The 60,948-nt window shown below is 40.2% G+C and overlaps 1 protein-coding gene across 2 annotated transcripts; it reads left to right on the top strand.

Annotated features, from left to right (window-relative positions):
- Positions 1-24,847: 24,847 nt before the first annotated feature.
- On the top strand, positions 24,848-36,969 carry CDCA7 (cell division cycle associated 7). 2 transcript variants are annotated; one of them, XM_059167013.1, is made up of 10 exons: positions 24,848-24,981; positions 27,954-28,079; positions 28,497-28,733; positions 31,329-31,565; positions 31,862-31,939; positions 33,097-33,297; positions 33,844-33,981; positions 34,555-34,704; positions 35,142-35,278; positions 35,625-36,969. In XM_059167013.1, exons 1-10 carry the CDS (start codon positions 24,961-24,963, stop codon positions 35,653-35,655), a joined length of 1,356 nt encoding a protein of 451 aa, XP_059022996.1. In that variant the 5' UTR covers positions 24,848-24,960; the 3' UTR covers positions 35,656-36,969. The 2 variants fall into 2 exon arrangements, with proteins under 2 accessions (XP_059022996.1, XP_059022997.1); XM_059167014.1 differs by lacking the exon at positions 28,497-28,733 and having other exon boundaries at positions 24,851-24,981.
- Positions 36,970-60,948: the final 23,979 nt, after the last annotated feature.

The raw sequence follows: 60,948 nt of genomic DNA, 5'->3' as shown, positions 1-60,948 counted from the left end.
GATGGTGAGCAAGAGACTGAAGCAGTGGACCATGAGATCTAGACCAGAGAGGAAAGGTCTAAGCATGCTGACCACCAGGCCCTAGGGCAAGAAAAGAAAGAGTGGTCAAAAGGACAGCAGCTTTTGGTAGAATATAAAGAAGGCCTTGTGCAAGTAAGCACATGAGCAAGCAAGAGACAGAACAGGAGACAGTTCTTAGGTCATGCTATTAGGTTGATCATTCTATGAATGGAACCATTCTAAAGTATGACAAGAATTTGGGAACCATTAGAACTTGGTATAGGGAGTTTGGTGGTAAGCAGTGGGTGGGTCACTTGATAGCACTAAAATTCCCGAGGATAATGGCAAATCCTGGGTCACCAGGAGGCTGGTTGATGAGAGCCATGGAAGCAGATAGTGGAATTGAAGGCAGGTGTGGCAGGAACCTCAAAAGGCTTTCGCATCAAAGCTGGAGACTAATGAACTGAAGTCAGTCATCAAGAGCTAAGAATATTTGTACAATGCTTTATTGTTTATGGTGGGTGAAGTGTGGGAAGCTGTAGGGTGTCATCTGGAGCCCTGAAATTGGCCGAGTGGTCGTGATGAGGGGCCAGGCCTGTTAGTTACAGGTGCTGACTGTTGGACTAAGATTCATGTTTATAAGAGTTGGAGGGTAATGAGAGTTCCTATAAAAAAGCCTGAGGTCCACAGGGTTGTTTTTGGTACCCAAGAAACCCAGCCATCTATTAGCTAGGATGAAGGCTCACAAGGAGAATGCTGATGTAATATTGTGACCATCAATTCATTAATTCTTTCATTCATATTAAGCCAGAGTTGAGGAGCTACTGTTCTCCCCTACTTTCCCAGGATCATGGTCATTCTCAAATGTTCCAGGCAATCACTACCAATCCATTAGTTTGTACTAAGAAATGAAGCTCTGTTGTCATTCTTGTGGTAGGTATCAGGAATGCTAAGTCCCTATTCTCAAGCATCTTAATGATGGGTGAGAACAGTTTAAGATACAAAATAGTCTTGATGGGAGCTCAGAAAAGGAACACCTAAGTCTAGGAAGATAGAAAATGACCTCTCAGAGGTCATTCTTCTATGTGGCAAAAGCTCTTTGAGACAGGTATTTCGTAGGAAGGAAGTCCTCAAAATGCAAATAAACCACTTAAGATGATGCAAACTTATTTCTCATTGGCTGCTATTTCTGGCCTACTTTCTGAGAAAAGAGTCAGCCTGAGAATAAGTGAAGAGAGCAGGAGGCCAAGTTGGTGGGGGGAGTATTCCATACTGGGCTGTAGTCCATTAGGTGCACCATGAAGAGTGGAACATTTGCAAATTCCAGGGTGCCCAGCTTGTAGTGACAAAAGGTATAAACAAATACACTGCTCTTATATTTCATTCACTTTCACTCTGCCTCTGGAATTGTCAACCTTTCTTTTAAAGAGAAGGACACCCTATCTCTAAAGACTTGGCCCAAAAAGGGATGAGTCAGAAAGGAGAAAGGACAGAGGAATGTTTTATGAGACCAACCACCAGTGTGTGTAGATAGACCACCTAGATCAAAACCCCCCAAGAACATTTTTAGGATGGTAACAGGAAGACTGCTTGTGAAATTGGGCCTGCATGGGTTCTTGGGGAAATGTGACCCATTCCATAGCCAGTGTTGGGAAAGGGGGTAAAAAAAATAATACCAGGTGATAGAACAGATGATGGATCCTGGAGATTTAAGAAGAAATAAACAACTGTGTTATTGGAGAGGCCAAAGAAATGAAGACCAATAGGTAACAGGGCTGAATTGAAATTACTGAATTTTTGTTCAGGAGAGTCATTGAGGAAGTGCAAGGAGGGCAACTATATGGTTGTGTGTGTGTGTGTTAAACCCTGTAGCTTACCAGTAAGAAGCTGGGTGGGTGGAGGAGAGATAGGAGACAGGGAGGTGATTCAGTCCCTTCACATAGCTCCTTCATTCTTTGCCCACAATTTCTCTCTTCCTTTCTCTATAGGATCCTATGAAAGCTAAGGCCAAAGACTTATTTTTCTTCACAGTCCATGAGGGTTAATTCCTCCTTTTTACAGTAGTGAAAAAGCAAACTTACAAACGTAGGCTCATTCTCACTAAAAGAAGCCTTGTAAGGTTTTAACAAAAAGGAGACTATTATACTAGTAACATAAAAAATACTATAACCAAGAAACTCTCCATAGGGTTTCCTAGCATGCACAGGTGTTCTTTGTCTTAACTCATTTAGCATTTACTTTATGGCAGTGTGAGGGTGGGGGGGAGGAAATTTTCCACTTCATTTCTAGGTTCTGGGACTACCCTGTAAAAAAACGATTAACAGGGAGAAAGAAAACTAACTTAATTACATTATAGGAGCCCCACAAGAATATTATAGAAAGAAGCGACTGGATTTGTGAAGCACTGACAAGACAAAAGGGTTTGGGCCAGGGGTAATAATACAGTGAAGGAATAACAAGGTTTGTTTATACAGCATCTTGGTCCTAAATTCCCAGAGATGTCTTCTACTCTTCTAGCACAGGGAGGGTGGCTTTCAGGAGATTTATCTATTGCTTTCAAGGGGCCAGGGGAGGTTCAGGGTATCCTTCCTGCACCAGCTGTTTCTCCAGTTCCTTTTTTGGGGGTAGCATATACTGAATCTCTACACCAGCTCTAATACTAAGATGAGAGCCATGAACAAGACAGACAGGGTCTTTATTCTCCCACAGTTTAGATTCTAGGTAGGGTGTGTGTGTTTGTGTGTGTGTGTGTGTGTGTGTGTGTGTGTGTGTGTGTGTTGGGAATAGTGGGTGAAACATATTTTAATCAAATAACCATGCAAACATCAGATTCTGAGAGGAACTGTAAGGAAAATAAATAGGGACAGGGTCTTGTAATAGAATAAAATAGGGCTTAGGGGAGGCCTCTCTAAATGTAATATAAGGCCCAGGAAGGTAACATCTGAAAAGACTTGAAGGAATCAGAGTACAGACATCATTCCATACAGACAGAATAGCATGTGCAAAGGCCTTGAGGCAGTTATGAGTCTGAGGTTCTTGTGGAGGAATCACATCGAGCAAGGGGATCACTAGTATAGGAGGAGCTAGAGGAGGTAGGCAAAGGATAGGGCATATGGGAGCTGGAGCAGTAGAAAGCTAATGAAGGACTTTTTAAACAGAAGGACAGACTCTAAGTCATTTGTCTAAAATAACAACAAACTGCTCTGGCTCCTGTATATCTACAGGAAATTTAGGAAATCACATGAGTATCCAAAGAGAGGATAGTGGTTTAGACTAGAAGATGGCAGTGGAGATGGAGAGAAGTAAAGGGGTGATGGACTTGTTGAAGTAGAATCTATACTATTTGGTATAATTTGATGTGAGAAATAAGGTGTAAAGAGGAATCAAGAATAACACTTGAGTTTTAGCTAGCAAGTAGGTAGATGATGATGGCATTTACTGAGGTGGATGGAGATGAATGGATTTTCAGGAAGGAACCAACAGATCCATTACTGATATGTTTGTTGTATTCAAAATGACATCAAACAGCTAGTTTAATGTAGGAGTGTGGAGTTCGGATAAAGTCTTTGCTAGAGATGCAGCGTCAGGAATTATAGGATATAATGACTTCACTGACCAAGGGCTGAGATCATTTTTTTCCTCAAAGACATTCTGATAAAGTCACATCTTTGCTACTGTAAGAGCATGTCATCCCTCATGCCATCTCTCAAGTAATCCCCACATTCCTAAAAACAATCACTGCCAGTTTCATTTTGCCTTCTCTAATATCCTACTTTCATTATGATACAATTAAAAATATTTTTCCCTTGTGGTTTCTTTTCTGGCTCATGAATAATATTTAGATGTGTGTCATTTAATTTCAAAATAGTTGAAGCTTTTCTAGATAACATTAGTGATTTCTAATTTAATCAGCGAAGATACTAAGTATCAGTGAAGATACTATGCATAACTGCACCTTCTTAAAAAAATTTTTTTTAAAAGATTTATTTGAAAGAGAGATGTGAGAAAGGAAATACAAGCAGCGGGAGTGGGAGAAGAAGAAGCAGGCATCCCGCTGAACAGGGAGCCTGATGCAGGGATAGGTCTCAGGACCCTGGGACCATGACCTGAGCCGAAGGCAGACGCTTAACAACTGAGCCACCAAGGTGCCCCTCTTTTAAAAGTTTTTGAGACCATTTCATGATCTAGGATAAAATTTATCTTGATGAATGTTCCATTTGCGCTTGAAAAGAACATATTTTGTTACTCAACAGTTGTTGGATGAAATATTTTGTAAATGTCAATTAAGTAAGTTGCTTAATAGTTTTTTTCAAAATTCTTCATATCCTGGTTTTTGTGGTGTGTGTGTGTGTGTGTGTGTGTGTGTTAGTCTAATTGTCAATTTTTGACATAAGGATGTTAAAATCCATGTGTGATTATTAATTTCTTTAGGTTCCTCTTTAGTTTTGTCAAATTTTTCCTTAAATTTTCTTAAAAAAATTTTTTTTTTGTAGTTTGCTATTTGGTTTGTATACATTTAGTACTGATAGGTCTTCCTAGTGAGATAATCCATTTATCATTATAAAATATTCTTCTTTACCTCTGGTAATATATTTTATTTTAAAGTTCAATTTGCCTCAATATAGCCATTCTTCAAGTGGGTCTCTTTTAGATAGCACACTGCTTTAAAAAGTCTTCTTTTTAAAATACAGTCTGGAAATTCTGGCCTTTTAATTGGTGTATTAGATTCATTTACATTTGATGTAATTATTGGTATGTTGAATTCAGTTCTACTATTTTGCTATTTTCTATCTCTCAACTATTTTTGTTTCTCCATTTTTTCTTTCCATCCTTCTGCTTGGTAAGTCACATTTTTTTTTTAAAGTATTCAATCTCTTAATTCCTCTAATAGCTTTATAGCTCTGACACCTCAAGCCAGTAAAACAGAAAATTTCTGCTTGAGTTCTGGAGGCTCCATGCTGCCTAAACATGGGAATATCTCTATAAATGTGGATCTCATCCACTGTGTGTAGTTCCCTTCTTTTAAGGCATGAAGCCCTCTCCTTAGTATCTGCCTACTTTTGTCCCCTCTCCAGAGTCTTCAAATAGTTGCTTGGCTACACTTTATCCAGAGTTTGTAATCGTGATCCCTGGAACAGTTATTCTCATACTGGCTACCCTGTCATTAACAACACCAGAACTCTCAGGTCTGTCTTAATCCTTTAAAAATCCTTATTAAATGTAAGGGGATAGCCTTTGGTTTTATCCAAAAGAAAACAAGTCTCAGGCTTTGGAAGACAACAGCATCTAATTCAAATTTAATAATTATGCATTATATTTTATCCATCTATCATTTTGCTGATAGCTCATGATACTGCTTTTCCAACTGTACCTATGATTTCAAGTTGTATACAAGCAAAATTGTGAGTCAATGTACAGAAAAGGAATAAAAACGAATAGTACCAGGGTTATACAATCACAGCAAAACATGAAGCAACACTGCTGGAATGACTGAAGTTAGGAAAATACTGTTTAGTAACATACTTCCTCCAGCCATGAGGCAGTGGTGAATGGCAGTCTACAGTTAGGAAGAGAAGTCAGGACTGGAAATAGAGATTAGAAAATTCAAAGACTTAAGACCTTCAATCCAGTGCTATTGTTAAAATCAGGTTTTATAGCTTTAGTGTAAAAGGTTGTTAAGAATACAGCCATTCTATGAGGCTCTATCTTTGGTTCCCTGAGATTTTTTTCTTTACAGGTTGTTAAATTTTGTAAGAATCAGTATAACATGTTCAATTCCACTTCTGATTTATGGGTTTTTTTATTTAATTTTTGCTTTTTTTCCCCAACCATTGTGAAGGTAGCTTTAAAATACCTCTATAAGTTCATTTGTTTGAAGGTCTCTGATGAAACTTCAATTTCAGAAATATCTATTGTTGCTTTTCTTTTTTTCTACATTGATCTCTATCCTGAGGAGAGTTATAAAATTTTCTTTTAAGTCATCTGACTCTAGTCCTGGATCAGGTCAATATCACCTGAAAAGTAACACTTCTGTTACCCAAAGAATATAAAGAAAATAAACCCCTAGGGAGACAGCATTGACTAGAGATTAGAAGAAGCTGTCAGAATGATAATCCAATTTAATCAGCAAACCTATTTCTAAACTCTGCTACCTAGACCTTTCTACTCTACCTTTTCAGGGGTTGGTATGACAACTTGGTGTTAATATTTATATAAGGAAAGAATAATTTTATTTTCTTAAGTGAGTAGGTTTTCATCAGTCCACTGTGTAGTAGCTGGTTCTTTGATCTATCCTGAACAATGGAACTAAAGAAAAAATTTCCAGTAATTCTGTTAAAGGCCTGGTATCATGAACATGTGTCCTATTGTTTTGTTGTTTTCTGGCTGGTAGTAAGCTAAAGTTGAATCACACTAAAACACAGATTTTGGAATACTTAAATACTTTTGATGAGAAGCTAGTGGTCATTTGTATTATATTCTCCTGTATATAATGTATTTTTAAAAACTGCTTTTAAGGTTTTTCTCTACATCTTCGGTCTTCAGATAATTTACTAAGTATATCAGAGATGTGGCTTTCTTTGTATTTATCCTATTGGGATTCACTGAGTTTCTTGAATCTGTAAGCTTGGGATATTTTCAAATATTATTATTCCTTCAAATATTTTTCTGACCCACTCTCTGCTTTCCTTCTAGGACACCAATTACTCATGTTACAATTTTTTATATTTGTCCAATGTCACTAAGTTCCTGTTCTATTCTTTTCCTTTTTTCTCTCCAATCTTTTTTCTTCCCTATTCTTCAGACCAAATAATTCCTAATCATCTATCTTCATGTTTATTTATTCTTACATCATGTCCAATTTTCTGTTAAGTCCACATTCAGACATTTACGTTATTTTCCAGCTATAGAATTTCCATTTGGGTTTTTAAAAAAATATTTGATTTTTCAAATAAAATAAGAGATATCAAATATTTGATATCTCTTATTTATTAATTACAAGATATTTTCCTTTACATTCCTGAGCATAGTTATAACAGCAGTTCTGCAATCTTTGCCAACTTCAACATCTGGGGAATCTTGAAGTCAGTTTGCATGGAATGTCTGAGTCTTTTTTTTTTCTTTTATTCCCTATATCTAGTAATTTTGGATTTTACACAAGACATTATTAATAATCATTGTAAAAATTCTGGATTCTATTCTTCCAAAGAGTCTTGATTGTTCAACAGAAAGTCAACTAGGCCTGCTTCAAACTCCAAAGTCAAACTCCCCTGCAGTTAGCAGCAGCTGAAATCTGTTTAGTTCTTTTAGTCATGGATAAACTTCTTGGTTCTGTCTCATACATGTGCAGTTTAGGAATCAGGCAAAGATTTGGACAGAATTTATGTGCAGATTTTGAGATTATCCCTTTATCACTCTCTTCTGAGATTCTCAGTCAGTTTCCAGCTTCTGTGGCCACTTCGGACTCTGGTTCTTCAAGCTAGTAAGACTGCATGTTTCTATTGGAATTTTAGCCTGCCTGTCTGGTGCCAACTTGGGACTGCCCCCGGTAAAAGTCATAATTGGGAAACACACCCAAACAACTAATCCTTTCTTTCAACTCCAAAGTTCCTGATTGCTTTTGGTCACTCTCTTTTAACTTCAGGCAACTGATTTTTTTCTATGTCTTTGTTTAAAAAAAAGAAAAGAAAAAAAAAAGGACTGCTTAGGGACAGTATCTTTACTTTAGACTTTTACTTTATAGATAACTATACTGTATATTTTATACTTAACAGCTTTAATTTTTTTTTTAAAGATTTTATATCTTTATTTTAGAGAGTGCATGCAAGCGGGGGGAAGAGTAGAAGGAGAGAAAAAATCTCAAGCAGATTCAGCAGTGAGCACAGCACCCAACACGGGCTCAATCTTATGACCCTGAGATCACAACCTGAGCTGAAACCAAGAGTCAGGCACTTAACAACTGAGCCACCTGGGTGCCCCAGCTTTATTTTTTAATCAAACTTTTGATTTTTGAGAAAGTTATAGATTCACATGCAGTTATAAAAAATAAGAGACCCCATGTACCCATTACCCAGTCTCCACCACCACCCCCCCCGCCTCCTCCGTGGTAACTTCTTCCAAAACTATAGTACCATATAACAACCAGGGTAAAATCAAGATTCAGAACATTTCTATCACCACAAAGATTCCTCATGTTGCCCTTTTTATAGCCATGCTTACTTCCCTTAGCCCTCAACCTCTCCTTAATCTCTGGCCAGCACTAATCTGTTCTCTATTTCTACAGTTTTGTCTCTTCAAGAATGTACATAAATTAGGGTGCCTGGCTAGTTCAGTCAGTAGAGTGTGTGACTCTTGGTCTTGGGATCAGGAGTTTGAGCCCCATGTTGGGGATAGAGACTGCCTTAAAAAAATGTATATAAATGAAATAATTCAGCAAGTAATCTTTTGGGATTGGCTTTTTTCACTCAGTGTAATTCTCATAATTCATGCAGGTTGTATGTATCAGTAATTTGTTTCTTTTTAATAATAAGTAGTATTCTGAAGTATGGATATACAATAGTTTAACCATTCAGCCATTGAAAGACATGTAAATTTTTTTTCCAGTTTTGTACTATTATGAATAAAGTTGTTATGAAAATTTATGTAGGTTTTTATGTGAACATAAGTTTTCATTTCTCTGGAATACATGCCCAGGAGTGCAAATGCTGGGGCATATGGTATTTGCATATTTTGTTTCTTAAGAAATTGCCAAATTGTTTTCCAGACTGGCTGTGTCACTTTATATCCCCTCTGGCAATATATGAGTGATCCAAGTTTCTCTCCATCTTCAGCATCATTTGGTGGTATCATTGTTTTTTTAAAAGTTATTATTATTTTAACCATTCTGTTAGATGTATAGTGATAATCTCAACCTGGTTTTAATTTGAATTTCCCTAATAACTAATGATATCAAACATCATTTCACATGCTTATTTATATTTTTGTGTGTGTGAAATGTCTCTTCATATGTTTTGTGGACATTCGAGCTGGATTGTTTGTTTTACTGTTGAGTGTTGAGAATTCCTTATAAGATTTAGATAGTAGTTCTTTCTCAGATATGCAGTTTGTAAATATTTTGTCCCAAATTGTTTTAATTAAACTTAATAAAGTTTTTCTTAATTCTTTAAGTGTTTGGTAGAATCTCCTTTGGCTTGGATATATCTTTTATGGGAGTTTTAAAATTACACATTCCATTTCATTAATAATAATAGGTTATTCAAATGATCTATTTCATATTGGGTAATAATTTATTCAGCCTTAAAAACAATGAAATTCTGATTCTATATGAATGAAACTTGAAAGTGTTCTGTTAAGTGAAATAAGCCAGACACAAAAGGACAAATGTTATAGGATTCCACTTGTATGAAGTACCATGAATAGGCAAATTAATAGAGACAGAAAATAGAAGAGGTTGCTGGGGCTGGGGTGGGAGCAGGGAATGGGGAATTATTATTTAATGAATATAAAGTTTATGTTTGGAATGATGAAAAGTTCTGGAAAAGGACAGTAGGGATAGCTGTACCACACTGTAAATGCGCTTAATGCCACTGAATTACATACACACTTAAAAACAGCTCAGATGGTATACTGTGTGTATATTTTACCACAATACACAATAAAACATTAACAAAACCAGTATACCAGAAGTCTTGATTCTGAGAAGACTCACAGGGTCAGATAAAAAGTGGTAGAAATGAGGAGAACCAGATTTCTACCCCAGATTTCCAGAGAGAAAAAATTCTGTAATCTTGACAGAATTATAAATACTCCATGATGTCATAATTCACAGCTCTCTTTTGCTCTAACGGTGTTTACAAATTGCAGTTTTTTAAAAAACAAAAATAAAAATAAATTCTGCCATCAATTCCACATAATTTCTATATCCACAAATATCTACTTTTATTTCCTGGGCCATCAAAAAGAAATGAAAACAACCAGAACTGTCAATCTGACACAGGTATACAGAGATCCAGCAATCAAAGAAATGGCATCCACAACTTTTACATGAGTGTCGTCCAGTGTGAAAGGAATAACTCTAATAGAATACTTGGGCTAAGTTAGGTATCTCCTGGAACACTGATGGAGTTTTGGTATAAACAGATGTTTTGGAACGGGACACAAAGTTTCCACTCTAATTGTCTCCAAATGGTCCTGGTGAAACTTGTTTCTCCCAGCTTGTAATGCAGAATGACCTACTCCCTTTAGAACTTAATGAAAAGAATTATAAAAATTGGGGAAAGACTTTTACTGTTTCAAAAGGACCAACATCTGCAATTACAAATGTCACCAAACATCTGCATCAGTAATTGAGGGGATGATGGGGTGATATAAGTTGCAATGACAAAGACCTTGCTGATTAGGACCACCAGGCAATGCAGTAAAAGAGGCACTGACAGGTGTAACAGGGGTGAGTTAATGGCAACCAAAGATATCACAGGAGCCTCTTGGGCTAGATTTGATGAAAGGCTTAAGTTTGGGTTGTATCCTGAAGGCAATGGGGTTTAGAACAAAGGAACACTATAATAAAATTTGCATTTAGAAGAAGCATTCTGGCAGTAGGATGAAGAATTTTTAGGAAGGGGAACAAATATGCTGGATGCTAGAAAACCTGGAATCTATTCCATCCATCTAGACAAGAAATAATAAGGGGCTAATTAAATACTGTTCAAGTGGAATGAGAGGGAGGATGAGCATAAAACTGGTTATAAAATTTTCTTAGGCATTCAGAGAAAGCAAGAATAAGAAACCTATGGTAGAAGATTGTAAAATAATAGAATAAAGAGATTTAGAGTGCTGTCATTAAAGAAAGAGAATATTGGTGTCTTCAAAACTAAGCCAATGAACTACATTCATAATAGTATATGTCTGTAGATATAATTTAAAAACTGTGAAAACTACAAACTAAAATTAAAAGCCATGATCCCAGATATCAGAAGTTAAAGTACAACATTGGTCTCTAGTCAGAATTATGTAATTATTAGGGTGAAAACAAAGTTTAAGAAGACCTCATAGAGAAAAACAACCATAGGGGTACCTGGGTGGCTCAGTGGATTAAAGCCTCTGCCTTCGACTCAGGTAATGATCCCAGGGTCCTGGGCTCAAGCCCCACATCCGGCTCTCCACTCAGCAGGGAGCCTGTTTCTCCCCCCTCTTCTCTCTCTGCCTATTTAATATCTCTGACTGTCACATAAATAAAATCTAAATTAAAAAAAAAAAGAAGAAAAACAACCATAAAACAAGTAACAAAATGGTAGTAAGTACATACCTATAGGTAATTATTTTTAATGCAAATGGACTCCAATCAAAAGACATAGGATGATGGGATGGATAAAAAACAAGACTCACCTATCTGCAGCCTATAATAAGAGACTCATTTCAGATCTCAGGACACATAGAAATTGAAGGTGAAGGGAGGGAAAATCGTTAATCATGCAAATTGATGTGAGAAAAAAGCAAGGATAGCAATTCTTAGACAGGATAGACTTTTAATCAAAGACTAATGAGGAAAAGAAGGCACTATATAATAATAAAGGGAACAATACAATAAGAATATATAACAATAAGAATATATAACAAATATGCACCCAACACAGAACAATCCAAATACATTAAACAATTAATAATAAACATAAAGAACTAATGAGTAGTAATACAATAATAGTAGGGGACTTTAACACCCTACTAACATCAATGGACATACCATCCAAACAGAAAATCAACAAGGAAATAGTGGCCTTGAACGACACTTTGGATTTAACAGATATATCCAAAATATTCCACACTAAAACAGCAGAATACACATTCTTTTCCAGTGTACATGGAACATTCTCTAGAAGAGACCACATATTAGGCCAGAAAGCAAGTTTCAACAAATTGAAAAAGATCGAATTCATACCATGCATCTTTTCTGACCACAATGCTATGAAACTAGAAATCATTACAAGAAAAAGCCTGGAAAGAGCACAAATAAATGGAGGCTAAATAACATGCTGCTAAACAATGAATGGTTAACCAAGAAATCAAAAAGAAACTCAAAAAAATATATGGAGACATGGGGTGCCTGGCTGGCTCAGTCAGTAAAGCATGCGACTCTTGATCTCAGGATTGGGATTTCAAGCACCATGATATGGGCATAGAGCATACTTAAAATATATATGTGTGTGTGTGTGTGTGTGTGTGTGTATTTAAATATATATGTATATACATACATATATTTATTAGATGGGGGAAGGAGAGAGGGAAAGAGAGAAACAAAAATGAAAACACAACAGCCCCAAATCTTTGGAATACAGCAAAAGAAATCCCAAGAGGAGAGTTTATAGCAATATAGGCCTACCTTAAGAAGAAAGAAAAATCTCAAACAACTTAAACTTACACCTAAAGGAGCTAGAAAAAGAAAAAGAAAACATGAAAACTATAGAAAAAAGGAAGAGATTAGAGCAGAAATAAACAACATAAAAACTAAAAAATAATACAATAGGTCAATGAAATCAGGAGCTGGTTCTCTGAAGACATCACCAATATTGATGAACCTCTAGCTAGACTTATCAAATGAAAGAAAGAGAGAGAGAGGACTAAAACAAAATCGGAAATGAAAGAAGAGAAGTAACTGCCACCACAGAAATATAAATGATTATGAGATTATGAAAAACTAGAAGCCAACAAATTGGACAACCTAGAAGAAATGGATAAATTCCCAGAAACATATAAAGTAACAAAACTGAAGCAGGAAGAAATAGAAAATTTGAACTGACTGATTACCAGCAATGAAATTGGATCATTAATCAAAGACTGCCTAGGGGCACCTGGGTGGCTCAGTTGATTAAGGGTCTGCCTTCCGCTCAGGTGATGATCCTAGAGCACTGGGTTCCCTGCTCAATAAGGAGTCTTCTTCTCTCTCTACCCCTCACCTTGCTTTTGCTCTCTCTCAAATAAATAAATAAAATCTTCAAAAACAAACAAAAACCTCCCAACAAACAGAAGTCCAGACAGATGGCTTCACAGGTGAATTCTACTGAATATCTTCTCAAACTGTTCTAAAAAACAGAAGGGGAAGGAAAACTTCCAAATTCATTCTATGAGGTCAGAATTACCCTGCTACCAAAACTAGATAAAAACACTACAAAAAAAAAGAACTACAGAGGAGCCTGCATGGCTTAGTCAGTTAAGCATCTGACTCTTGGTTTCAGCTCAGGTCATGATCTCATGGGTTGTAGGATCGAGCCCCATGTCAGGCTCCCTACTTAGGAGGAGTCTGCTTGAAGATTCTCTCCCTCAGCCCCTTTACTCACTCTTTCTCTCCCTCATATAAATAAACAAATCTTTAAAAAGGGAGAGAGAGAACTACATGCCACTAGCGCTAATGAGCATAGGTGCAAAAATCCTCAACAAAATACTAGCAAAGTGAATATAATTATACTTTAAAAAATCACTCATCACCATCAAGTGGGATTTATTTTCTGTATGCAAGGGTGGTTCAATATTTGCAAACCAATCAATGTGATACATTGCATCAGTAAGAGGAAGGATAAAAACCATGTAATCATTTCAGTAGATGCAGAAAAAGCATTTGATAAAGTACAATATCCATTCATGATAAAAACTCTCAACAAAATAGAAGTGAAACTTTCATTATGTGCGGATGATATGATACTATATATCAAAAACCAGAAGACTCCACCGGAAAATTACTAGAACTGATAAATGAATTCAGTTAAGGTCTCGGGATATGAAATCAACATACAGAAATCCATTCCATTTCTATACCCTATTAATGAAGCAGCAGAAGGAGAAATTACTAATCCCGTTTATGATTGCAACCAAAAATAATAAAACACCCAGGAATCAACTCAGCCAAGGAGATGAAACACCAGTCTGCTGAAAATTTTAAAACACTGAGGAAAGAAGCTGGAGATGACACAACCAAATGGGAAGACATCCCATGTTCATGGACTGAAAGAATAAATGTTAAATTGCCCATACTACCCAAAGCAATCTATAGATCCAATGCAATCTTTATCCAAACACCAACATAATTTTTCACAGAACCAGAACAAACAATCCAGTATGGAACTACAAAAGACCCCAAACAGCCAAAGCAATCTTGGAAAAGAAAAACAAAGCTGGAGGTATCATAATTCCAGACTTCAAGATACACTAAAAAGCTGTGGCAATCAAAAAAGTATGGTACTGGCACAAAAACAGACACAGAGACCCAGAGATCAATGGGACAGAATAGAAAGCCTAGAAATAAACCCACGATTGTATGGTCAATCTTTGACAAAGGAGGCAAGAATGTACAATGGGAAAAAGTCGGTCTTTTCAACAAATGGTGTTGGGAAAACTAGACAGCTACTTACAAAAGAATGAAACTGTACCACTTTCGTATACCATACACAAAAATAAACTCAAAGTGGATTAAAGAGCTAAATGTGAGACCTGAAACCATGGAAATTGTAAAAGAGAGCACAAGCAGTAATTTCTCTGAAATGGGTTGTAGCAACATCTTCCTTGAAGCAAGGGAAACAAAAGCAAAAATACACCATTGTGACTACATCTAAATAAAAAGCTTCTGCACAGTGAAGGAAACAATCACCAAAACTAAAAGACAGCCTACTGAATGGAAGAAGAGATTTACAAATGACATATGTGATAAAGGGTTAGAATCCAAAATATATAAAGAACTTATACAACTCAACAGCCAAAAGCCAAATAATCCAATTAAAAATTGGGCAAAGACATGAGCAGACATTTCTCTAAGGAAGACATACAGATTGCTAAGATACATGAAAAGATGCTAAACACTTATCAGAGACATGCAAAAATTACAATAAGATACCACGCCTCACCTGTCAGAATGGCTAACATGAAAAACACAAGAAACAAGTGTTGATGAGGATGTGGAAAATAGGAACCCTTGTGTTCTGTAAGAATGTAAACTGGTACAGTCACTATGGAAAACAGTACAGATATTTCCCCCAAAATATTAAAAATAGAAGTACCATATGATCCAGTAATCATACTACTGGGTGTTTACCCAAAGAATATGAAAGCATTAATTTGAAAGATACATGCACCCTTGTGTTTACTGTAGCATTATTTAAAATAGCCACATTATGGTAGCACCCCAAGTGCCCTTGATACATGAATGGATGAAGATGTGGTACACACACACACACACACTGGAGTATTACTCAGCCATGAGAATGAAATATTGCCATTTGCAACAACATGGATAGAGCTAGAGAGTATAATGCTGAGTGAAGTAAGTCAATGAAAGACAAATAGCATATGATTTTGCTCATATGTGGAATTTAAGAAACAAATGAAAAGAGGAAAAAAGAGACAAACCAAACTATGGAAATGAAAGAGATAGTTACTGGAGGGGAGGTCGGGGGGTGGGGGGGTGGGGAATGAGTGAAATAGGTGAAGGGGAACAAGAGTACACTTATCATGATGAGAATTTAGTAACATATAGAATTATTGAATCACTGTACTCTACACCTGAAACTAATATAACACTATGTTAAATAAACTGGAATTAAAATAATTATTCTGTGAGTGATCTCGAAACACAGGGTGAAGTAGTTGTCTATTCATTTGATAGGATTTCAAATCCACTTGTTTATGGCAAAGACAAAAAAGTTGTTCTTAGTGGTAAAGTTGTTTTGATACAGGAATGGAAAAAAAAGACTTCATGTTAGTGTACTTGCTCTATCTAAAAAGCCACCATGTGCTCAGTGGTATACGGACATAGAAGTACACACACACATATATCTGTGTATGTACACATACAAACCTAAGGTAGGAAAACAAGGGATCTGGCCTTCTCACAGCGAGGCTCATAATAAACTGAGCTCATCCCTATAATTACTATAATTCTTAAAGGATTATGTTTTAAATGTCTGCATTTAATAAATATATCTGTAAAATATATTTCAATACTTCCACATGCTTTAGTATGTTGAAATACAACAACTATTTAAATATTATGTCAGCAATATTGACGGTGGTTAAAGGTGCCACTTATTCCATGGTTGTAAAATAGCAAGAAGGGATTGTAGCAGAACTGGAGATGGGATGGATAGTGCCAGGAGGTTGTGAACTTTAATACTGATAAGCAATTTTAATACTGCCCCAGGATAACATTTCTAGATTTCGTAACTGGATATGATTTTAGGAGGTTGTTGGTTTTTTGTTTTTGTTTTTTAAGAAAAGGAACAGGAATGTGAGTTGCTTACAATTAGAGAAGTGATTTATGAATCATGTTAATTGTGGGCATCTCTGGAACCACACAATAGGAAAAATCATGTGCTTATCAGGCTCAATAATAGTCTGAATTTGTGAAATGGAAACTCTTGTAGCCTATGATAAGTATGATAATACCTAGAGCAAATATTAAAAATAATATATAAAGGGATATACTGCAAATTATAAATAAACAAAAATGGATTTTTTAAATGTTCAAGTAACCCATTGGAAAGCAGAAAAATAAAACAGAAATAAAGAAAAAAAAACAGAAATAAAGAAACAGGAGAAAAGATAGGAAATAAAAAATTAAGTGGCAAATTTAAGCCCCAATAATAGTTAAAATGTTTTGAGCACTGAGTACATGCCAGATATGTATTCGTTTAATCACTCATGTCAACCCTATGAGGTAGACTTGGATTACTCTCTCCATTTTATAGGCAAGATAATACAATTGAGATTTACTTGCCCAAGATCATAAAACATGTGGTAGGTGGTAGAGCTACCATTCAAACCCAGGCAGAGCCCACATGCTTTACCCTTACACTGTGCCAGAGGGCATCTGAATACCCAGCCCCAGCTGCTTAAGCACCATGTTTGATAATTCTCTTCTGCTCCCAGATAGCACAGACTGGACGTCTGACATAGGGGCCACTGATCCACAATATACTGTAGTGGCCCCATATACACATACACACATACAAAATGAATCTAAGCTTCTCATTTTCTTTGGCTTGGTTTAATCTCTTGTTGATTAGGTGTATCAAGGTCAATTATCTAAAACTTGGAAAAATTAGAAACTTGGAAAAATTAGAAAAATAAAACTTGGAAAAATTAGTAAAAACTGGCTGTTCAGGCTACCTTAACAAATATACCACAGGATGCATGGCTTAAGGAGCAGACATTCCTTTCTCACAGTTCTGGACGTTGGGAAGTGAATGATCAAGGTGCCAGCAGATCTAGTATTTGGTGAGGGCTGCCTGGTTTACAAATGGCGGTCCTCCTTGGATCCTCACAAAGTAGAGAGCAGGGAGAAACAGCAAACTCTCTCATGTCTCTTTCTATCAGGGCAGTAATCCCACTCAGGAGGGCTCCACCCTCATGATCTGATTACCTCCAAAGGCCTCACCTCCAAACATCAGCTCATTAGAGATTTGATGTCCACATATGAATGGGGTGGGTTGGGTGGAGGGTGGGCATACAACATTCAGTCCATAGCACTGGCTCCATGAGTCATGAAGACTAGCTGGAAACTGGGAAAGCCTGGTTATTCTGTCTTTCAGAGTAAGCGTTTGAAAGATCGAATCTAGTTTGTCACCAGAGTGGAAATGGCAATCTCATCTCTAACATGAAAGCCTGGTCCAGCTGGTTCTGTTTGGACCCCTCTTCTTCATTTCTTAAAATTTTATTTATTATTTGACAGACAGAGATCACAAGTAGGCAGAGAGGTAGGCAGAGAGGGTGGGGAGAAACAGGCTCCCTGCTGAGCGGAGAGCCTGATGCGGGGCTCCATCCTAGAATCATGACCTGAGCAGAAGGCAGAAGCTTTAAACCACTGAGCCACCCAGGCGCTCCTGGACTCCTCTTCTTCAGATTAGAGACTGGAAGCCAATTTCCTGTGGTTGCCATAAACATTACCACAAAGTTAGTGGCTTAAAACAACAGAAATGTATTTTCTCACAGCTCCAGAGATCAGAAGTGGGCATGACTGTGCTTCCTCTAGAAGCTCAAGGAAAGATTCTGTCACTTGCCCCTTCTAGCTTCTGGAGGCTGTCCTTGTACCTTGGCTTGTGGCTCCTCACTCCAATCTGTCTCCGTTTTCAAATGACCTTCGCTATGTGACTTCTCATGTGTCTCTTATAAAGACACTTGTCTTTGGGTTTAGGGCCTACATGGGTAATCTAGGATGGTTTCCTTTCAAGGTCCTCAACTATATCTGCAAAGACCCTTTTCCCAAATGAACAGTTAGAATTTGGGTATTAGAACAAGGATATGTATTTTGAGGGGCCACAATTCAGCCCTCTGCAGGTGTCCTGGGTATGGTACCAGCTGTTTTTTTGATAAGCCTAAGGAAAGGTAAAGTAGAATAATAAGCTTTCAGCTTTCTACCAGTGTTCCTTACTGAATTCTGTGGGTTGGGAGCCATGAAATTCCAGAGTGAGTGGTAGAGAAAGTACTAGTCTATAGCAGTTTGTATGCTTTTAATTTGAAGCCTGAAGAAAGCTGCTTTGAGATGAGCCATACCATTCACAAGGTTACCTTTGGGGACTCCAAAGGAGCTAAAGAGAAAAAGCTGAAATTCTGCCAGTTGACCAGTGGAATTGATGGATCATATCGTATCTCTGTTTAATGTTTTAACGACTGCTGGTAGGCTGGTTTTGAATTCTACACATCAGTGTGCAGATCAGACTTCTCTCTGGGTCCCTCACCATCCCTCACCATTTCTGGTTCACTCCAGAAATTAACCAATCTATAGACAATCCCCAAGTCTCCTTTTAGCTAAGAGTTAAACTTCCTCTTTCTGCAACAATCCTCTTTCCAAAGAGCTGCTTAAGGAAGAGATCTGAAGAAGAATTCAAGGATCTGGAAAATTCACAACTATAATAGCTTAGAAGGGGCCTACAATGAACGGAGGCTGCTCCCAATTAAAACAGAATTATTTTTGCACACTGGTTGTTTCCAGAAGGGGAAATGATCAAATTGAAAACAAACAAAAAGTTCTTGAGTAAAACCAAAAATCTTGCTGGTGCCTATGGGCCATGAGCTGCTCAGCAGGACTTTGCTACCGTATTCCAGAAGGCTGAGCGGAGCCTTTAGGATAACTGAGAAGCACTTCAGAGCTGGCTGCCCCATCAAGAGATCATCCCTTTCTCTGACTCCATTTTCCCTTCACATGCCATTTCCCCCATCATTCATCCCCTCCAAATCACCCAAACTGCCTCAGCCTCTCTTCCTTTGCTTTTGAAAAATCATTTGACCTCATTCCAGAGAATTTGGAAAGAACAAAAAAGAGAAAAGAGATCAAAGCAAAAATCACCATTAGCTCCCCTACTCTAGAAGAAATCTCTGCCCACATTTTGCTATATATCATTCTGGACTTCTTTCCTTCCCTCATTGTGTTCTTTAAAGTTATTATTACACCAGAAAGATAAGAGATAACAAGAGTTGGCAAGGATGTGGGGGAAAAAAAAAAAAAAAAGGAACCCTTGCACACTGTCATGGAAATACAAATTGGTGTAGTCATCAGGGAAAACAGTATGGAGAGGCTTTAAAAAACTAAAAATAGAAATACCATATGATCCAGTAATTCCACTTCTGGGTCTATATCCCAGGGAAGTGAAGTCACTACCTCCAAGAAGTATTTGTACCCTATAAAAACACTTTACCAGGGGCAAATTTAAGAAGTCACAGAAGGAGAACAAGTTAGAGGGGAGTTGTGGTTCATAAAATGCAGACGGGTTATAGTTATAGTTCAGCCTCCATAACGTTGGAACTGACTGATTCAGTAATTAAAATAGGACTTTATTTCATCCAGTGTTTAATGATGCTTTAATACCTTATACAGTCAAGTATTTCAAAATGAACAATGTTTATCCATGAAAAAACAAGTATTTCCTCTTGATAAAAATGACCAGATTTGCATCCATGTATCCATATTCCCTTCTCTAACCAGGTATCTGATGTCTGCAAACTGACCTGCTTAACAGTACAGACACATAATCAAAAGCAAACATACCAGGAGAGTTTGGAGGGGCAGGATTTGTGGGCTAAACTGAACGAGGGTGGTAATGGGCTGGGCCCTCCCACAGAGTGGCTTCTGGCAATGGAAGGGTAACTTTAGGCCTTTTAGGTTTCTTGCCTTTGTACATCCTGAAAGCAGACACTGGGGAAGTAAATCCATAATTAGGGGGTTATTTAGAATAGAGATTTGTGACCTGACAGACTGCAACCTGTCTGTATCCACAAACACAATGAAACCCCTCACCAGCCCTTTGTCTCTGGGTATGCACGGTCTATTGAAGGTCTCTCATTTACTGAGCCATTTGGGTTCACATTACATTTCCTGAGAAGGAAGGGTATATGGGATGGAGAACAGTACCTCTACGCATCTTAAAATGGTACATCTTATTAATTCTTGCACTCCTAGTCTTAAAATCAATCATCTTGAATTCAAGTTTGACCTCAGCTTCCCTCATTATTTAAGTGCTGAGTGCTCAGAACCTCAGGGTCAAGTTTCAAACCCAATAATATGAAATGGAATTCTTTGTGCAAGGTGAATAAAAGCTACAAGACAACACATACCCATCCTTAAAGTTAAAGCTCTTTAATAGGAGACAGTATTTTAGAATGTTTTAGGTTTCAAATTTCATCTACAATCATTTTAGTTGGTAGTTAAGTATTTTCCGAGTATTTGTTGCATTTACAACCCTCATACCAGATACTGTCTGTAGATGTCAGGTATGTGCCTATGAAATGTCATTCCCTGTTACCTGTTGTTGTGGCCTGGGAACCTCATCACTCTCTGCACACCGAATTTCCATTCTTACAATTTTTGTGTCTTTCATTTAAAATGAACATATTGGGGGGACGCCTCGGTGGCTCAGTTGGTTAAGCAGCTGCCTTCAGCTCAGGTCATGATTCCAGTGTCCTGGGATCGAGTCCCACATTGGGCTCCTAGCTTGGCAGGAAGTCTGCTTCTCCCTCTGCCTCTGCCTGCTGCTCTGTCTGCCTGTGCTCGCTCACGCTATCTCTCTCTCTCTCTCTGACAAATAAATAAAATCTTTAAAAAAAACTAAAAAAAAAAAAAAAAAAAAGAACATATTGGGGTGCCTGGGTGGCTCAGTGGGTTGAAGCCTCTGTCTTCAGCTCGGGTCATGATCCCAGGGTCCTGGGAGTGTGGAGCCCCACACTGGGCTCTCTGCTCTGCAGGGAGACTGCTTCCTCTTCTCTCTCCCTGCCTGCCTCTCTGCATACTTGTGATCTCTGTCTGTCAAATAAACAAATAAAATCTTTAAAAAAAAAAAAAAAGAATCTATTGGGGTGCCTAGGTGGCTCGGTCGGTTGGGCATCTACCTTCAGCTCAGGTCATGATCCTTAGGTCTTGGGATGGAGTCAGGCATCATCCCTGCTGAGCAGGGAGCTTCTCCCTCTGTCCCTCCCTCTCTCATGCCTTCTCTCACTCTCTCAAATAAATAAACAAAATCTTTAAAAATATTAATAAAATGAACATATTTACAACATAGGATTAACATAATGACTTAAGACCTTTATGAGGTACCTAAAATTGCAAGATGAGCTTACATTCGTATTTATTACTTCCCTGTAAAGAAACTGCATATTTAACACTACAAACATAGATCTTAATCAACAGACAGGCTTCAAACTTCAGAAAAATTTTTAATATAAAATGTTTTGGAGCCAAAAGAAATAAGAAAACCCCATGGAAAGTAAAAATAAAAAAGACACTCATGTGCCCACCACTCACGTTTGACACTTTGCCATATTTGCTTCACACTGTTTATTTTTAAAGAAAGCATTAATGTTAGAGTAGAAGGCCTCACCTCCTCTCTTCCCTTTCCATTTTTCCCTCCTTAGTTTACCGTATCCTGTTTTAGCTTGTGTATGTTTTTATGTTTTCAAAACTTAATAGGTTTTAGGTTTCTTTTGTTTTATGTTTCTAAAATTTGCATTAGGGGCACAGTTGGCAGAAATGTTTGCAATTTACTTTTTTGTTCAATATTAAGATTTAACTACATTGATCAAAGTATGCCATACCATTCATCTGAACTACTGTTCCAATTCCATTCTATGAATATACTACTGTTTGTGCATCCATTTCCCTTCTGAGGGGCATTTAGTTTATTTGCAGTATTTTACTATGATATACAATATAATATGAATGAACCATCCAGCCATCCTTCCAGTCCCATTAGCTCTGTCTTCAAAATAATATATCTTAGAATCTGAGTTCTCCCCACCCTAAAACTACCCTCGTTCAAGCCATCATTTTCTCCTCTGGGGCTCCTAAGTGCCTTGAGATTTCAATCCTCCTCCCCTTCAACATACAGTTCATACAGTCCATGGGGTCAGATTGGGTCTCTCCATCAAAATGCTTCCCATCATACCTGGGATAAACTCCAAAGGTCTTCCCATGGTCAGGAAGACCCCACACGGTCTGGCAGCTCTCCCTCTCTTTCCCTAGTTCTACAGTCACAGCATACTTGGCGTCTTCTGTTGGGGCCTCACAAGTCTTTGAACCAGCTGTTCATTGGGCTTAAAACTGGCACTTCCTTATCTCCTGTGACTTCTTCCCTTGCTTTACTCAGGCTCCTGATCAAATAATGCCTCAGAGAAGCCTCTCCTATTTTTCTTATCTCAATTAATTCTTCTTTCATTTCCCATCTCCCTATCCTGTTGTTCTTTTTCCCTTTTCAGAAGGAATCACACCTGAAATTATCTTGTTTACTTTTGCTCCTCTGCTAGGATGTGTAATCCGTGGCCTTTAGGTCTCTAGTTGTGTCTGGTATACTAGGCATTGTCAATATTTAACCTGAATGAATGAGAGAATATCAGTACAAGACTCATCACACACATTCTCCAGGATATGATCTTGAAAATTCCGTCCATGGCGAAGCTCAATATGAAATACGCATTTATACAAAACACACACCCAAACGGGACACACGGTTTGAGAAAACAATACTCACATGTATAACTTGTATTTTTTACATTATTTCTAAAAGAAAGAAAAAAACGTGCTGGTTGTAACCCACTAAGTTGATTTCATAATTCACAAATGGGTTCTAACCCACAGTGTGAAAAACTTTGTTTTAGGGTATATACCTGTAAGTGGTTTTGCTGGGGTTTACTAAATACCCCTGAACTGCCCTCTGAGGTAAAAAAAAAATTACCTACTAACATTGCAGGAATTTCCTCATGTCCTTACCAGCATCTGGTCTTATCAGGTTTCTTAATTTTTACCAGTCTGAGTGAAACTGTATCTCTGTTTTAATTTGCATCTTTCAGCTTATTAAAAAGACTGATAGACTAGACATCTTAATCTTAAATATATATATGTAAACTATTTTCTAATGCCCCAAGAGAATTAAGAATTTTCCTATCAGAACTTTTCAGAGTCAAATGACTTAATCTTCCCTTACTTTATGCATTTCACAATCCCAAATTCTCACGTATTTCAGTGGTAAAAAACTGTATTCCTAAGGACACAGCACTAATGATGATTCTAGGTCTTTCACCTTTTATATAGTTGATCTACTCAACAAACATTTAATTGAGTCACTCACCACTTCCCTCCGCACCCCCCCAATCGCCACCACTGCCAAGAATTTCGCCAAACCAACCGCCTCTCTTGGCGCCTACCTTCGAGACCGTGAGTTCTTTGTCCCTTGCACTGTGACAGAGTGACCATGGGCAGGCGTGTTTTTAGAAAGGCTCGGAGACTCCGACCAAGACCCTCCCAATTCTTCCAATCCATTGTTCTCTCGTATTACTTGCTCACAAGTTTTTGTATTCAGTACATTCAGAGAGGAACGCGGTATGGTCACGCATGCTCTCACTGCAAAGAATTATTCCCGAGAGAAAAGTTTTTAAGGAGAAGATTCGAATGTTTTCATTTCAAGCACTAGTCTTAAATGTGAGATTATAACTAGTGTCTTTTACAGCAACCCAAATTATTTTACTTCTTCTTCTAAAAGATGCTCCGCCCCCCCCACCCCCCCACCCCCGCTCTACAAAAGATTTAAAACCTTACACTTTATTGCGTCGGAACGTGAGGTTTGATTAAAAGGGCAATTGAAAACTATCTCACGGTCATTTCAATTTCGGTGATTATCAATTCTAACGAAAGAAAAGATGATCAAACCACATTGTCTTCAGCTTCTATCCGCAACAGATAAATATTAAAGCCTGTCTGATCCCGCAGATAAGTCTTTACTAATGGCAGCACCTTTTGGTCCTAATTTAAAACCCACAAGTCTTCTGTAAAACAACAACGCGGCTTCCTGTGCTTTCTGAAAAGAAACATCAAGATCTAACTCATTTGATTGCTGCAGATAATGATGTGGTTGCCAGATAAGAGGTGCCACACTCAGGGACATTGACTGGACTAATAAAGGGGGGAATTCGTGCTTAATTCTGGATTTTTATGTTGAATAACGTACACCGCACGCCGCAAGGACAGTGATAAACCCGCAAGACTCTCGGGCGCTGCTCTCCATTAGCCCGCAACTCGACTTTTCCACTCCCAGCCCGGGAATTCATGCAAATCAGCCTGCTAACCCCGGGGCAATACGAACCGCTTTCGCGCCATTCGCTCAGGACCGTGCAGCCACGTAAAAAGAACGTCCTAGAGCCCCCAAAGCGCTGCTTTTCTAAGACGGACTTTAGGGTATTCCAAGGCTGCGACTTGAGGCTACAATATTTTGGGGGTCTCTTTTTTCCCCGGTGCGGAGAGGGTCTCGCGCCGGGGCAGGAGGTTACCACAGCTTGCAGGACCTGCGCCCCAACGCGGGAAAGCCGGCCAGAGCCCCGCCCCTCCGGGCCCGGGTCTGCGCGCCCCGCCTGCTGCAGCTCGGGCTTCTTCGGCTCTGCGGGACCGCGGCTCGCGGTGCTTCGCTCTCCAGTCCCAGAGCGCCGGCCTGGGCGCCAGCCGCCAGCATGGACGCTCGGCGCGTGCGGGTGAGCGCTAGGCTGCTGAATCCGAGGGGCGGGTGCGGTGGGTGCTGGGCGCGGGCCAAGTCCTTCTAACTCCGCGGACCGAGTGCTCCTTATCCACCGGTGGCGGTCCTGGGCGGCGCCCCTGTAGGCAAGCCCCAGATTTTAGGCATTTCGCGTAATTCGGAGCCCGGGGCTGACCCCGCGGGGCTTGCGCCCCAGGCGCGCTGGCGGTCGGAGATTTGAGCAGTTTTCAGGTGGGTTGGCACTCCCGGGAACCCGAAGCCACGTGCGCCTGAAGTGCACGTGTGCTCTGGGCCGGACAGCGGCTGGAGCTGGCTGGTCCCCCATTGTGTCTGCCGGCCGGAGCCCGGGTGTAGGGGAGCGCCTCCTGCCCTGCTCCCTGGGGGCTTTGCCCTGCAGCCTTGCAGCCCTTTCCAGCGTGCAGCTTGCGGGCGGGTGCGTGGCTCGCTGCGGCAACACCTAGCGCACTGGGGCGGGGGGGGGGGGCGCTTTGGAATCGCTCCCGGCGGGATTTTGCGCCTGCCACACCAGTGTCGGCTTTCTAACCGCTGAGGATCGGTGGGCTTGAAGTTTAAAGGTCTCGCAAAATGGTCTCTTTAGGACTTGGGTGCGCCCATGGAGGGTAGGCATCTCTAGTTCTGGGCGGCGATGAAGGGCATTTGAAGGACCCGGTGGTCCAAACTGTTCGCAGACCATTTGCTCGTTTCCCACTCCTCCACCCACCAGCCTTACTCGCAGCTGCAGGACGTTGCCCTGAATGGAACGTTACATTTTGCTCTAACGGAAACTGAAACGTAGGGTCTACTCCAGGAGATGTTAGAAGATGGGGGTTGGGTGGAAAGGAAGAGTGTGACCTGCTTAAAATAAATAAAGAGTGACACACGTGGGGAGGCTGTGGTTCCAGTGGGGGGGTGGGGCGTGCTGGGGGCGTGGCTTCAGAGAAATAGCGCTTGGGTGTAACCCGGCATTGGCTTTTAGGTTGGAGAAAGCCGTGTGTAACAGGACTTGGAATCTGACGTGCCTGGGCTCCAGTTTGGGGCATCCTGTTAGGAGTAGTCCACTTAACCCCTCACGCCTCAGCTTCCCCGTTTGTTAGGTGGGAATAATGATAGCACCTTTCTTGCAAGGAATTAAACGTAATGTGAAAACATGCTTAGTGCCTGGCACGAATAAAACACCTGCTTAGTGGTATTAGTTATTACCTTCCTGCCAGAGAAGTTAATCTCAACCATGACCATTTGCCTTTTCCTACGTCTTTTCCTCTAAAACATGCATTTGCCTGCTAACTAACTCTTGGCATGTGCTAAGGTATTAAAGCCCAGCTATGTTTTCCTGTCAACTTCCAGTAGACTGCCTCCCTTGAGGCTGTCCTGGGCCTCTGACTGCTTGTAGGTAGATTGATGAGTAAATTGCTCCAGTTGTGCAAGGATCGTTGATGTCCTGGGAGATTACAGAATTGGATTCTCCTTCCAGCTGTGTCATCTCGGGCACTCTGTTACACCTCCCTGGATCCTTGAATTTCCTCACCTGGAAAGTGGGGTGCTTGTGAGAGCCCTTTTAATAGGTGATAGCATTACCTACGTCACATTTTTCTGCCTTTCTAAAAGGACAAAAGACATGATCATTTTATTTGCAAGAGATTGAAATCAAGTGCATAGTGTTAAGTGTAGGAGGAAGGTCGAGTATGTGCTTTCCACCTGACACCTCACATCTTGGCTTTATTTTGTGGGGCCCATAGCAGAGCATGTCTTTCAAAGTTTTCAGTATGAGGAGTCATTTCTATTGTGTGACTGTATTTAAGAAAATTAAAACACAGGAACTAAAAACACATAGGTCTCATTAAATGTTAAGAAATGCCAGAAATTGCTGTTTTTATCTTGAGATAGATGCTAATTGCATTTTCTGATGAGCAAAGCCAGGCTGTTTGGTGCTTATGAACAAGTAACCTAGGAGTAATTTGTGACTTACAGAACGACTTCTAAAAACTTAAAAGAGTGGTATAGCAAGGAGACTAAAGAAAGAGCTGAATGTCATGCCGGGCTGGTAGAATGCTGAGGTGGAATCAGGCATTCTACCTGGGTTTAGAGTGCTATTTGACCTTTAACTTGCCTCCTTGTATGTTTGTTCACTTGATTTGTAAGGACCTTTGCTGAAATCACTATACCCCTCTTGGTTAGAGCAGAACCAGCTTGAAAGCCTGCCATCTTGAAGTAGAGGTGCTAGCCAGTTTTTGTAGTTTGGGAAATTAGCATCACAGTACACAGCCCAAAGCTTATATAAAAAGACCTCATTAGCTTGATTTTTGGCTGAGGGAGAGAAATCACTCTACCATTTTGTACTTTTGAAATTTCCTTTTGGAAGTCCAATCTAATCTTCTTTTTTTTTTTTTTTTTTTTTTTTTTTTAAATTTTTTTTTTTTTTTTTTTTTTTTTAAAGATTTTATTTATTTATTTGACAGAGAGAAATTACAAGTAAGCAGAGAGGCAGGCAGAGAGAGGAGGAAGCAGGCTCCCTGCCGAGCAGAGAGCCCGATGCGGGACTCGATCCCAGGACCCTGAGATCATGACCCGAGCCGAAGGCAGCGGCTCAACCCACTGAGCCACCCAGGCGCCCCCAATCTAATCTTCTTAATAGGCAGGTTTTAGGAGGTTGGTATTAAACCCCTTGGGAACTCCATATCACACATTCTGCTTGGTGGGAAGAGAGGTGGGCAGTGAGGTAGTTCTATAGATGTTTAATTGAATTGATGTCCTTAAGGACATCAATTAACAATTCCTTCAAAGGGGTCCCCTTTTAAGATTTTACCAGGTTTTGAAAATATTTTTATAGCATTTGCAAATCCTCCTTTTACTATGTAGGGTATAAGAAATGGATATATCTACTCTGTTGTTTGAACTACTAAACTCAAAAATGATGTCTTCAGTTAGTGTAGTAAGCGCCCGACTTAATAGCATTGCCATTTTCACTTGCAGCAAAAGGATCACGGAGTAAAGAAGAATGTAAAGAAATTTAGATATGTGAAGTTGATTTCCATGGAAACATCATCATCCTCTGATGACAGTTGTGACAGCTTTGCTTCTGATAATTTTGCAAACACGGTAAGTGCTGCCTGAGAATAAACAGAATTGAGTCTGCAGTGCCCACAGTGCCCCAAATGCTTTGTGCGTGATTAAAACCGCTTGCTTTTTGCCTGCATTTCTATACAGCCGCTGGAAAATACAGTATGCATTGTAATTTCATTTCACTTTTTGCTGTGGTTCTAGGTAGTAATTGTTGGAGGTAGATTAGCTACTTATTCTATCTTTTTGAAATGTCGCCTAACCTAACATGCCTGATGATTTGCCATAACAACTCAGAAATCATTTGTAAACCTCTGAACCATTTTTCTTTGTAACAAAAGCTGTTCTCTTGTAGTGCACTTGTAAATGTGATTTGCTCTCTGCACGGTTTATGGAAAATTGGTTCTTGAAAAAGGGGAAAAAATGCACAACCACATTTATTTATTTATTTTACAGAAACCTAAATTCAGGTCAGATATCAGTGAAGAACTGGCAAATGTTTTTTATGAGGACTCTGATAATGAATCTTTCTGCGGCTTTTCAGAAAGTGAGGTGCAAGATGTATTAGACCATTGCGGATTTTTACAGAAATCAAGGCCAGATGTCACTAAAGAACTGGCCAGTATTTTTCATGCCGACTCTGACGATGAATCATTTTGCGGTTTCTCAGAGAGTGAGATACAGGATGGAATGGTGAGTTTGAGAACCCATGTCAAGAAGTACGGTACATTTACAGGCATGACATACTTGGTTAAAAATTTTTTTTTTCTCATAATTTTCATTTTAGTCATGCCAGAAGATTTTGTTGACCTTTTTAAAATTTTAAGAGTTGTTTTCTTTATGTCCTACAATGGTTTTTACTAATGTAGTCCTACTTGTAAAGCTTGAACATTTTGTAGGTTCTGAAAGTCTTGGGAACTGGGAAGATAAAATTGGCCAAACTCCAGATTTCTGTTGCCACAGAAATCTAGCCTGATTGACGGGAATCCCACATGTCCTCAAGATTAGCTATATTCCTGTTTTAAGTTCCAGTGCCCGGCCCAGTATTGGCTCAGCCTGGAGCAGGCCTTTGGTAAATGCTGGTTCCTGTGGTGGACCTAGACCTCATTCAGAAAAACTTGTGATGACTCATTTTCAGGAGTTCAAGTGCACGGAATGACAGGGTCCTTCTTGCTTTCACCTGTGCTCCTTGGCTGCCTTTTCTTGTGCACGCTGCTTTACCTTTAACCTCTGCTGTTCTGCTCAGGCCACTGCTGCTGCTGCTGCATCTTGGTCCCGCTCTCCCTGAGCATACTATTTAGTTCTGCAGACTCTGGTTAGCGGGACTGTCTCAACAAAGGAAGCAGTGTGTCAACTTAACAGTCAGTGTATGCTCTTCAGCTTACTGGTCTGATGGGGAGCCAGTCCCAGGGACCACAACGATGCTGCCATAAGTGGGAGCATCTGGCCAAGGAGTGTTTATCACCGTCTGACTTGGTGGTAATGTAGCATTGCCTGTCTAAAAAGGGATGGTGGTCCAAAGCAGTGCAGACTGGAGTCCTTGCAGGGGCTGATCTGTACGTCTGCATGTGACCTAAACATTGTTTAGGTCTTACATCCCACTAGCCTGAGTCATTTCTGGGCACTATTTCCATTCTTTTTAGATGCTGTTTGTTTCAATTAATAAGATACCAATTGATTCAAAGTCTCAAGAACCCATAAAAGTTTTGTCATTTTTTCATCATCAGGCACACTAAAAGTACATGAAGAATACTAGAAATTGTGCAGGTTTTAGACATGTTTGAATGTTAAAAAAAAAAAAAAAAATCCAGTGGCTATTCCATTTCTGGGATTTTATGGGTGATCTATTTTCTTTTCTCAATCAATTTTTTTTTCAGCCATCACCACGATCAATTTAGAATATTTTCATCAGCTCCCCAGAAAACCCTTTCCCCCATCAGCATTCACTTCTCATCCTTTCCCAGTACCCTCAGTCAACAATGGACAACCACCAGTCTGTCTGCTACCATGATAGATTTTCTATTCTGGACACTTCATAGGAATGAAACCATATACTATGCAGTCTTCTGTAACTGACTTCTTTGACTTCATGGGAGATTTCCAAGGTTCTTCCATGTTGTGGCAGGTGCTAGTACCTCATATCTTTTTATTGCTAAATAATAGTTCGTGAATGTACGAAATTTTATTTATCGTCTTCATCAATTGATGGGTTTTGGGGTTGTTTGCACCTTTTGGCTATTGTGAAAAAGCACTGCTATGAACACACAGAAGTTTTTGTGTGGACATAATACTCTCGGAGTATATGTACGAATGAGTCCCGTGGTAACTCTGGCCTTTTAACGAACTGACAGGCTGTCTTCAGCTGCACCTTGTACATTCCTACCAGCAGTGTATGCGGTTCCAGGTTCTCTACATCCTTGCCATACTTGCTATTGATTCAGCTCCACTAGTGGGTAATGAAGCAGTATCTTGTGATTCTGATTCACTTTTCCCTGATGGCTAATTTTACTATATTTTTAATGATGGAATCCCACTTGACTTTGGGAATCTCAAACACTTTTAAGTTTTAAATTTATAGTAAGTAGATTAGAGAGGTACCTCAAGTAGTCAAATTCATAGAGACAGAAAGTAGAATGGTGGTTGCCAGAGGTTGGGGGGAGTGGGGAGTTAGTGTTGAATGGGTGCAGAGTTTTGGAAAGATGAAAAAGTCCTGGAGATCGATGGTGGTGATGGTTGTACAACAGTGCAAATGCCCTTCATGCTACTGAACTGCCAGTTACAAATGGTTAAAATGGTGAATTTCATGTTAGGCTTATTTGCTGCAAATTTTCTAAAGAGTAGATTAGAGCACTGAGGCACCTTTAATCATATTTAATGCCAAGCACTGAAACCATGTTTGTGGGAGAACCATGCTTGTTTTTATAGGCATTTTTTTTTTTAATGAAAGATCTATTTTTGAATTAAAAAGGGAGCTGGGATTTTCACATTAACAAAAGAAACAAACAAACAAAACAGACTCAGAACCACTGACCTAAGGGCTATGAAGATGGCTTATAAAGATGTGTCTCAGATAGGCTAAAGGAGTTAAATTACCCTGATTATTGTATTTATTATAATTCCTGATTTGTTGCCCAGAGCTGTCAGTTAAACTTGACTATTAAAGTATTCCATTAAAATTTATTTGCTGTCAGTGTCTTTTGTTCAGAAGGGATTTTGTAGTCAGTGGTGCAGCCTGTCCGACAATCAACAAGTCGATAATGACTGACTGCACTGTTCCTGATTCACTAGAGACTGCAGCCAGACCACACTGGCTATAGGACCCGCAGCCAGTGCCGAAGGTCTGGACCCCTCCGGGTGGCCATGAAGTTCCCAACTCAAAACACCAGGGGAGCCACCAACAAAAGAGCAGTGCCCTCCAAGCCCCCTGAGAATTCTGTGACTGATTCCAGTTCTGATTCAGAAGATGAAAATGGAATGAATTTTTTGGAGAAAAGAGCTTTAAATATAAAGCAAAACAAAGCAATGGTAGGTATCCGACTTTGTGCTAACACTAACCCTTCCCACCCTTTCTGTAAGCTGCTCATTGCTCATACCTATGTTCTAAGAATTATTTTCAGTGTAACTGTGAAGTCTTCACAATGTGTGCTTTAAAATGTGCTTCTTTTCCTAAATTAATTTCTCTTTTAATCTATCAAAAGTCTTGGTAGATGTGTAAGTGAAATCAGAAACTTAAGACATGCTACTATAATTTCCAGAAGTTGCTTTTTTCTTTAGCAGTTATTCTAAACTAATAATTTCTGTTGAATTTCCTCTCTTTTTAGCTTGCAAAACTAATGTCAGAATTAGAAAGCTTCCCTGGCTCATTCCCTGGAAGGCGTTCCCTCCCACGCCCCAGTACAGTAAGTGTAAATCCTTGTTTATATTACAGTATTTTGGACAGGTCTAAGATAGATTTTTTAATTTTATTTTAAGATTCTATGTATTTACTAGAGAGAGAGAGAGAGAACACTGAGCAGGAGGAGGGGTAGAGGGAGAGTGAGAAGCTGACTCCCTGCTGAGCAGGGAGCCCAAGGCCCAGGCTCCATCCTAGGACCCCAGCTGAAGGCAGCCGCTTAACCACCTGAGCCACCTAGGCACCCCTAGATTTATTATTTTCAAATCCAGTTTCCTTATTTTGTGTAGTCCTCCAGACAAAGAAGTAGAGAAAACTTAACAGATCTCTGGGACCTCTTCTGTGCAAGCTAGGGCCAGTGTGGCCTCTCCAAGCCATGCTTTTGCAGAGCTTAATCTTTTAAACTTTTTAACTTTAATCTTTTAAACTTTTTAAACTCTTTTTTAGAGTTTAACTCTTTTTTTTTGTCTGGCTATTTCTCTCCTTCCCAACTGGGACTAAGCCCCTCAAGGGCAGGGAGTAAAGACTGAATTTTTTTTTTTTTCTGTATCCCGCATTAGGATATTCCTTCTACATGGTAGATAAGTAATAATAGAGGTTTTTAATAACTGAGCATGAGAGATAAAAAAGGAAAAGACAATTTTTTAAACACGTCATGGCCTAATCTATGTGATTATCTTCTGAGGAATTTAGCTAGTACAACTAAGGGGAGATTGATGTGTCTGCTGTGGTACAACAGGGAAGAGTTCCTTTCCCCACCTCTCCCTGAGGAGAAGGAAAGGGGCAAGCAAGGAACGGAAGAAGGAAAACCATACATATATTTCTCTCTTGTGCCATGTAGAAATATTGAGTATGTTTCAGGGCTCAAGAGATATTGTAGAAAGGTTTTTTTTGTTTTGTTTTTTTGGGGGTTTTTTGGAAAATGAGATCTGTTCTTAAGTGGAGGAATAAAAGGATCATCTCTCAGTCTGAGAGGAATGGCTTGGTGTTAGCAGAATTGCAACAGCTGTATCATTTCGGGGCTCACTTTCCGTGCATTATGGAAAGGACAGAGGATTAGTAAATGGAGCTCTCGTTTTACTTAAATAAAAATGTTTTTACGGAGAAGGTGCCACTTCTCTTCATTCTGGATTAAATGGGTTGCATCACATGTGTTTTACTTAGCAGTCAAAGACACCGCGCAGGCGTACATTCCCAGGTGTTGCTTCCAGGAGAAACCCTGAACGAAGAGCTCGTCCTCTTACCAGATCAAGGTCCCGGATCCTTGGGTCCCTTAGTGCTCTACCCACAGAGGAGGAAGAGGAAGAGGAGGAGGATAAGTACATGCTGGTGAGGAAGAGGAAAACCATGGACAGCTACATGGATGTGAGTTTTCCACATTTTATGCTTGCTCTTCTGTTGGCCCAGTATCCAACACACAACACAAGGACCCACACAGCCTCAAAACCAGATGACCTGTTATAAACCTTCTCAAATCATTCAGAATTGTTAATGTCCTATAACTTATTTGTATATTATTAGTGGGTGAGAAGATCAAAGCTTGCTTGCTTTTTTTTTTTTTTTTTTTTTTTAAGATTTTAATTTTAAGTACTCTCTGCATCCAACATTGGCCTCAAATTTATAACCCCAAGATCAAGAGTCACATGCTCTACCAACTGAGCCACCCAGGCGCCGCACCCCCTGCAACTTTGATTTCAAGATTTTATTTTTAAGTGGCCAAAGCTTTTCTTCAGCTTCTCTTTCCATGGTGTCCCATTATCTTTAGTAAACTTAACAACTTGCTCCTTCTCCATAAGCTCTCAGAAAGATTTCTAGGTTGAATTCTTTGTGAAGAAATTACAAATCCTGTATCTGGGATTCAGAGCTGGGAAGAGCCAGTAAGGGCACCATTCCGTGATTTTTGTCATGCAGGAAGAGGACATGCCCAGAAGTCGTCGTGCCGGATCCATGACCCTTCCGCATATAATTCGCCCCGTGGAAGAAATCACAGAGGAAGAGCTGGAGAACATCTGCAACAACTCTCGGGAGAAGATCTATAACCGTTCATTGGTACAAAGCTCTATACGTTTCATCTGTGAACATGAACATCTGTGAGAGAAAAGATAGCTTCTATCCTTAGAGTGTTGCTAATGTTAAAGGTCTTAGCATATGGGATACTATTCCTGTGTGTTTTTTCACATAAGGAGAGTTTTAGCATCCTTGGGATACACATCTCTTAGTCTGCACGAGTAGTATTTGCTTAATAAGCCTTTGGTAGCATTTGATCTTTTAATTTAGAAATGGATTCAATATCTATTTACTGTGTATGTGTCTACATACACAAGTGCTAGGATATCATGGTGTGCTAAAAATAAAGATTTGGGTATGGTTTTTTGCAAAAGATATTTTCTTGCAGAAAACTAATTTTGATAATATTAACTGCTGCATCTGCCGACTGAATGAAATCACCATACTTGATTTATTTTTCCTGCCGTTGGCATACCCATGTGTATATAATTTGACATAGGATTGAAGGACTAATTGTCAAGACCCCATCTACAAAGAAGGATATTCTTTATGCCATTTTTCTATACAGAAAGTGGTGTTCTGTTCTTTTTTCCCATCTTCTTTCCCTATTTGTAGGGATCCACTTGTCATCAATGCCGCCAAAAAACTATTGATACCAAAACAAACTGCAGAAACCCAGAGTGCTGGGGTGTTCGAGGCCAATTTTGTGGTCCCTGCCTTCGAAACCGCTACGGTGAAGAGGTCAAGGATGCTCTGCTGGATCCAGTAGGTGCCCCGAAGGGTGGTCCTGTGGGCTTGAAGGTCAGCCATGAGTAGAAAGGGCCAAAAAGGTTAACAGGGAAAGGATGGAGCCCTTATTGTTGTGGGGTGCACGTTTCAGGGGAGGCTGATGAATTCATAGTGTTAGTGCTGGATAAGTATGAGGTCCCCCGCCCCTCTCGGAGTGCATGGTTGGGACCTGGCCATTCAAGGGAAATTGACTCTACCCCTGCTAGTTGCTGTGTAACCTCTGCTGGATTTCCTAAGAAGTATCAGGAGGACTAATGGAAATTAATCCTATTAAGCTTTTCACTGTTACTTTAAAAAAAAAAAATTTTTTTTAATGCAGTTGATGATGCCTCTCTTAGAGTTTAAATAAGAATTGATAAGTAAGGGGAGGAAAGTAAGACTGGATTTAACTGTGCATTTTCACAATTCTTCAGAACTGGCACTGCCCGCCTTGCCGCAGGATCTGCAACTGCAGTTTCTGCCGGCAGCGAGACGGGCGGTGTGCGACCGGGGTCCTCGTGTATCTAGCCAAATACCATGGCTTTGGGAATGTGCACGCTTACTTGAAAAGGTAAACGGCCGGCTTTTCTCTCTTCCCCACTGAAATCGTACATTCATGTGTGTGTCTTAATAAAAAGATGTAAGAAGTGAGAGCAGTGGTTGTCTCCAGGTGGTGAGGACTGCAGGTTTTGACCGGACAGGGGCATACTGGGAGTCTTCGAATGTTGGAAATGTTTTCTGTCTTCCTCTGGGTGGTGGTGACGTGTGCGTGAAAATGCCCATTGTATGCTTCAGATGTGTGCACTTAACTGTATATACTGTAGCTCAAGGAAAACATTTTGAAAACTGAATTTGGCTTTTCAAAGAAATTTCTTCGGTTGAAAACCATATCCTGACCTGTTCCTTCTCTCTTTCAGTCTGAAACAGGAATTCGAAATGCAAGCATAGCATTTGGAAGATCCACTCTCCGCCTTTTACTGCGCCGATCTTCCTAAAGTTACTGGTTTAGTCACGTGATTGCAACCCGCGAGTTAAGAATTTTGATGATCAGTTTTATAGGAAATGCAAATCAAGTTAATCTCATTAGACCCACGTGTCTCTGAACATCACTGAGGTATATCGCTAGCTATACTTCGCCCTTCTGCAGTTCCTCCTTTGCTTCCCCCCAACACACCCCATACCATCCCCCTTTCTTTCCAGTGGTTCTCTCCCACCATTTTGTTTCCGAATTCTCTTTAAATGGCAATTATAGGAAAGCATGTTTGATTTAATTGGCATCAAAATAGCCCTGGAATCCACCCATAAAACCAAGCACTTAGAAACACAGTAGTAATGTTAGCTAACTACATCTATTGAATTCCAGAGAACAGCCCTCTAACTTGTTTACGAGAAAGCAGTATAATTTTAGATTTAGCGTTCACACTAGTTGATGTTTTTTTAACGGAATCAAGGCACACAAGTCTTAAAACCATGTGGAAAAATTGGGTAATTGTTGGAAAGTGGAGTACATTACTTTGGATGCCTCTCATGAGACTATTCCATGTTTTGCGCTTCTTGTACAAGTTGTCCTGGGTGAGACGTAGTTGCTGCTGCTTTCTTCCACTACAAGGTTAAGTGATGCATCTGGATCTCGCAGTTACCACCCCCAAGGTCCAAGGGCAGGGCTCTATTCAAAATCATTGTAGAAAAGACATCCCAGGGAGTTAGGAGAGTGAGGCTTCAGGAATAGGCTGGCTTGAATTCATGCTGTAAAACTTCAGCATAACAATAGTTTGCCAAGTTTATTTTGGTTATATGTAAGGTGTTTCAAAGTAATTCCTGATCGTTTTGCGTGGAAAATTAATAGTGATAAAAGTCTACTACTCCTAGTCTTGGCAGTGTTTGCTTTCTTGAAGTTATAAACTAGGCACAGGGTTCATGTTCAGCTTCTAAGCACTTTTATAACAATGAGAAGTGCCTTTTTAGAACTGGGTGACTTTCCACAGTTAGTTAACTTGACATCTCTGCCCTTTTAGTTTTCTGGGCAGGTATCAAGAGTTGTGCCCCACCCCCCTCTCCTTTTGCATTTATCAAACCGTTTGGTAGAGGCGGAATCTTAAGTGTTTGTGTGTCCATTTTCTTTGCATGTGCAGCCTTTCGCTGTGTGGTTTCAGTGTTTGGTGCCTAATTGGACATTGAATCAATAAATGTAAATAGAGCTTTTGATTTGTAATGCTTTTATACAAAGTTTTTTTTATTTTGATAATAAAACATTCTATTCTAGCTTGTCTGCTTTTTTTTTATTCTTTAATACTCATTTTTACTGGATTGACTCCTATTTTTTTCCCTCGTATTTAAACAAAAGACCATTTCTACCTTTTGACATAAGTTTCTGGAGGTCAAGATCCAGCTCTTTTGAACAGGACCTAGCTTGGTGATACAACCAACCGTAGCTGTGATCAGAAAATCAGCTGAGACAGCTACATCCCAAGATAGAAAATAATAAAAGCTCATGAGGTTTTATAATACTGTTTTCCTTCACCATTTGCTAACCCAAAATCAAGCCAGGTATTGTGAAATCACAATGCCTGGCTTGATTTTATCAACCATTTGAATATCTAAGGCATGCTGTACCTCGAGGCCTGTTCCAGGACTGAGAAAAGCAAAAGACAAAAAAGCATGGTCTAAAAGCTCTCATAATCCAGTTTAGACCAGAATTGGCAAACTATAGCCTGTGGGTCAGATCCTACCATAGCTGAATTCACATGGCACTTGTACCAAGTATTATATTTTTAGAAAGTTGTTTAAAAAAAAAAAAGCAAATGGCACTATGGCCCACAAAGCCTAAAATGTTGACGATCTGGCAATTCACTGTAGGTTTACGGACATATGCTCTAGGCTTATCTCAGAAATCCTGTTCACTCCCACATATTCAGGAAAGATGAAACTATATGAAGTTACACAAACTGGTGTTCTGGATAGATGCAGAAGGAACAGGTATGCTAATAAACTTGGGAATCTTAACACAAATTCTAATTCAACCCATTTTTAGGGAGGTAATTGGGAAGGTTAAATTTGGGGGAGTTTGGAAAATTGATGGCTGTTGGGAACATTTTTGGCGTTAACCATGGTTTGTTGTTGTTTTTAAGATTTTATTATTTGAGGGAGAGCAGAAGAGGGCAGCAGGAGAAGCGGACTTTGCCTAGCAGGGAGCCCAGTATGGAACTTCATCCTGGGACTTCAGGATCATGATCTGAGCCAAAGGCAGTCGCTTAACCAGTTGAGCCACCCAGGCCACCAGCATTACCATGTATTACTATGAAGTGGAACTAATGTGGTTCAAAAATAGTGACTTAGCAGCAGCTGATTCTGAGACACCCTTAAAGGGTTGACAGACTAGTGGAGGAACTAAAAGTTCTGAGTAGGAATGAAGAGAGGAAAAGGCATTTTCTCAGCATCAGGTGTTTTATAGTACTGATGGACCCATGGGTTTTAATAAAGGCTCCCATCTTACAAAAAAAACCCATTAAGTTGAGCAGTCAGCCGTGCCTCGAGGCCCCGAACTTGATCCCACACACCCCAGTGCAAGCTCCACACACCATCCTTAGGGTTGAAAGAACTTGAATTATAAGAGAAGTCTGTACTGGCTGAGCTGGTCACTTACAGGGGTTGAAGTGGAAGGAGTGCGTGCCTCCAATGCCAGGCCAGCCGAGCTTCACTGGCCTGTAGGTAATGGAGAACCTCCCCAGGTTGCAGCCACTCATCTCATACCCACCTGGCTGGGGGTCCTGCTGACCCCCACCTCGCCGCGCACCATCCCCGCGGGACAGGTGCGCCTTAGCTTCCTGGGGCCCCTCTGTGGGCGGCGCCTCTTGTGCCTCGCGCAGGCGCTCAGCCTCACAGGTGGCTCCCTTTGCCACCTTGCATGCCCTCAGGACTGCCACCCAGCCGCCGGACTCCCAAAGAGGTGCTGCTCCTCGATGGAATAAGTCCAGGAGCCGGGCCTAAGCAGGTGCATGAGGTGCTGCGGGATCAAGTCCAGAAGCTGGTCAAGGCCCCGGCGGCAGTAGGTGAACTTGAGGGAGGTCCGGTGCTGCTTCCGCTCCACTTCCGCCATCTTGTTGGCTTTTCGGAAAAGGAGAGAACTCAAGATTTTTTGGTTATTTTTGTTGCTTTTAAGATTTTTATGTATTTATTTGACAGAGAGCTAGAGAAAGCACAACCAGGGGGAGCGGCAGAGGGTGAGGTAGAAGCAAGCTCACCACGGAGGAGGGAACGGAGTGCGGGGCTCTAACCCACACCCCTGTCCCACTCATCATGACCCGAGCCGAGCCGGCGCTTAATGAACTGAGTCACCCAGGAGCCCCAGAGAGAGAACTCAAGTTTTGATAATTGGTGTGAAGAGTACTTTACAACATTTATTCTCCAGGAACAGTCTTTACACTTGTCTCTCCAGCCTGGGTTCCCTAGGTAGAGAGGCTGTCCACCTTGACCTTCACGGACTAAGGGTTTGAGGAATGGAAGAGAGTGTAGTCATAGCCTGCAGTGGTTTAATAACGAAGAGGGCCAAAGGCAGTAGGGGACGCTGCAAGAGGGGCATATTTGTGTCTTATTTTGCTTTTAAAAGAAGTGAGAGGGAGCTCTTGATGGCTCAAGGTCAGGTGGAAAATTGGGTTATTTGCATACCAGGGGAATGGAGTAAGAGTTCAGTGCTTTGAAGCGTGTCTGCCAAGTATTAGGTTCTGAGAGGAAAGTGATAGCAAGTCCTGAGGGGAATAAAAGGTGAGCAAATGTTATTTTATCGTAATGTTAACCATACATTTGTGGGGTAGTATCTTAAAGATGAGGAAGTAAATCCAGAGAAGTTGAGAAAAATGCCCAATGCCACATAGCTAAAATGTCAGAGCTAAAGGGTTGTTCCAGGGAGAAGGACTTATCTTTTTTTTTTTTTTTTTTTTTAAACTAAGCCGAGCTTGCCTGCCTTAGAAAAGCAGGAGGTGTTAATCAGGTTCTGTCAGTGAGAACAAGGGCAAACTGGGTGCCAAGGTGCCTTTTGCAGAAACTGTTAAGCAGAGGGAGACGGAAGGTCCGGGAGGGGGCTGAGAGCCTCTGTGGTCAGGGATAGTGGGAAACCCCGGTATTGGATCATCCAGCTGGGACGTTGGCAACTCCTGAGGCTTTCAACGGTAGGGCGTTAAATTCCTGTGGGTAGCAGACAACCTTTTAAATAATCACAAGGTTGAGGGAGGCTGAAGTGAAGAGGGGACAAGAACTTGCAAAGGAAGTGTTGCTGAGACAGTGAAGAAGGCACTAAAGCTTGGAGTGGCTGCAAGAAGCTGGGGAATTTGCTTAGAGATGTTGTAAGAAATGGACTCTTGGGGGTGCCTGGGTGGCTCAGTGGGTTAAGCCGCTGCCTTCGGCTCAGGTCATGATCTCAGAGTCCTGGGATCGAGTCCCGCATCGGGCTCTCTGCTCAGCAGAGAGCCTGCTTCCCTTTCTCTCTCTCTGACTGCCTCTCCATCTACTTGTGATTTCTCTCTGTCAAATAAATAAATAAAATCTTTAAAAAAAAAAAAAAGGCTAAAAAAAAAAAAAAAAAAAAAAAGAAATGGACTCTTGGCTACAGAGAAAACTGGCATGTTCCAGATACGGGCCTCCATCCACTATAATATCAAGGTGGTGAAAGACTTGTTTGAAAGAGCAAGAAACAAAGGAGACACCATTTAGGGCTAAAAACCACTAAGATTTTGTTTTTTTCAGTCTCCCTTGCATTTTGTTTTATAGGGTAGTATTTCTACTACAGGTACAACTTCTTTAGCATTAAGGAGGTCAAAACATTTTAAATGGCTATCCATTTAATAATTTTTAAATAATATCCACTATTATATGGATGATACATATTTTACTTAAATAGCTTCCAAAATTGGGGTATCTGAATTAATAATCTTTTGCTATTATGAGTAATGTTGTAGTTAAAATAGAGTTCTAGAAAGTAAAGTAACCCTTAGTTACAGTGATGAAGGAAGGCAATAGCTTAGAAATTTTGGAGAGTGTGGGGCTGTTTTGTAGACCTAAGCTGGTAAACTTGAGTGCTGCACACGGATGGGAGGAGAGGAGGTGAACTACTTGATTAGATGCCAGAACAAGAGACATGGTTCACTGTAGGTGGACTCCACCTGTAGGATTACAGAAATGCATCTCTAGCCAAATAAGAAGCAATGTTTTATGTAATCCTGTGCCTTGAATTTAAGGAAGTTTATTGGAAGTGTTCACATGAAATTACCTGCTGGTGATGCCTGATTGCGGCAGTGCTCAGTGCAACTTTATAAATATTTGCCAGAGGAAGAAAACTAGAGTTGGTTGAGCACCTCTTAGGTGTTGAGGCACATTGCTCAATACGGTATGTATGTCAGCTTTTCATAGCAGGTGTTTTAGAGATGAAGAGACCCAGTGAGGTTAAGTACCTACTTTTTTTTTTTAAAGATTTTATTTATTTATTTGACAGAGATCACAAGTAGGCAGAGAGGCAGGCAGAGAGAGAGGAGGAAGCAGGCTCCCCGCTGAGCAGAGAGCCCGATGTGGGACTCCATCCCAGGACCCTGGGATCATGACCTGAGCCGAAGGCAGAGGCTTTAACCCACTGAGCCACCCAGGCACCCCGGTTAAGTACCTTCTAAAGACTTAAGAGCCCATACGTGTTTGTTCCCCTAGCCTAAGAAAGGAGATAATAGATCAAACATTGGACTTCTGATGCACCTGTCTACATCCCTTGATCATAATGCGTAATCCCTGCCACCTATAGTTATGTATTTATTTTAGTTTTTCCTGATTGCTCAGTCCTCAAGCGGCTGCCTTCAGCTCAGGTCATGATTCTAGGGTTCTGGGATCAAGCCCCGCATCAAGGTCCCTGCTCAATGGGAAGTCCGCTTCTCCCTCCCCCACTTCCCTGCTTATATTCCCTCTCTTACTGTCTCTCTGTCAAATAAATAAATAAATCTTTTTTTTTTCTTTTTAAGATTATTTATTTATTTATTTGACAGGCAGAGATCACAAGTAGCAGAGAGGCAGGCAGAGAGAGGAGGAAGCAGGCTCTCTGCAGAGCAGACAGCGCGATGCAGGGCTTGATCCCAGGACCCTGGGATCCTGACCTGAGCCGAAGGCAGAGGCTTTAACCCATTGAACCACCCAGGTGCCCCAATAAATAAGAAATCTTAAAAAAACAAAAACACTAGCTTTAAAAAACCAAAAAACTCATGGTTCATTCTGTTTTGACTATATTGCTTTATTCATCCCAGTCCACTGGATTCTGTTTTTTGGTTTTTTTTTTTTAAGATTTATTTGTGTATTTTAGAGAGAGAGTGCATATAGGACAGAGGTAGAGGGAGAGAATCTCAAGCAGATGCCCCGCCGAGCTCAGAGCCCAACGTGGGACTTGATCCCAGGGCTCTGAGATCATAACCTGAGCTGAAATCAAGAGTCCCAACTCTTTTGGGGCACCTGGGTGGCTCAGTGGGTTAAGCCTCTGCCTTCGGCTCAGGTCATGATCTCAGGGTCCTGGGATCAAGCCCCGCATTGGGCTCTTTGTTCAGCAGGGAGCCTGCTTCTTCCCCCCTCTCTCTGCCTGCCTCTCTGCCTACTTGTGATCTCTCTCTCTGTCAAATGGATTAATAAAAATCTTTAAAAAAAAAAAAAAAAGAGTCCAACTCTCAACCATCTGAGCCATCCAGGCTCATGACTTGATGTCTTGAGTTTGAGCCCCACACTGGGTGTAGAGATTACTTAAATAAAAATAAAACTTAAAAAGAAAAAAATAAAATACCAGACATTATATGTCATTTGTACATACTTCAGTATATCTAAAAGGTAATGATTCTTTTAAAAAAAAAAATCAAAATATCATTGTAAAACCTACATAAAATTAACAAGAGCTTCTAAATATCGAAAATGGAAGAGGAGTGCCTCCGTGGCTCAGTTGGTTAAGCCTCTGCCTTCAGCTTAGGTTATGACCCAGGATGGAGCCCCACATCAGGCTCTCTGCTCAGCAAGGAGACTGCTTCTCCCTTTCCCATTCCCTCTGCTTGTGCTCCCTCTCGCTCAGTCAAATAAATAAATAAAATCTTTAAAAAAAAAAAAAAAATGGAGGAGTGCCTAGGTGGCTCAGTCACTTACGCTTCCAACTCTTAATCTCAGGGTTGTAAGTTCAAGTCCCATGTTGGGCTCCATAAAGGCTACAAAAAAAAAAAAAAAAAAAAAAAAAAAAGGTATTTTAGGGCACCTGGGTGGCTCAGTTGGTTAAGCATCCAACTCTTGATGTCAGCTCAGGTCTTGATCTCTGTGTTGTGACTTCAAACCCCACATTGGGCTTAAAAAGTAAAAATAAATAAATACATATCAAATACAGATTGTTCAACTTTTCACTATCCTACACCCCTCACCCATTTTATATAGTTGTTTTAATTTGAATTCAGGAGTCTTAACTCATTTATTTATCTACTTAAAATCTCTTATAATTCATAGGTTCCCTCTCCCTTTATCCCCCTTGCAGTTTATTTGTTAAAAAAAAAAAAGACAGTTAATTTTCCTATAGAATTTTCCGCATTTTACTAATTGACCCATGGTCTTATTTAACGTGCTCCTCTTTCTTCTCTGTTAGATTCAGAAACTTGATCTAATTTTGATGCAAAAATACTTCATAGTTAATGTTCTGTACTAACATCAGAAGACTCTTACCATCCTGTTGTCTCCCTTTTTATATTGTTATAGCCACTGATGAACACTTCCTGTGCATTCTCTCTTTCCTTCTTCATTAATCAACTGGAAACATCCCCTAGTGGATGATTTAATTATCCAAGGTAGAGTTTGTACAGAAAAAGCATATTAAGGACTTGATTTGTTGTTTAACCAGTTTTCAGAATCAAAAATTAGGTTTCTGGTATCTTTCAGTGTTGCCTACCAAGGTTTTTGGGAGTTTTGGTGTTGTTTGTTTATTTTTAATCATCATATGACCTCCTGAATTTTTCAAATATCTGATGTGTTTCAATCTGTTGTAGTTACTTTTCTTATTAATGTCCAATTTTGTCGCAGTGGGAGCCTCTTCAGGTAGACTCCTGAATTCTTCTGATATGACCACAGTGGTTTTTTGATAGTTTCTTTTGTTTTCGGATAAGACAAAATGTTCCAGGCTTACCTTTTACATTTTCTGCTCCAAACCTAGACTCATCATTTCTCCAAAGTGTTTTGTTTTCAAAACACATTTCTTCCTTGTGTATCTGCTATATATCTGTATATTATACATGTACATATATATTATATAATATATATCTATATATATACTATATATGTAATATATTACATTATATAAATTATATAAATGTGCTTATATATAAGCAATTACATATTTTAGTATTTATATATTTACTAGTAATATATTAGTAAATCTAGTAAATATTAGTAAATACACAAAAATTAGTAAATTAGTAAATATTAATAAATATACATCTATATGGTTTCAGAATAATATCAATATTATTACAAAAATATAAATCATTTACCGAGAACAGTTTAATATTTTTTTGGTTTGGTCCCCAGTATAAATCATTTGGTACAAATTACTGTTTTAAAAATAATTTGAACACTTCCTCTTTATGTGGTTAAACCACAAACTTAATACTCTGTTAGGTCCATTTGTTTTATTTTGCTTTTGATTTTAAAGACTGCTTTTTAAAAAATTAGGATTTAGGGGCGCCTGGGTGGCTCAGTGGGTTGAGCCTCTGCCTTTGGCTCGGGTCATGATCCCGGAGTCCTGGGATCGAGCCCCACGTGGGGCTCTCTGCTCGGCGCGGAGCCTGCTTCCCTTCCTCTCTCTCTGCCTGCCTCTCTGACTGCTTGTGGTCTCTGTCTTTCAAATAAATGGATAAAAATCTACAAAAAAAAAAAATTAGGATTTAATTTAGTTTTATAAAGATGTAAAACAATTATATATTTTCAAAGTCAAGCTTACATACATAAAAACGTAAGATTTTTTAGAGAAACTAGATGGTATTTCTGTCCTTTCACCCTGATCCTCTCTCTCTAGGTAAACATTTATAAAATTTTATGACTTTGATTTTCATAAATGTAAGCAAGTATGTCTAAATATTTGTAGCCTCCTCTTGCCATCTCAGATAAATGGCAACATAGTTCTCACTACGTACTTTTTTCTATCTTGCCTCTTTTATTTAACTGTATTTATAGGAGAGAGAAACATTAACTCTACTATCTATAGAATATTGTATAAAGAGTTCTGAAATATACTCACATACATGAGCATTAAACTAACCTTTTAAGTTTCAGACAAAAAGATGTGGAGGAGATTGGTTTTCTCTCCTACTCAGACACCCAAAGACAAACTGTTCTGTAAGTTTATGCTAGGGAAGTCAGTTTCTCTTTTCTTGCACGCTTAGTAGGCAAGCCGTTTCAGCAGGAACTACTGTTTCAGTTTTCTCTTATTTTTATTTGAGTACATGTTCTTAAAAAGACTGATTCTCAAGTTTGTCTTTTAAATTGAATAGCTGTAAATGTTTCTCACTTCTTGAAGACCATATAGTATGGCTTTTAAAAAGGTAATAATCACTGCTGGAGCCTGTCTGAATTTCCAAGACGTGACCAATTTGAGTATCCTAGTGCTTAAGGAGGAAAAATATGTAAATAAAATTCCTTTATGCAAATGTTTCCTGCAATTCTCATTGCCATCCAAATTCTTGTAAATCATGATAAACAGATGCTACTGAACTAAATGACTAAGTAAAATTATGGAGATAGATTCTATTTATCTTATTTTTCAGTGTTGGGGAGGGAGAGAAGGATATTAACTAAATTTTATCTGTCTGCATGATGATTAGGGCAGACACCAAGAACTCTATTAATTGAGTTCAGCAAGGCGAGATGTGGGACTCTTCAGAATTGGAGAGCTGCCCTTGGTAAGGGAGAGGTTCTGTTGCAACTTAGTTTGCTTTATCAGAGAACTGTGTTTTGGAAACAATTCAATATCAAGCTTGCTGGATCTTCGCCTACTATTTAAATTTATGTTACTTTTTTTTCCTTAAAAAAATTGAAGTAAAATTCACTTAACATAAATTTTACCATTTTAACTATTTAAGAACGTGCAATTTGGTAACTTCCAGTACATTGACATTGTCATGCAACCACTGACACTATGTAACTCCAGAACATTTTCTTCATTCCCAGAAGAAACTAGGTACTAATTAAGTGGTCACTCCTCTTCCCCTCACCTCCCCCAGTAAATGGCGCTCATTTACTTTCTGTGTTTATGGGTTTGCCTATTCTGGACATCCGGGAACATATAATATGTGGCTTTCTGTCTCTGGCTTCTTTCACTTAGCATAATGTTTGCAAGATTCATCTTGTAGAAGGTATCAGTACTTCAGTCCTTTTTATGGCCAAATAGTATTACATTGTATGGATATATCACAATTTATTCATCATCAGTTGTTGGATATTTTGGTTGTTTTCACCTTTTGGCTATTGTGAACAGTCCTGTTACGAACATTTGTTTACGAGATTTTGTTTGAACACCTGGTTTCAATTCTCTTGGGTGTATAACTAAGAGTGGAATTGCTGGGTCATGTAATAACTATTTTTAATTGTTTTGAGTAACTGCCAGACTGTCTTTTCAAATGCTTGATTGTGTTCTTTGATGGACAGAAGTTTTCATTTTAACAGAGTCCAGTTTACATAGTTTTTCTTCTGTTGGTTGTATTTTTAGTGTTGTAGATTATCTAAGAATCTATTGCCAGATCCAACACTGTGAAGATTTACGTCCATGTTTTTTTCTAAGAGTTTTATAGTTCTAACTTTTTAAAAATAGATTTTATTTATTTATTTGTCAGAGAGAGTGCGCACAAGCAGGAGGAATGAGACGGCAGGCAGAGGGAGAAACAGGCTTCCCACTGAACAAGGAACCTGATGCAGGACACCATCCCAGGACCCTGGGGTCATGTGACCTGAGCCAAAGGCAGGCACCTAACTGACCGAGTCACCCAGGTGTTCCGAGAGCTTTAACTCTTACATTTAGGACTGTGATCCATTTTGAGTTTATTCCATATATGGTGTGAGCTTTATTCTTTATTCTGCCAGCTTTATTCTTTTGCACATGGATTATCTCCCACTGTCCCAGCACCATTTGCTGAAAAGACTCTTCTTTTCCCATTAAATGATATTGGTACCCTTGGTGAAAATCAATTAACCATAGATATATGGGTTTATTTCTGGACTTTCAGTCCTATCCCATTGATCTTTATATCTGTCTATATGCCAATACCATACTGCTTTTTGATTACTGCAGTTTTATGCTAAGTTGCGAAATTGGGAAGTGTAACCTTTCACATTTCTTTTTCAAGATTGTTTTGACTATTCAGGATGCTTTGCAATTCCATATTAATCTTAAGGTTAGCTTATCTATTGCTACAAAAATGGAAGTTGGAGTTTTGATAAGGATTGCATTTAATCTGTAGTTAAATTTAAGGAATATTGCCATATTAACAATATTAAGTCTTCTAATCCATGAAAAGGGGATGTCTTTCTGTTTATTTAGGTTTTCCTTAATTTCTTTCAATAGTATGTAGTTTCCAGTGTATAAGTCCTGTGTCTCCCTGGTTAAATTTATTCCCAAGGATTTTATTCTTTGTGATGATATTATAACTGAAATTACTTTTTAAATTTTCAGGTCATTTATTGCTTATATATAGAAATACAATTCATTTTTGTATATTGAAGTTACTATTATTATTAAGGGAATTGTATCCCCACCAGTGCATTTTTGAGAATTTTTGCTAATTCTTTGGGTTTAACGGTCACTCTCTGACCCGCAGTCTATCTAAATGCTGAAGGATATTGCCACCCTCCTTAGTCTAACCTATCTGGGTCTGAGCATTTCAGCACTACTTTATTAACAAGAAGTTAATGCTCTTAAATTAAACGTAAGTAATACTTTATTTGAAAATGCTGACTGAAATGTTGGGGAGGAGAGAAAAGAGAGATCTGGGAAATAAGTTTATATTCATCTTTTTTTCAAGTGTATTTTTTTTGTTGTTGTTCAGTGTATTTGGATAGTTATAAAAGTGTCTTTTGATTACTTATTATACAAAATTAGAGTTTCATGATTAAAATCCCCATAATTCTACCACTCACAGATAACTACAGTTAGTATTTGGGTTACTCATGGATACTGAATATAAGTATCGTTAACATTGCTAAGATTATGTTCTACATATAATGCCTCACTGTTAGGAAACATAATTTAAATATACTATAAAGATAAGTAATAGTAATTTTTGACATTTATTTGGGACAGCCACTTCTGGCAGGTCCTTTTTTTTTTTTTTTAATTTTTATTTATTTATTTGACAGAGGAAGATCACAAGTAGACAGAGAGAGAGAGGAGGAAGCAGGCTCCCTGCCAAGCAGAAAGCCTGATGCGGGACTCGATCCCCGAAAGCAGAGGCTTAACCCACTGAGCCACCCAGGTGCCCCTGGCAGGTCTTTTTAATGGGTCCTTCTTTTTGTTTCTTAAAATTAAAGTAATGTGGGGCACCTGGGTGGCTCAGTAGGTTAAAGCCTCTGCCTTCAGCTCAGGTCATGATCCCAGGGTCCTGGGATCGAGCCCTGCATTGGACTCTCTGCTTAGCGGGAAGCCTGCTTCCTCCTCTCTCTCTCTGCCTACTTGTGATCTGTCTGTCACATAAATAAAATCTTAAAAAAAAAATTAAAGTAACGCATGCATTTGGTTAAAACAATCAAATAGTTCTGAATGATTCATAATGAAAAGCACCAATGCTTTTCCTCTCTTTTCCAGAACCCAGTCCTCTCCTGGATGCAATCACTTTTAATTCCAATTTTGTAACTTTTGAGGGATACAAAACCCATCATATTTCAGATAATATCTCTCTCCTGATAGTCCTTGATTTATCAACTTTAGACATTATCTGTTGACCTCTTGACCTTTGCCTTTTTACTCATCACATTTCAAGGCCTGACGAGATATTAAGGGGCATTGGCCCTAAATATTAGGAGCAGCCAGAACTTCCTAAGTACTTTTTATTTGTCAGGCGCCCTGCTCTAAAGTTGCCATTTTAATCCTTATAACAATCTGATGAGTCTGTTTACATTATTCTAGTTTAAGGATGAGGAAGCAGAGGTTCAAAGAAGTATAGAAATTAGTCAAAAGGTAGCAGATCACATTTTCCAAAAAATGACCATAACAATATCTTTTGTCCCACCTACTTTTCCAGAACACTGCCCTTCCCTCTTGCCTTTGGAGTCTACTTCCCTCTTATTGAAACTGAGCAAGTGTTTGTAATTGCCTTGATGAATAGAACACTCTGGAAATACTGCTGCTTTATGACTTATGAAGCCAGGTTTAAAAGGTGGAATAGCTTCTTACTGTCTCTTTCCTTGAGGGGATTCTTGCCCTTGGCATCCAGGTGCCATGCTGTGAGGAAGCCCAGGCTCCATGAAGAGGCATATGTTGATTTTCTGGCTAACAATGTCAATGAAGGTTCCAGCCAGCAGCTGGCATCAGTCACGAGATATGTGAGAAAACAGGACTTGGAGTCATTCTGTCCTTCTAGTCTCCCAGCTGAGGCCCCAGACATTATAGAACAGAAACAAATTGCCCCCATTATGCCCTGTTCAAATTCCTGGATCATGGAATCTCTAAGTGTGACAAAGAGGTGTTTTATGCCACTGAGTTTTGAGGTCATTTGATACACAGCAATAGGTTACCAGCAAATCAAGGCAAAGACATCTAGTCAGTGACAGCCCTTGGGTTTGCACCTGACTCTGTCCATCTCCAGAATCACTCTTAGCCAATAGATTCCATAAATCAGAAGCCTATTGTATTCGTTTGCTAGGGCTGGCCATAAAAAAAATCACAGACTGGTCGTTTAAGCATATTTTCTCACAATTCTGGACACTAGATGTCTGAGATCAAGGTGTTGGCAGGGTTGGTTTCTTCTAAAGCCTGTTTCCTTGGCTTGCAGATGGCACCTGGTCTTGCCTTTGTGCTTGTCTGTGTCCTCTGCTCCTCTTCTTCTAAGGACACTGTCGTATTGGATTACAACCCACTCCTATGACCTCATTTTACCTTAATTACTTCTTAGAAGGCCTTATTTCCAAATAAAGTCACATTCTAAGGTACTAGAGGTTAGAACTTTAATATATGGATTTGAGGAAGACAGAATTCAGCCCATTAAAAACTATGCACAGGACATTCTGGTAGTCTTGGGCCTGGAGCTCTGGCTCCTATATGGTTTATCTACCTCCTGCCTTTATCTACTTGCTCCCCAGGACAGTGGCTTTAGACCCTGGCTGCCCATCAGTATCTTCCGGTGAGTTCCAAACAGAAGAGCTATAGCTGAATCCTACCCCAGACCAATCAAATCACAATCTGTGGGGCAGGCCTGGGTATCAGCAAGTTTTAAAAGTTTCTCCATGATTCTAATGTGCAGCCAGAGTTGAGGATGACCTCTCTGGAATAGAGAAGAGGTCTGATGAGAGCAGTCAGTGAGCCAGCCAGGAGAAGTGAGGGCCACTTGAGGCAGCAAATTGTTGCTTTGTTTAGAGAAGGAGAAATAAAAAATCACAGAGAATCCTTTCATGTTTCACAGTAGCTTAGACATGAGGAGGATGGGGTAGTAAGTGGAATAAAGAGCAGAAGATATGTGGAAATATCCATCCCACTAGTTAAGATTCAGAATTTTGTTTATAGGACATTGCAAACCAGAAAAGGGAAAAGAGGAAGAAAGTACAAGATAATTAATGGAACTAAAGAAACGCACATGAATAACTAGTTTGGTATGAGTCTCCTCTATTGTAGCCTGGTCTTCATGATTTACTTTGGAGATTTGAAACTGAGCAAAATTTATTGACTCTATGTTATGAAATGCAAAAATCAACTGCCGGCATTATTGTTCAGTGTAGGAGCTCATTACCCACATGCCAGGCATCACAGGTTTCCATCTCCGCTCACAATCGGAAGTCAGAGCAGCCGCAGCCAGTCCCCACCTAGCCTTGCCTTGGCCACAGACACTCAGCACACCTCTACTCTGGACAGATTTTTCTTTCTTCCTGACTCCCAGTCTTCCCCTTCAGCTGTTTCTGGGACTGTATGTTGCTTGCAAATCGACATAGGGGATGTTGCCTATTCCTGAAGTCATTTATATTGGTATTACTACAGTAAATTCTTTATGAAATAAAAATCAATAGTCACCAACATCCTGAGTAGTGAGGAAAATAATTGTTTATGGCACTCAGCTTAAGCTGTTCTGGTAATCACGTTGAAAAATACAATATTTATTCATTAGATCAAATTTAATGAGGCCTCCTGGCAGTAATTATAAAAATTACTGTAGCAGTAAATTACTAATGAGTTGTGATGTGCTTCCTACCTGTGAAGAAGGACTGGGGGTTGAAAAAGCCTGCTACCCAGATGAGGAGGTGAGGGAGGGAGCCCCACAGGCCTGGCGCTGCTCTCTCACCCAGGCAGGAAAGGATCAGTGTATCCAGACCACAAAAGCAAACAAGAGAAAAGACCAAGGACACGCAAGGGGTGGGGGGGTGGGGGTTTCTTGCGGCTTCTAACAGGACCAAGATTAGAGCATTCTTTTCCCCAAAGGTGAGCCTCATCTCAGCCACTTGGAGTTGTTGGCATGCTGGGGTCACAGAGAAGCACTAATCTGATGCCTGGGAAGGACAAGGCTTCTTATTAAGCCTGGAAAACGATTCCAGACATATGCCGCCCTTCAAGTCTGAGGGCTTGACTCTGCCCGCCAAGGTGCAGGTTCGGCTCAGCGTTTTCAAAACCAGCCGCTGAGCGTGGCGCCTGCCCTGATGCAAGCACAGTTGATGGTTTTTACAAGCTCCTTAGGGTTTCTTCCTCTTCGGAAGGCTCAGAACTAGCTAGGATTTTTACTCTCCTATTTATAGTATGAAGCTAAGTTGTGTGTGTGTGTATGTGTGTTTTTAAGGGATGTGAATAATTAATTTGATTGCGAGTCTGTATGTAAAAAAGCCAAAAAAAAAAAAAAAAAAAAACAACATTGATCTGAGGGCAGGCACAGTTTTAAAAAATACAATGAAATGGGAACATTAAATCTTGACAAGATATGGTTCAACATAGCTTTGTACTGTAGTTTTCTGGATTAATATAGACAGTGGATACCGGCTTGTCCCATAACGGGGCTACTGTGTCAGTTCACAATGGTAGCCTCTGTTCACCAGACACAGAACCACAGCCTGCCCCTGAGGGACCAGCTACGCCAGGTGAGGGCCCCCTAACCACCAGCAGCTGGAGTCTGGAAACCAGCAGAAACGCCCACCGAAGCCTCAGCGTAGCGTCCCCCTCAAAAGCCCCATCTCTGAATAGCAGGCAGGCTGTCGTCTGGAGTGACAGCTATCTATTCAGGTAGTGGCTGCTATTGTCTTCTTACTTGTAACACCAAGAGGATTTTTGTTTAACTTCAAGAATTCTGACAGCATCTCAGAATGTCGTACTCCAGGCGGGTTCAACCCCTCCTTTCATGGGGAGGGTGCAGTGACATTAGAGTGTACGTTTTTTTCTTTAAATTGCAGATGCCTTAAAATGAGATTGTCAGGTTTGTTGGCTTGTCAGACTAAAGTATCAAGATTGTCACAGTGTATTATATCACTATAATATGATCATTGTACACGGAACTCATGAGTAATATTGTACTTAGTGGCAGGACTGACTCACATTAACTTAAGAACAGTGAAAGCCTCGCGTTTTACCAGACAATCTAGGAAGCACGGCTGGCTACCTTGTGAGAAGTGAGGTGGGAATGTCATCATCCTGGGAAGGTCAGGAAGCCCTCTGTGGGGAGCCTTCTGTGGCTAGCGGTGGCAAGCCAAGGGCCTGGCTAGGAGACCAGAGCAGAGGGGATTGGGAGGCTCCCCGGGGCGGCTGAGCGAAGCACCTGATAGGAACTCAGAAAATAACTTTGGGAAGGAAGGTGTAGATGTCAATTTGTGAGTTTTCTCCACAATTAAAATCACGTGTGGCTAAACTAGAAGCGGTTTGGAGAGGAGTATTATTTTAGTATCTGCCCTGCCCTCTGGCCATTTTTTCACTCATCTACTCATCCATCTACCCATCCATCCATCAGGTGTTAGTAAGCCCTATCTGTACCAGGCACTAGGCACCTGGTTATGTGGGTAACAGGCACAGTTCCGCCTGGCAGCTTCACAAGTACAAGTACAAATGAACACCCAGCATCCATGTGGAAAAAGTGCTGGGGAGGCCTAACATATTTTCAGGAAGTGATGGGGAAGCTGAGGACTCAGAGGAGGAGCAGGACGGCATTCCTGGGCTGGAGAGTGCTGCATGCCCACGGGAACTGGTGGAAGGTCAGAGGAACTGGAGAGAAGCACTGACCTCTGGGGCCAGACAGACCCAAGTTTCACTGGGAGCCAGTCAACCTCTCTTAGTTGTAAGGGACGAACAATTTGTAAGGGCCTCAGCACATAGTAGAAATTCAGTGCATGGAAACAATTAGTCTTGCTATTTATTGCTGTGTGGCAGTGTGAAGACTCCCAACTACCTGTTCTATGCTAGGTGGACTTTGGGGACAGGGGTTAGATAGACAAAGGTAAAAGCATGTGCAGGCATGACACCGCCCTTAGACCTGAAAGAGAATGCTGAAGAGAACAGAAGAGCTAGTACTTAACACTGATTCTGGAGAACAGTATCTCAAACTAAACATTCATTTACTTTGTTAGTTGTTAAACAATACCTTCATGTATAGTAGATTAGTTTGTATATCATAGTTTATTTGAGTGGTACTCCCTGGATTTGTTCAGTATAAAAACTACACAACCATACACAAAATCCCTGAATCCAATACACTGTTCTTGAAGTGCCTGCAAAGTGGTCAATTCAAAGTCTGATCTTTTTTCCAAGGCAGACTAGTCTTGTGCCTATTGCTATTGGATAGTCCCTAAAACCGATAGGATTTACAGGGCTTATCTTTCCCAAAAGATGTTTGTAGATTCCTCTCACTAATGTTATGGTGAGCTGCGTTCAGATTTGCCTTTAAGAATTGCTAAAGAAGTTAAATATTTATGCCCTGAACCCTTCTAGAAGTCAAAGATGTCAGTTGTCAGAGTATTGGTACAGTTGGTTCTTTGACACCCATGAACTCCATTTCCCCAACTCTTGAAGTCAAGAGTTGCTTGGTGAGATGAAGAACCAAAGAGCATCCTTGTCATTCCTGCCACAACAGCATATCGAAGCATGGTTGAGATCATTTTCCTGGGTGAGTTTTGAACATATTTATAAAAGACTAACCTAGGTCTGGTATTCCAGGAAACTGGCTTGGTTAAATAAATATTTTATTCCACTTGTCTTCTTCATTGATATCTTCCCCTAGTTATTCTTGATACTAGCCATTGTTGAGGGTATAATGTACTTCATTAGAATTCCTGCTAGGTGGGAATAGCTTTTTCCAGCCTGTACTACCAGAAGATTATAAAGCTCTTATTGCTGTGAATTTTTGTCTAGAGGCAAAGCGTTCGCTGATGGGCTGACTGAGCTTTGTAACCAAAATGGCTGAACAAATGAGATGTGGGGATCTATCCTGGCTTATCACTTTAGAATGCATAAAGCGGGGAGTTCTAGGGAGGGGGGAATGGGGAAGAAGCAGGAGAGCAGAAACAGGCTGGAGACTCACCAGTCCTGCCAGGCACAGCTTTGTTTGGCCCGGACTGTCTGTGGTAGGCGAGGGCATACGCATATTCTCACGCGGCTCCACGCTCCCTTGCCTGCAAGCCCGCTGCCCCTGACTCTTTTTAGAGTGCCAGGTCTGAGTGTGGCTGAAAGAGCCGTCTGCAGAGCCTGCCACGTGCACATGGTCAGCTTTTTGTGGAAGCTGCGTATTGGGGGTACTTTAGAACTCAGCCTCTTTGTCCCACAAACAGCATACTTCTGTTGGTTTTTTCCCCCTAAATTGAACCACTCCTGTCTCTAATTGTGTCACTCCTGCTGTCACCTCCTAGTCATCAGAGCCGGTGGCATGGTTCTGATTGTGTTGCAATGCGTCCTTGAAGCATTCTTTTTGTTGTGTTCAATGGCTCTCCTTCAGCTCATAACACAGTGGTCGCAATGGTTTCCTAGGGTCACCTATTCTCTGCTGAGGACCAGCCCAGAAAAGCTCAGTCGTAATGAACGGGGCTTCAGACGGACAGACACACACACGGGCTTGAGAGCCCTCCTGGCTTCGGCCACTCTAACAAGATTTTGTCATTTGTGGCTTTTGCACATTGGAAAAACTTTCATCTCTGAGTTTCTATGGGCTATAAATACTTGGTAGGTTAAAAAGGAATCATTCAGAACATGAAATAAACATAACCTGGCACGTACACAGCAACACACCTCAACGGAGCCCTTCAACTTGTAGGCCAGAGCTGCAGGAATCCGAGACAGGGTTTCCTTCATCTCCTCTCTCATTCACTTCCCTCCGGGGCTGGACACTGCTCTGGTTGATGACCTCTTTTGGTTGGATATTTTCCTAATGAGGCAGGAGGATTAGGTCTCCATGTTACTTACACCTTTTAACCATGAAGTGAAAACTGTTGATTTAGTTGAGATTGGGGGAAATTTGTACACTGTATAGAAAAAGTGATATGGAAAATCTGCATCTACTGCCAATCCCAAAATGAGTCTGCTCGTGGGACACTCTGTCATTCTGAAAATTTCTGAAAAATCCCTGCAATCCTGGTCTCTATGACTTTGTCTTCTAAGTAACTGCTTTATTATTTTTTTTCAGATTATAAAATAAATAGGTGGTTCTTGTAAAAAATCTATTAGAGAAAGATAGACTGCAAAATAAAAATCAACCATATTTTCCAAAGATAGTATCATTAATATTTTGGTCCTATGCTTTGTTTTTTTTTTTTTACATTGAGATATAAAATACATGTAGAAAAGTGCACAAATCATAAGTACATATCTCAATATTTAAAAGGTCTTTAAAGATAGTGTACATCCATGTCACCATCATCTAGATTAAAACATTTCTTGTACCATAGCAAACTCTGTTGTGCCCTCTCCTAATCAGTACCATTGCCGTGGTCTCTCTCCAACATGTGTAATGTACATATCACATTTTTATATTCCGTTCTCTCTGTATTATACTGTTGACTAGTTGTTTTACATTTATCAGACATTTTACAAAAATAAAGAAAATTCTCCATGGAATATTGTAGTCCGATCCTCTCACTTTATGTAGTATAATAAAATGTAAATTTTAAGTTATATAGTATTTATATGATAAAATATTTATATAAACTACCTTATAAAATATCAATAAAACCTCATGTTTACAGTATCACAAATATGTAATTTATATAATTACTGCTTTATATAGTGTCCTTCTGTGTCAGCAAACATAAAACATCTTTTGTAATGGCTGTATCCCATTATTAGGTGTACCATAATTTGTAAACTACTTCCCCATAGATAGACACTTAGCACTGTTCTCTTGTGATTGTATTTAAAAATTGCCATTAGGGAAGCATCTATGATCAAACTTATCCCAAAGGCTTTCTAATCCTATTTTCCTGTTATTAAGTGTGTAAATACTTCCACATTTTTGTGTTGTCCATCTCTTTTGGTCTTTTTCTAGCATGCAGACATCTTACAGCACAGCCGGGAGGACTCTGTGTGTGTGCATGCGTGCATGCGTGCCTGCCGGTGTGTGCGTTCTGGGCTTCTGTTATGCGGTAGCCCCAAGCCAGGCCAGTCTTGGAGCGGGATGGACAGAAAGTGTGTTTGGGTCTACTCACTATGTCAGGAGGTTTTAGAAGTCATTTAAAAATCCTCATCAGGTTGCATTTCCTTTCTTCACAGATCATTCTAGTCTTTAAATTCAAAGGAGCAAGAAAAAAATAAGGTATCTGGCTCAAGTCCTGTGATGCAGTCAAGTTGTTGTAATGTCACCCCTTCCACTTGACTGGAAAGCACTGCCATGAATACACACAGTGCATTTTTTTTTCTGCTGTAACCCATGAATATCACTGCCCTTGTTTCTCTGCATTAGCCACACCCCACCCCAGGCTTTTGGTGTGATACTCCTTGCTTTTTATTAGGACTTAAGAGTCTCTCATACAAAACTCCAGTGCTGTGGCATGGCACATTTGCCAAATTTTCATACCAGGGATTCATTTAAAAAAATATTTTTTTAAAGACCTCTTTTATTTTCAGTCAAAAGCACAAGTAAAAATAATTCTCAGAGATATGTGTTTAAAGTAAAAGGGGTTTTTATTAGGATGTTTGTTTATATTGACTCTACAGAGTTCTTTTTAGTCTTGAAGCCACAGGGATTGTTATTTCTTTGTCGTGGAATCCCTAGATCTTTGTGGGAGGCCTAGAAGAAATCAGTTTCTGTTCCATTTAAACAAATTCAGTTCAATTCACTTGTAGTGGCTGAGCACAGCAAAATCTTAATTTTCTCAGCCAAGGAGAGCAAAAACTGCCTGGGAATTTTTAAAACATGGATTTAAAAAAAATTTTTTTTTTTTTGGCCCAAAGGTTTAGAAAGATAGATCAATGGACAGACAGACCTTCTTCTCCAAAGCAACAAAAGCTCATGAATTTTCTCTCCTAAAACCCTCTTTGCCCCAAGAGATTATGTATGAATGAAAGAAAGTAAAATTTTCTTACCGGCTTAAAAGAAATAGCCAAGCAAATAAATACTTGTCTTAAAAAATTCAAACAAACATCTGAAAAGTAAAAGAAATAAAATTTTGTCTTTCATGGTCTCATTACCTGAGGGTTAGTCATTGTTAAGAGTTGGTGTTTGTATCCTCTTTAGAAATGAAATATGGGATTGCACTATGCATATGATAAAGCAGAATGTTGTTTTCACTCCACACCGAATTGGATATTGTTCTGTGGCAGTGAAGGGGAGCAGAATATGCCACCCCCAAATATGCCACTTTGGCATGTGGAGTATTATATTAATCCTAAATTCCATTGAGACCCAGGAGACTCAGGAACGACTTTTACCCCTTCTGTAACTGCCTAAAAGAATTTAGATAGGGGGTCTAGCCCTGAAAGTGAGCTATTATCCGAGAGAACTTTTTATCTGAAAGAACTATCTACATGGCTCGGCAAACTCCTAATTATCAAACATCTGCTCTTCTTATTTTCCTGTGAATTGTCTTCCTCCCCTTTGAAGGCCCAGGCCCCTGGCTCATTCCTCAGTTCAGGATGGCACATAAGCCTCAAGTGCCTGACTTGCCCTTGCGTCACCTATCTTTGGGACTTTTGTACATACAAAATTAAAATTTTTTTCTCCTGTTCATCTGTTTTATGTCACTTTAATTATTAGATCAACTAAAGAACCTAGGAGGGAAGAAGGGAAAATATTTCTACCCCCATAGCAGAGCACCAAGAGATATGTGTGCCATTCTCCAATGGCACTGAATGATACCATAGTATGAGTCCCTGTGATTGTTTAACCATTTTCTATCAACGAACATCTAGGTTTTCTACAGATTTTTCTCTTTAAAATCCTACATATTTATTCTAAATGTCTCACATGGTTGGTTAATCATTCTAGCCACAGATCTTAGGCAGGCTCAGGGATAGGCACAATAGGTAGTTTAGTGGGTTGTTTTGTTTTGTTTTAAAATCCATTTCTATTCTTAGAAAGAAAGGAATGGGGCAATCCACAGCTAGTGCTTGGCCTGCTTACCCAGTACAAAAATGTCAATACAAAATCTCTTCTTCCCGTCTCCATCCCAGCCTCCCTAACTTCTTGATTCCACATGCCTTTCCCTCTCTCCACCCATCACATGGGAAGAAAGCGTTCCAAGAAAAAGCTTGGGGTTTGAACTAGGCTGATGTGTACAGACTCATTTGCAGAAATGACTACATTATATTTTTCTGGCTTTACGTTCCTAGCTTTCCCCTATAATTCTCCAAAGTCTTCTGGTTGTTCTCCATCTGGAACATGGTGACTGTTGTCTGTGAGAGGATTGCCAGAGGCTGGAAGTTGATGGTGGATGATGTAACCTTGTAGCAATTTCACACCAAACCCGAACATTTCTGACTCTAAGAAGGCGCTCTTAAGCCAAATGCATGGCATTTCAAGTCTCCGTGTTTGTGTTCCCCTTTCTTCGTCATCCATAAGCCCGCTGAAAACTGCACAGAGAGGTCAGTTTTCAGACATGTGTGTTAAAATGGTAGAGTTCTGGGTGTTGTGTTTATGCTGTCAGCCCAGGAAAAACAGACAAGATTTAGGAAAAAGGAAGGCTATTTACTAGAATAAAATACACGATAGTTCACATCACATATTTTCTTGATGGACACAAAGTGACATCCATACTGATTGACTGTCGGCGTGTGCCTCTCTCTCCTCTGAGCCAGGCTCTCTATGATGGATCAGCCCAGCTCAGGCAAGTGTCAGAAAGATGATCAAAAGAAAGAGCTGTCTGTAGTTGTTCCATTTCTGAAGAGATTGACAACTCACCCTAACAAAAGGAAACATTAGTGTGCTATTTGCGTCTCCAAAAGAGACTGTGATAAGATGACGTGATAAATGGTGGGGTGGGGTGGGGAGGGAGGTTGCCGTAAAAACACAGAAGGTATCTAAATGGTGAAGAGCAAAGAAAACCTCAGCTCACACAATTGATGAGGCTTGTTTATTTTAAGAAGGCGAGTGGATCTGAGCCTCGGAGAGAGCCTGGGGATATCTCAGAAGACAGCCTACTTCTCTCCCCAGTGGTGCCCACAGCTTCAAGAGAAGTCTTAAATACTCCACGCCTTTCCCCATTGCATACTTCCCCCTGAGGTGCCTTATTATGACCACTGATAGCTTGCACAGGAAGATACTGTGTACCACAGAGCAAAACCTACCCCTTCCATGAAACCCAGAGTGGGGTCAGGGGGCGGCACAGCCCTGGGAGCAGGAGTTTGTATATTGGATTCAAAGAGGGCATTTATTAGGATTTTGAAACAAACTGGTTGAAACTGGTCATGATCTCAGGTTCCTGGGATGGAGCCTCGCATCGGGCTCTCAGCTCAGTGTGGAGCCTGCTTCCCCCTGCTTCCCCCCTTCTCTCCCTGCTTGCCTCTCTGACTACTTGTGATCTCTCTCTCTCTCTCTGTCAAATAAATAAATAAAACTCTTTAAAAAAAAAATAGAAAGAAAGAAAGAAACTTGGGTGTATCCAAATAGGAAATTGTTCCCCAGAGAGGCTTTTCCCACACCTGCGGCCACTGTTAACCCCTCATCAATTGCAGGGATGGCACCAACTTCCAGCGTCTTCAGGTCATCTTGGCAGGCTCACTTCTAGAATGTGCGGGAGTAGATGTGTGGTGAACAGGTTGCATTTGGGGGTGAGAATGCTTTTGCGTTTGACAAATGACTCAAGTCCACATTGTACCTGGAGCACCTGCTTGCTGACCCTACGTTTTCATGGCATTCCCAGCCCTCACAGGGCTCCTGGAGGTTCTCCAGCCCTTGGCAAACTGGGCCCTGTCTAGCAGGTGATGGAGCTCTTCCAGCCTGGGCGGAGCTGATTCTGGATCTCAAGCCTGCTCTAGGAGCCCACCCCGGAGACAGACTGTTTCCACACAGTGTCCTCAGGGTCTGCGCTTGAAGTGGATCTGCAAGAAATGCTTGCTGAGCTTGGCTGATTCAGAGGAGCTGGGGGCTCTAGAGAGCCTTGTTTAGTGTGGATCTCAAGACAGGATTCTGGTGCAGCCTGGGCCTCCTCTTCTAGGCCCAGAGATCCGAGAATCTCTGCCAGTCCTTCCCATTTGCACAAACTGACTTTGGCTTTTGGAGCTTAAGGTGGAAACTGCCAGTGAATCAAGACAGGTTCTTCTTAATATATGCAGCTGAATGGCCAGGTGCTAGCAGGGTGGAGAAGAAAGTCTTCTGAGCTTTGTGTCCTGTCAGTCATGTAAGCACTGACGAGGTGGGGAGTAACATTCTGTTCACGATTTCTTGGTAGAAAACATGCTCACTATCAAATGTCAGTAATAACAATGGGGAAGAGTGGTTTTCTGATTTCTTAGAAACTGTTTCTTCCAGCTCTGTGGGTGCTGGTCTTTACGATTACATCCTATTTGATGACGTACTTCACTCTGTTTTTTGAAATGCCTTACTTTCTACAGAGATTTAATCTCAGGGTGATTAATCTTTAATCCCTGGGCTGTTCACATTCCATTTAGAGCTGTTC

The sequence above is a fragment of the Mustela lutreola genome, chromosome 3, assembly GCF_030435805.1.
Source record: "Mustela lutreola isolate mMusLut2 chromosome 3, mMusLut2.pri, whole genome shotgun sequence".
NCBI classification, from domain to species: Eukaryota; Metazoa; Chordata; class Mammalia; order Carnivora; family Mustelidae; genus Mustela; species Mustela lutreola.
The sequence above is the reverse complement of the archived record's forward strand: the minus strand, read 5'-3'. Positions and strand labels throughout refer to the sequence as shown.

Excerpts from the sequence above, each read along its gene's own strand:
- CDCA7 (XM_059167013.1), top strand. The coding sequence starts at position 24,961 with ATGGACGCTCGGCGCGTGCGG. Across the intron at positions 24,982-27,953 it reads TGGACGCTCGGCGCGTGCGG|CAAAAGGATCACGGAGTAAA; the intron begins GTGAGCGCTAGG and ends TTTCACTTGCAG. Across the intron at positions 31,940-33,096 it reads CCCTCCCACGCCCCAGTACA|CAGTCAAAGACACCGCGCAG; the intron begins GTAAGTGTAAAT and ends TGTTTTACTTAG.